The sequence below is a fragment of the Bos grunniens genome, chromosome 29 (assembly GCF_055505025.1).
Source record: "Bos grunniens cultivar Pamir isolate PY7600 chromosome 29, Bosgru_T2T1.0, whole genome shotgun sequence".
Lineage (NCBI taxonomy): Eukaryota > Metazoa > Chordata > Mammalia > Artiodactyla > Bovidae > Bos > Bos grunniens.
Window position 1 is genome coordinate 5,432,839 of NC_141193.1, and position 65,896 is coordinate 5,498,734.

At 46.5% G+C, this 65,896-nt stretch overlaps 1 protein-coding gene and 1 long non-coding RNA gene across 23 annotated transcripts; both read left to right on the forward strand.

The window, feature by feature from the left end:
- The first annotated feature begins 922 nt into the window (after positions 1–922).
- On the forward strand, positions 923–3,470 carry LOC147341761 (uncharacterized). The gene is made up of 3 exons (XR_015158019.1): positions 923–1,050; positions 1,734–1,838; positions 3,382–3,470. It is a non-coding gene; the product is annotated as an uncharacterized LOC147341761 (long non-coding RNA).
- Positions 3,471–4,962: 1,492 nt separating this feature from the next.
- On the forward strand, positions 4,963–58,623 carry KMT5B (lysine methyltransferase 5B). 22 transcript variants are annotated; one of them, XM_086385302.1, is made up of 12 exons: positions 4,963–5,132; positions 24,881–25,116; positions 31,320–31,467; positions 34,789–34,857; positions 35,046–35,129; positions 39,154–39,319; positions 39,695–39,804; positions 41,254–41,420; positions 41,696–41,715; positions 41,797–41,933; positions 46,622–46,818; positions 54,302–58,623. In XM_086385302.1, the coding sequence occupies exons 2-12, from the start codon at positions 24,957–24,959 to the stop codon at positions 55,777–55,779; spliced, it is 2,736 nt and encodes a 911-aa protein (XP_086241428.1). In that variant the 5' UTR covers positions 4,963–5,132; positions 24,881–24,956; the 3' UTR covers positions 55,780–58,623. The 22 variants fall into 22 exon arrangements, with proteins under 22 accessions (XP_086241428.1, XP_086241431.1, XP_086241434.1 ...); XM_086385305.1 differs by having other exon boundaries at positions 4,963–5,021; XM_086385304.1 differs by lacking the exon at positions 4,963–5,132 and adding an exon at positions 5,236–5,418.
- The last annotated feature ends 7,273 nt before the right edge of the window (positions 58,624–65,896 follow it).

The following is a 65,896-nucleotide window of genomic DNA, read 5'->3' on the forward strand; positions in this document are numbered from 1 at the left end:
CACCTGGAAGGATACAGTGACAGAAACAGCCTCACTCTGACGTTCCCGCCCAAGGTACCTGACCTTTATCTAATCACGGAGAGCTGGCAGAAAAAAGCTAAAGTGAGGGACAGACTACACAGTAATCTAGCCTTCATGATTGCCCAAACCACGCAATTAGAGGGAAGGGCGAGGAGCTGCTCCACGTGGAGGAAGCTGAAGCAGCACCACCAAGGCAACTGGGGGCTCTGGGCAAGCTCCCTTGCTATAAAGGACATTACTAGGGTCACTGGGAAAACTTGAGTCCGGTGTGGTGACGAAACAGCATCCACCCACCTGTGGAAATGTCTCAATCGTTATCACCTGGTTGTGTGGGGGCCCTCTAGCTGGAAAACACACCCAACTCTGCTCAGAGGTCTTGGAGCATCATGGGAGCAACTTACAGTTTAGGAAAGTGAAGTTTTTGTGCTATGCTTGAAACCTCCTTGTAAGTTTGAAATTATTGACTAATAATAAGAGGACACTTTCCCTGCCCTTAAGGAAACCAGTTTTTCAGCAGCCACTGATCCTCTCTGTGTTCATCCCAGGTGTGTCTGAGAGGACAGGAGTGGCTGTTTTATGTCTGGGTTCCTTTCTGGTGCTGGTGAGAACTGGAAGGAGTACCAGCCCTCAGCACGGGGCTGTTTCTGGGACCCTATGGGTTGTCTTAGGCAGACACGAAACCCAGGGCACTCCTGAGCTTGAAAGGCAGGGAAGTCTGTGCACGTGTAGGGGTGGGTGGTGGAGAAACTTCCTCGACTGGCGCTTGAGCCTTGGAAACAGGAGAGTGGTTAGAAACTCGCTTACAAATCCTTTTATCCCTGTAGCAACACCAGAAGGTTAGCATTACCTTTCGTGAATTAAGCCTCTGCACCAGGGCCCCGGGCGCTGTTCTAGACGTTGAGGACAGAGCAGTGAAAAAGGCAAAGCCCCCGTCCTTAAATAACTCACAGCTGGGAAGAAAGATGCAGTCGGTAGATGCAATGAGTAAGTGAAAGATACGGACGCCAGGGGGATTCCTTGGCTCAGACGGTAAGGAACCTGTCTGCAAGGGAAACTTGGGTCCGATCCCTGGGTCAGGAAGATCCCTTTGGAGGAGGAAATGGCAACCCACTCCAGTATTCTTGCCTGGGAAATTCCATAGACAGGCTACAATCCATGGGGTCATAAAGAGCCAGACACGACAGAGCGACTAACGCACACACACAGGATGATAGATGGTGATATGTGCTAAGGAGGAAACCAACCAAACCGAACACAAAGGCCATTAAGAGAAAATAAAAGCTAGGTACTGGACCTGAGCAAGTGGGAAAGGTCTCTTTCTGGGAAATGGAATTTGGCATGCATGTGTGTTTTCAATTTTAACCTCGTTTTATGTGAAATGCCTATGAAACACCTAAGTGGCGGTGTCAGAAGTTTAGAGACGTGCAGGTGGGGATGGGAAGATGGGCATCTTTGGTACATAAGTGGTTTTGAAGCTACAGAGGGGACTCCTTGGGCAGGATCAGGACTGGCACCTTTGCGCAGGTGAGAGAACAGGCGTGTAGACAGGCTGCCTCATTGGGCCCAAATCACATGGCTGCTAGGTTGTGGAACTTAGATTCAAACCCAGGTCAGACTCATGCCATGGCCCTAATCACAGCTGCCTTGGAGTCTTGCTGCTGTTGACTTGGCCTTGGGCAGGTCACTTGACCTTTTCTTCTCTACCAAAACAGGACTGGGCAGTGGAGGGGCAAGCACGATGCACGGGGCGCTGCGATGCTCAGGCAGGTGGCTGAGGAGCCCTCAGCCACCCAGACGGATCATTGGACTCACCCTGGGTATGTCCCCACCCTCTTCCCGCCGCCCACTCTGGCACCTGCTCCCATCAAAGCGGCCCTGCCTTCCGGGCAGGGGTGGGGTCGGCAGGGGTAAAGGGAAGACAGGAGAGCAGAGTCTGAAAGCCAAGGTATCGCTTTACATTGAGAAGCCACCTGCCACCCAGACTGGTATTCTGGGCTCAGCAGGACCTGTGGGCCCTCCCTGTGGGCACAGGATCCCAGCAAGCAAATCCCTTCCAGCCAGTGGCTGCGTGAACCTGGTATTTGAAGAAGGGGCGTGGGAGAGGGATGCAGGTTTGGTGGGACCCAGGTGGGTCTCTGCAGTGCCCCCTGGGTCCTTCTGGGGGGACTGGAACAGATCCCGTGGCAGGGGTGCGGCGCCCAGGTCAGCTGCGGGCTTGGCTGGCACTCCTGGGCTTCCGGGGCTGGCCCAGGCTCCTTCCGCCAACTCAGTCTTTCTTTAGAGTTGTTAATATCTTTCCGTCTGTCCAGGACTGGTGGGGCCCCACCGCCTCTGTGGCTTAGCACCTCCACTCGGGGCATCCAGCGGCTTCACGGTGTAAATGCCGGTGGCTCCTGTCACGTGGGGGGCTGGGCAGGTGCCTGGCCACACTACTTCCTGTCCCCCACCCCCCTCCTCTGCCAGCTGGCAGGAGGCAGCCTCCAGCTGGCCACGCTCACTGTGGGGAAGTCGAATTTCCAGTCTCCCCCAAGCAAAGCTGCTCTGGGCTGTGGCCTCTGGCCAGCTCAGAGAGCTCCGGCCCACCCTGAGGGCCTCTCAGCGGAGGCTGGAAGAGCAGCCAGCAGCACAGGGGGGACGGGGAGGGGGTGAGGGGTGGAGACAGGCTCAGAAGTGGGGAGCCGGAGGGACTTGTGTCTGGGGTCACCCATCTGCCTCCCCTGCTCCCTGCAAGTCACCGCCCGGAATACTTGGGCTGGCGCTGGGCCGGAAGCGAATGGAGCCAGCGTCTTGGGAGTCTGGGGACTTGTCAGGGTCCGGATTTGGGTGTCAGCCGCAGGGGGCGCTGTCGGGATGGACTCTGGAAAGCTTCGAGTGGGGAAAACAGAGATGTTCGGGGCTGTGAAGGGCTGCCTGGGCATGGCCGGACTTGGGGCCTGGGCACCGAGACCCAGGGGAACCCACACAGGACTGTGGTGCCCCCTGGGCTTCTTCCTCCAGGGAGGAGATAGGGTGGCAACAGCAGTCTCAGTGGGGTGCGATTTGAGGATTTGGAGCCAAGCACTATGAAAATAATTGTAAAGTTTAGCCATAAATCAGAAGCTAGTGAAACATTAGTTGTGCTAGCAGAGAGGAACGTGGCAAGGCAGCTTCTGATGTCAGAGAAGCCCGAAGGCTCTCAGAGTGAAAGAGCAGAACGTGCAGGGTCCTGAGCCGATAGGCTTCACCTGAGGGGTGGGGAGACTCCACACAGCCCCATCCCCGCCCAGTGGGCTTCCCCAGGAGGCAAGGTGAGGGCAGTGGGAGGAGCGCTGGTGTTTAAGGTCTAGTCCCGCCTCCACCTCTGTTAATTCCTGTCCTCAGCCAATCACTGTGCCTCAATTTCGCATCTGTGAAAGGGGATAATAAGCGCTACGTCTGCCACTCAAGGTCAAAAGGGAGAGAAAATCAAGTAAGCAGTCGTGTTGGTGGTGGTGGTTTGGTGGACCACAGACCTTGTGGTCATCGACACGGTCCACGGAAGCCGCTTTTCTGGCATGTCTACTCTGTGCCAGGCCCTGGTAATGGCAGGAAACCAAGGAAGGCCCGGGGTTCTTCCTGGAATAGAAGGACCCGCCTGTCTAGCCTGCCTCCTCTCTGTAGGACCGAGCTGGGCTCTTTACCACCTCCTCCCCCACTCCGGCCCCAGGGCGTCTGCACTTCTCGGGCTCACCTTTCTCAACCACTCCCTTTTCCTTCCATACCCACATCCACTCTTCCGGGTGGCGGAGACGTTTAAGCACCAATACCGTGCCATCTGCCGCTTGTGGCAACCTCAACTTCTTGGCCTCTGCGCTTTTTATCAGGATAAGGGCTCTGCTTCAAGCCCTGACTGTGGAGGTCGCCTCACCTCTCGATGCCTCAGTCTCCCTACGTATAAAGTGGGAAAAAACGGTCCCCACCTCCTGGGAGTCGTTGTAAACCAGACAGGGCACCAAAGCTTGAGAATGGTGCCTGGTATCCAGAAAAGGATGTTTCTCTCAGGATTGTTATTTTGCAGCCATTATCATCAATCCCGCAGGCAGAACCAAAGGGCGAGGCAGCGCGCCCGGCCCGTGGGAGCCTCTCAACAACTTCCCGACTAGCCTGAGGCCCAGGAGGGGGCCCCCATCCTTGGGTACCGGCACTGCCCAACGAGGGAGTGAATCGGCAAAACCCGTTTCTCCGAAAACCCGACGCACAGTAGGTGCTCAAGAAATGGCCGGCTGACGTTAGGAAGCTAGTGGCCGGGATGATGCAGGCTCACGTCCCGCTCCCTCCCACACCAGGCGGTGGAACTCGGGCTGCCCACACGGTCTTGAAGGGTGTTATCTGCTCCCAACGACACCCACTCCCACAACAAAGAGGCTCGCCTCCACGGGGGCCACCCAGTCTCGGCGCACCCGGGAGGCGCAGAGGGCGAGAAGCCTGCCCGTCCCCCACGGCTGACCCCCGTCCTGACTCAGAAGCGGTCCCCGGTGGGTGCTGCTACGCCAGGGACTGAGGATTGGAAGGCAGCCTCGAGAGACCCCGAGCGCAAGTAAAGACCTAAAGCCCAGGTAGCGCCCGAGGGGCGCGCGGCAACGCCGCCTCCAGCCGCGATTTAAAGGGCAGCGAGAGGCGGAGGGATCCTTTCCGACCGCTCAATACGAATCCCTCCGCTGCGAGCGAAGCGAAGCGACGACTGGCCCCGTCCTCTCGAAATTCGCTTTTTTGTTCCTCCGCCGCGGGAAGCAGCCGGCGGGGGAACTCATTTCTTTCTCGGGTTTCTCCGCCTCCCCCACCCCCACCCCACCCCCACCCAACCCCCAGTCCCGTAAAAGCAACAGAGGCGGCCGAAGAAGCGCGAGCTGAAGTGGTGTCCCTCCGCCCGGCCGAGGGTACTCCTTTTCGTGTCCTTCCACCGTTCCCGGGCGGCGTCCGAGCGGCTCACCGGGGGCGGCGACGCGTCTGCGGCGCGGACGGCGAGGCTCCGGGGCTATGAGGTGAGGGCGCCCGGGCACCGGAGACGGCACGCGCGGCGCCAGGACCCAGGGCGCGGAGTCGCCAGGCCAGCGGCTGCCTCCGGGATTCCCTGAGGCCGCGCGCGAGGCGAGGTGAGGCCCGCGGCGCGGGGGCGCGGGGGGCGCGGCGCGGTGGGGGCGGGGGGCTCCGGCCGCGGCTGGGACTCATTTCCCGACAGCGGATGGAGCGGGCGGTGCTGCGGCGGGGGCCGCCATCTTGGATTTTACTCTTCCCATTTTTCTGTGGAATTTTTTTTGGTGATTAATTTTCTTGGGGGACGAGAAAGTGTCGCCGGGCATAGCGGGGGCCCCCCCCCAGCGGCGCAGCGGCGGGGCGGCGGGGCCTCCACGCGCCCCGAGGAGGAACGGGTAGCGCCCGGTGAGCAGGGGGGCGGACGCCGGCGCGGGCGTGCGGGGGGCGGCGGGGCACCGGCCGCGGGCGGCGGGCTGGGGGCGGGCCGGCAGGAGCGCGGGGGGCGCCGGGCCGGGCCGGGGTGGGGGGGCCGGAGCCGGGGCCGCGGGGGCGGTGGGGACGGCGGGGGGAGGGGCGCGGCGGCGGCGGCGAGCGGGGGGCGCGGGCCCTGCAGTGGGCGCCGCGGCCGGAAGGGAGCGGTAGCGGCCGCCGGGCAGCGCCGGGCCGGCCCGCGGCCGCACGAGGGGAGCAGCCCCGCCGCTCGCGATTGGGGGACTCTGTTTTCCCTCTTCTCCAATGGGCAGCCGTGAACGGTCTCGCCCAATCTGCTGTCTCCGCCGCGCTCAACTTTGGGTTGTTTTTGTTTGGGCTCGAGCCTCATTCCTGGTCTCCTCCCGGGCCCGTCCTCCGCCCCGCTCCGTGCCTTCTGACGGCGGCCCCGGCACCTTGGCCCGGGCTGGCCTCCCTGGCCCCTGGCTCCCCCCGCCCCCTGCGCTTCGGCCCGGTCCCCCTCGGTCTGTGGCGTCTCGGGTCCCGAGGACACGCGCTGGTCCTCCCAGAGTGACACGGTCCCCTGCATCCCCGGAGATGATGATCCGCGTCACCCCCAACTGTGAGAGTGGGGGAAACGTGAAGAAGGTGACAACTGGACCTGACTTGCTGGAACGGTATAGAAAAGCACTTGGGACCCAGAGAAAGTCACTCTTTGTCGGTTTGGGTTCCGTTGACCCGGTTTTGGAGCTCTGGCTTCCGACCCATTGAGTAGGGGAAACTTTTTTAAGAATACTGAGGAGGCGAACGTGTGTTTTTTGAAAATAAGTTTTTCAGAACTTACCAAACGAAATTCTCTCCGGCGGCGGGGGGGAAGGGGGGTGGTGGGGATCTTTATTTAGAGTAGGACGCAGAGGAATTGATTGGTTGTGATTGTGCTACTTTTCATCAGGATCTTTTTCAGGTGTAAAGCGTTTTGATATAAACTACAATGGAGCATGGCTTAATAAGATCATTAGTGGAAACAGTTGCCAGCTGAAGCTTTTTTTTCCTTCCCCTTTTGGTCTTTAATAGTAAGAACACGCCTATAACTTTTGGTGATTAATTGTCCAAGTATAAGCATTGACTTTATTTTTGGGGGCTCCAAAATCACTGCAAATGGTGATTGCAGCCATGAAATTAAAAGACGTTTACTCCTTGGAAGGAAAGTTATGACCAACCTAGATAGCATATTAAAAAGCAGAGACATTACTTTACCAACAAAGGTCCGTCTAGTCAAGGCTATGGTTTTCCACTGGTGTTGTATGGATGTGAGAGTTGGACTGTGAAGAAAGCTGAGCACCGAAGAATTGATGCTTTTGAACTGTGGTGTTGGAGAAGACTCTTAAGAGTCCTTGGACTGCAAGGAGATCCAACCAGTCCATCCTAAAGAAATTCAGTCCTGGGTGTTCATTGGAAGGACTGATGCTAAAGCTGAAACTCCAGTACTTTGGCCACCTCATGCGAAGAGTTGACTCATTGGAAAAGACCCTGATGATGCTGGGAGGGATTGTGGGCAGGAGAAGGGGACGACAGAGGATGAAATGGCTGGATGGCATCACGGACTCGATGGACGTGAGTTTGAGTGAACTCCGGGAGTTGGTGATGGACAGGGAGGCCTGGTGTGCTGCGATTCATGGGGTCACAAAGAGTCCGACAGGACTGAGCAACTGAACTGAACTGAAGCATTTTGAAGAAGGAAGGGAATATCAGTTTTGCCTGAAATCATCACAGATAATTTATACCTGTGGGGGAAATCGAAGAGTTACTTAGTATAGACACAAATTTACTTTGTAGCCAAATGTTTAGGGCCTTCACCACAGGTGTGGTCCTGTCACTGTGGGGCTCCCTAGATTCCAGGATTAAAGTCCACAAACGCTCTGATCCCAGCCCTGTGGGAACTCAGGCCCCTTTTCCAGTTTCTAATCACTCAGCATTCTCTTCAAATGTCCAAGCTCCGGCCCCAGCAGTTTCCCCTTCTGCCATCTTTTGATGTCTTGCCCAGCACTCTTGCATTCCTGACCCTGGAATGACACTCTTCAGAAGGGCCTCATGAGAGTGTGACCTTCTGGGTAACTCTTCCACACCGCACAGAGCTCTTACACACGTGCAGAGACTGAGCCCTCAGGTTAGAAGGCACACCTGTGTGTTCCCTGAGCAGTTGTTACATTGAATTTGGTTATTTACCTGCCCATCCCCTCGTCTTTTTGGTAGCTTATTGAGTTATCTTCTCTGCTCAGAGCAGGTGCTCAATAGACACTTGATGAAAAATACTAACTTATTAATAGAGCTTGGTGATTTATATGTAGTTCTTCAAAATACGTGCATTCTATTATTACAACATTGTTTTTGTCAACAAAACCACTTAGTTTGAGAGCGAAAGGAGTAATGGGCATATTTACCCTTCAAGGGGAGAAGAGAGTAGGGCTTAATTTTTTACCCATAAACTTTGAAACTAAACTCAAAGTCATTTCCAAGTGCTGTCCTGCCTGTGTTTTCATTTGTCGTCTTGTGCACGCTGAAGTGCTTCTGTTCTAACTCTCCACACCGGAAGCAAATAGCAGTGGGCAGCTTGGGGGTCTGGTGGAATATGCCTGTAAAGGAAGTGGCTGCAGGTTGTTTGTGTCTTTGAGCTTTGAGTTTTGTGGGTGGGGCATGCTGGTTTACAAGTTTTCCCTTGGGTCCTACATATCTGGGATTGAATCTGGTTTCTCTGAGTATCAGTTTGTGGCCTTGTAGGACATGAGCATGTGGCCTGATTGTGTTGCAGAGTCATTTGTGTGTGTAGCGTGGTAGCAGCTCCCTGTCCACAGGGATGCCCTTCACACGGCTTAGGAAAGCAAATCTGTTCAGACAAATGCTGTCGATTCCGTTATCCTGTGCTGCCTGCCATGGATGAGCTTTACTTTCTCTCCTCTCATAAAATCCGTCTTTGGTGGGCAGGAGTTACAGGTCTCTGTCAGCCCTGGAACACTCTAATTGCTAAGTTTTCCACACGTTGTTAAAGATGGGGACCGTGTGTCTTTGTTCCAGTGTGTATCTTAGTTCCACAGATACACTGAGGAAATAATAGAGTGTGGATAGCTGTGTCTCAGGTGGAGCTCTGTGCAGTAGAAGTTTCATGTGTAAAGATGTAACTCAGTTTTTCGGCCTGATTTTTAGTTACTTTTTATTTGGAGGGAAAATGTATTTGCTGATGTGTCTTGGTGTAGGAAATGGTTTTAATTGCAATTAAAAGCACACACTTAAGTTTACTACTGTGTAAAACTAGCCAGTGCACTTTAAATTGCAAGTATTAGGAGTTCTAACCATTAAAACACAGTGATTTGAAAAGTAACTTTTTTCTTGGATAGACTGTCAACTTTGAAATCTTAAAAAACATACTCTGAAGCTCTTAAGTATGAAATGTGAATTGAACCCTGTTGTGTCATGACCGAGCTCCACGGAACAAGCTGTACAAGGAAGGGTCCTAGTGAACAAGTCAGGAGTTCCACTGGGCTTAGGCAAGTTTCACAACTTTCTTTAAATTCTATCAACTCTACATTCCGTCCCCCCTACCCCTCCCCCCAAAAAACCCTTTACAAATCTGGTTTTACTTTAGTTCTTACTATAAGCCCCTTCCCCATAATTTGGTGTTTCCAAGAAGATTAGAAGTGTTGGTTGGGAGAAAATGGTCATGTTTAACCAATATCTTAACTCTGTATTTTTCTACTAATGTGACTAGAGTTCGTCTTTGTCCAAATCAGATTACAGAAAGTCTGAGTAACTTTTCACTTACAAATGTATCTTGTTTTATTCAACAGACACGTCCTCAAATTTTAGTCACGCACATCTTATTTAACTTGCTTTACAGGACTTTACTATTTTAAAGGTGTGGAATAGAGAGAATCCATCTGTGCAGGAAAGACTCATTATTTTGTTTTTCTAAACCCACATTAATGTCTAGTTTAAAAATAAAAACACTTTTCTTTTGATCCCCATGTTGCTCAGAGGCAGTGGATATATTGTCTTTATATAGTTGGTGATGGAAGCAGAACTGTTTGCATTAATTCTAAAATATTCTCACAGAATGGGAAAAAAAGTCACTGATTTCCATAGTCATTGATGCTCTGAATTATGTTTTGCTTCATGATTTTCCTCCCATTGGGTTGAAGGGCTCCTGGGACCGCTGGAGCACTTTGGTCGCTCACTGCCTCTGTCTCCCGTGCCAGCCAGATTGGGGGCTGGCAGCGTCTGCGTGAGACGGACGCAGACGCGAGCACTGCACGGTCTTCTCTGAGGATGTGCATAATTTCATAGTATAGCTATACAGACAGTTCCGGGGCTGGATGAAGGGCCACCGGAGTAAGAATCGATACCCGTGTTCCAGTCTGCCCCTCCTTATTTGTTTAAAGCATTGATGGGGCCAAGCCTTAGTTTCTTCATCTGTAAAACAGCTAAACGTTAACCTCTGACATCACTTGCAGTTCTAAAGTATACTCTTTTACACTTAGTCACACCCATTTTCTCACTTCTAAGAGCCAACCTAATCACTTTGCCATCTCTCCAGTTGGTTTACATAGTTCACCTGTGTATTTCACATAGTCTCGCCTCCTTGTTTTGAAATATTAAGTTGATGGTACAGCTTACAATCAGGCTTCCCTGGTGACCCAGTGGTAAAGAATCCTCCTGCAATGCAGGAGATGCAGGTTCAATTCCTGGGTCAGGAAGATCTAGACAAGGAAGTGGCAACCCGTTGCAGTGTTCTTGCCAGGAAAATCCCATGAGGAGCCTGGTGAGCCACAGTCCATGGGGTTGCAAAGAGTCAGACATGGCTAAGCGAGGACAGACGCACAGCTTACAGTCAGTCGGGTTTTAGATTTTGGAGACGGGGACCCCAGAAGTTTGATTCCTCAGGTCTGGCTGGCTCACACCTCTCTGTGGCTCCTGTTTGTCAGTTGCGTTTCTGCAGGATGTCCTGTTCTCTGTATTAGGAGAGCACACAAAGGAAAAAGCAGGTGAGAGACCTCTGTGGGTGATGCACGTGACGCCAGTCTTGAGGTAGTCCTCCCAGACTTCAGCAGGACTCTCGAGTTCTAGACCCAGGCTATCTGTTTAAGGCAGCTTGACTTCAGGAAGGCAGCTTCATTCTGAGGTTCAGCCATCTCACGTGTGGTGACAGTACCTGTCTCACCTAGCTCATAGTGTTGCCAATCTGGGGAACCCTCGGTATGTGTGTTAGGATGAAACAAACAGCTGACCTGGGCGTCTGCATAGGAGCACCAGGTCTGTAGATCTCTTGTGACGCTAGGATTGCCTCTCAGGTCTAAGGCAGAAGAGCCCTTCAGGTGAAGGTCGTTCTGCTGTTCTGCACTCCTGCTCTGCTCATCAGATTCCTGGCTTTCTCAGGCTTCCCTTTGGTTTTGCAAAGGTCCCCCCCACCCCCACCCCCCCGCTCCGTAGTTGTCTTGTGCGGTTTCCCGAAAGCTGAAACTCTCGTGTGCCCTCTAGTGTTTCCTGGATGCAGACGGTATTCCAGCACCACGAACAGTGCCTGGTGGCTCCCAGGAGTTTGTTGATAAATCCTGGATTGAGTTGATTCTCAGTCTGCAGAATGAGTCATTTTGTCTGTCTCATTTTTAACAAGGTTGAAATATCTGATACAGTTTAACCTCTGAAGAGTATTTTCAAGAAAAGCCCTTATGTTGCATGTTGTGAAGGGATATGTATTTTTGGCAAGAAAACCAACTTACTGTTAGGAAGATGGAACCCCCTCCCTCCACCCACCTGCTGAAGAGTAAAGGGGGCTGATCCTTCAGCCGGTGAGCCAGTACAAACCCGCTTCTCCCTTCCCCTCAAAAGAGACAAAAAGACACCTCATTCAGTGGAGGATTTAGACCAAGCCAGTTGCCTCAGAAAGTATTCATTTGGTGGGTGTAGATAGATGCCGGAGTGTTTTTGATCAGAAAGGTGACTGGGTCTCTATTCACGCCTTTTGGTTTCTTCTTCGTGATCATCCAGTGGGAACTCTGTCCCACGTTAGTCCCTCCTGTAGCCTACTTGTCTCGTTTATAGCTCTTACCAGAACTTAGGTTTCACGCTTGTCTCATCTCACACTGCACCCTGAGCTCTGTGAAACCAGGAGCAATGTCTGTTTTGTTTTAGGGTCTTGCTTTTCACCTATGAGGCAAAATATGTTTAAAATTTCGTTTGAGTCAGGCTTATATTGCTTTCTTGTATGGTCAAGAGTGTATATGTAGTCTTTCAACGTGGCCTTTAGTTTTTTCTCATTCTCTTAAGGCTTCCTCTTATTTGTGAAATGAGGGTGATAATAGTCGTATAAATTATTGTATTTTTTAATGTTTTACGTTACAAATTGTGTAATTTGCTATTGTATGTTTATGAATATTAAAAACCTTGTATATTTAAGGTACTGTGATAGGGATAAACAATACGACGTATATGAAGTTATTAGCACAGTTGCTGGATCATAGTGCAAGCAGCCAGGTGGCCCCTGTGGCGCTCAGCTCTCCGTTCGTGTCTGAGCGGACGCTTGCTCAGCCATGTGTTGGGCACTGGTAGGCGCTGAGCAGCACATATCCCCAAACACTATGAGGTGGGGTGCTCCTGTGCAAGGCCTGTCTGGCTCTCAAGATGCCAGTGTGTGTTTCTGGCTTCTTTTCTTTTCTCTTCACTCCGTTTTTATTTCAGTGACCGTGATAAAGCTCAGAAAGTCGTCTTTTTGGTATCATGCGTTGGTAGCGTATTACTTTGTCAAGAAGTGGCAAGTCTGTGGCTTAGACAGTGCTGACTTGCTCGCTGAGCTGCAGGCTCCTGTCGCGCTGCTGCCGCCCAGTCGCATCCAGCTCTCCGCGGCCCCAGAGACTGTGGTCTGCCAGGCTTCTGTGTCCATGGGATTCCTTCAGGCCAGAAAACTGGAGTGGGGTGCCATTTATTGCTCTATTCACAGTCACTTCTCTCCTGAGTTTCAACATCTTAGAACACTGAGTACTGCCCCTTCCTCAAATTTAGCAAATCCAGACTTTCTCATCTTTCCTGCAAATGTGTTCCTTCTCCAGTCCCTAATGCAGTTAATGGCCACCTTGCAGTGTCCCCAGCTGAAACTTGTGTCCCAACTGGAGGCCTCTGACGTGAGTCCTTTCTATCCCTCAGCACCTGCATCTGGTTTGTCACTACGTCTTGCCCAGCTTGTGTTTGAAACATGAAGCCTTTCCTCTCTCCCCGTCTGTTGCTACTCTTCGTTGCATTTACTTCTTTTAAGTGGTCTCTCCCTCTGGTCACATGCTTTTCCACTAGCGGGATACTTTCTGTGAGTAGAGTTGAGCTTATTCTCTAGTCTTTGATCTGTATAACTGGGGGGAAATGAAGTGCCTCCTTTACGGGGCATGACAGTTACATGATAAAGTTAATTTAGGAAGCGCTAGGCAATGGCACTCCACTCCAGTACTCCTGCCTGGAAAATCCCATGGATGGGGGAGCCTGGTAGGCTGCAGTCCATGGAATCGCTGAGGGTCGGACACGACTGAGCGACTTCGCTTTCACTTTTCACTTTCACGCATTGGAGAAGGAAATGGCAACCCACTCCAGTGTTCTTGCCTGGAGAATCCCAGGGAGGGGGGAGCCTGGTGGGCTGCCGTCTATGGGGTCGCACAGAGTCGGACACGACTGAAGTGACTTAGCAGCAGTAGCAGGTGAAAGGGAGGGCTTTCCTGGTGGCTCAGTGGTAAGGAATCTACCTGCCAACATAGGAGACAAGGGTTCGATCCCTGGGTTGGGAAGATCCCCTGGAGAAGAAAATGGCAACCCACTCCAGTATTCTTGCCTAGGAAATCCCATGGACAGAGGACCTGGTGGGCTGCAGTCTGTGGGGTCACAAAGAGTTGGACACAACTTAGTGACTAAACAAGAGCAAGTGAATGGAGGAACTATTGTTGTTTTAAGAAATGGAGTTATGGTAAGAAAGATGATGTTTTATCAGATACACAACAAAGTATATTTATTCTGTTGTATCAAAATCTAGAGTTCCTCTGACTGTTAAGTTAACATGTGAGATGTATTCAGTGATGTTTAATTATACATTGGTGCCGGAAGTCACCCTCCTTCTCTTCAGGAGCAGTAGGAAAAGCAGAGCTGATCTCAACTCTGTCATAAATGAGCGCCTTGCTCCTTTTCATTTTCTTGAAACTCCGTACTTTTTCTAGTGGATGAGGTGGTGTGGTGTTTCTTTTTCTTGCGGGGATTACGGTAGGACGAGGAACGGGGACTTTCTGTTTGACTCTTGGAAGTTGTGTGAGTGACACACCAGAGTGCGGTCTTCTTTGTTTCTTCCGTAGTTACACGCAAAGAGGGGGCACTTGGAGACCTTTATTGTAGTAGCGGTTTCTGCTCATCTAATCCTTGTGCCGGGCTTCTCTTCCTTTTCCTAATGAGACATTAGCGAGGGTGAGTGACTTGTCCATGGTCATGTTGCTGGAGAGTAATGAATGGAGCCAGGGTGGGCCCCGGGCGCTCTGCGCCCTCCGAGCCACAGCCCACCCCAGGGTGTGCGCTGCCCTCTGCCCAGTCTGCCATCCGGCAGACTCAGTCTCGGCCCAAGACTCGGACTCAGACCAGGATTCACGTTTTGTATTCTTCTCCCCCTTGTCTTTGCCCATAAGAATCGATGATTCTTTGTTCTACTTCCGTCAGAGCTTCTCGGGAACTGTGGACTGTACTTACAGGGTCTTGCCACTAGGTGTCATCTGTTGATAGAAGAGTGAAATGCTCTTTGGGTCCCAGAGAGGAGGGTAACAAAGGAAGCGTCCTTGATTTTGTTTATGGGCACTCCTAGGTGAGCACGTGGAGTGAATGTGGAGAAATAGGGAAGGAGATTGGGGGCAGAATTTCCCTCGGCAACCACATCAGCTAAAACCTTTATTTTAGAGATAGCTGCTGAGACAGTTGGAGACACAAATCTTTCTTGCGTAGAATCCTTTGTTGTGATACATAACTGGTGTACGTACGGTGTACGTAAATAAGGTGATTTGAAGCAGTATTTTCTGTAGTGAGGAGTTTTACATGCTCAGTTGTCGATCAGTGGCCGAATAAGTGTAAGTGTTGTAAACATCTGATTGTAGACCTACCAGTGGTGGCTCTTTTGCTGTTTAAAATGGTCTGCTAAGTGAAAAATTTAACAGTTTTAATTCTCATCTTTTGTTGTAAACATATATGAATATATAATGTTCAGTACGATGCTTCTAAGGAAGGTCTTGGTTAACTGTGCTTAAGCACAGTGCATGAGTAATTCGATGTTTAGTTGAGACACCAGTTGTATCCTCACAATCCATACAGCTGTCTGTAGCCGTGTTGATACCTGCAGTTGAAGGGGGAAATGACCTTAAAAATGTATTTTAACAACTGTTTAAAGGTGCTTAACATCTCCTGTAATGTGTTGGAATTTTATGCATTTCTGGAGTCTAACTGGAATGTATTTATGCTTTGGTTTACTTTTTCACGGTCTCCGTATTGCTTTCCTGTGTGTGCTGTAAAATACCACAGAGGTGGTGGCCTGTAACGGCAGACTCGTCTTCTTTCGCAGCTGCGGTGGGCCGGAGGCAGGGGCTGGGCGGGGCTCCCTCCAGAAGCTCTCAGAGTCTTGTTTTTGGCCTCCCCCAGTGTCTGGTGTCCGTGCGTTCCTTTGCTTGTGGCTGCCTCTCCACTCTTGTGGTCTTCTTCTCAAAGTGTATGTGGTGTCAAATCTCCCTCTGCTCTTCTCTTTTAAGATCATTTGTGATGACATTTACGGCCCACCTGGATAATCTCTTTCATCTCAAAAATCTGATTTAATCATATCTCCAAAGACTTCTTTCCTTGTAAACTAACATTCACACATTCCAGATTAAGATATGATAGCTGTCTTTGGTAACCATTTTCCAGCCTCCTTTTGAGAAGTTATTGCAACTAGTAACCTGGTTCCATCCCTGGGTTGGGAAGATACCCTGGAGAAGGGAACGGCTACCCACTCCAATGTTTTTGCCCAGAGCATCCCATGGACAGAGGAGCCTGACGGGCTACAGTCTGTGGGGTCACAAAGAGTTGAACACGACTGAGCGACTTTGACTCCACTGGCAGGATTAGTGACGCCATCTCTAGCTATCCTTTTATCCTCACGGGGTGGCTGGAGTATTATTGTGCATTGGTGGGGAACTGCTGTCTTCAGGCACCATCCTCTTGCTGGTCTGAGTGGGGCTTTGCCTCCTGAGACTGCTTGAGAAAGCTGTTGAATTGACTGAAGCAAGATGCATATGAGTTTGTACAAAAGCTGGAAGAGAAAAGCAGAAATGATACTTTTTTAGTCGCTCTTTTACAAGTGTAAAGACCCGTTCTTTGCTCTAAAGTTTAGTGCTAGATGCCCGGTGAGCACAGAATCTGCGTGACAACTCCAGATTTGGAGCAGTGCCCTGCCCTAGGTGAGGGTTTTCTGCCAAATTACGGAGAATCATCCCTGAGACTTCCAGCACTACCACTGGTGAACTCTGACAGGTCATCTGAATTCTTGAATGAGATTTGTTTTCTGGCAGTGTTTACAGGAGCAAGTTTTAAGGTTACAGGTGTGGTAGCTTTCATGGTAGTTTTCTAACAAATCGGCAATGCACAGTTACCCTGTCAGTTAGAGTCTTAATGGAGCAGTAATGATCCCAGATGCTTCTGGTGGCTTTGCGAGGCTTCAGCTGGTCTCATTGCGTGAATTATACTGGAGGATTCTGTGGAACCTCAGCTGTATGTTGGATGCAAGTGAGTTTGGAATAGCCGTTGACAAAGACTGACAGGAATTCTTTGGTACGTATGTTATAGAGTCCTGTTGTCATTTTAGACTTGAAAGAACGGATAACCTATACGTGGCAGTTAGGTTTGTGACTGGAAAGGGGAGGGGACCTGTGCCGTGTTGGGCCTTGTGATGGGTTCCAGTGATATGAAAGTGTACCTTATCTTGATCGTGCTATGTGGGAAAGGCAGGCATCATCAAGTAATACACGAAGAAGTGAGTGCAGTTGTGATAAGCACCGTGAAGGAGAAATATTAAAGCGCGTATCAGGGCAGCCTGCTGGGCTGAGGACTGGCCGGTGGGCGCGCGACGGGCAGAGCCCGGGGTGTGCTCTTTGCTCTTCTGGGGCGCGTGTCTGTCTGCGGTTTCCTCTCTGGACAATGCCTTTTATTTGTGTTTGTCTTCTTGTGCTTATTTTAAATATAAAGCTCCTGGGAGTCTGGCATTGTGACAGTGTGAGCATCAGAGTCCACAAGCATTGAAAACTTGTAGAAGGATTTCAATGACATTTTTTCACTTCCATCTGCCTAGAAGTCTGGTTTTAATTGCTGTGAGTAAAGTTTTAGAAATTGGCTTTAACTCACATACATATGGATGATGCAGAAGGATTTTTGTGAAATCTGTTTTATTTTCCTTTTTATACTTATTCTTTATTACAAGAGTAGTATATGCTTATTTTGAAAAGTCAAACCTTTTGAAGAACATGTCATGTAACAGTTAAAAAATTGCTTGTAATCTCCTTCTCTACAAACTGCTAACTGTTGGTGTACTGAATTGTTTTCTTAGCAAATTGTAACTGAATCACTTGAAAAAGGTTTGTTCTGCTTTTTCTCAATAAAGATTTTCAAAAGCCCTCTAGCAAGCTAGAGTCTGCTTTTAAAAACATGTTAACTTTTTCATTTCAGCCACTTGGGAAATTGTTTCCTTGTCAATGGATAATTTCTCTAAGATAAACTACCTTCAGACAAGTTCAGTTGGAAACTGGTTAGAGAGTTCTTGGTGATGTTACCAGAATTGTGTCAAAATTTTTGGTACTCTTTCAGAATTGATGTTTTCATTTTTATAACAGATTTTTTAAAATCCCGATTTGTACTTAGGATACTCAATGAAACTTCCTGTGCACAAGTTTTAAGTGAAAAAGAACTGAGAGTAGAGCTCTCAAATTGGAGGCGAGCCGATGAGCTCAAAGGCACGGCAGTTTTGGTCCTTGTGAGCGCGCATAAAGGACACTCTCACAGTGGGAGTCGGGAGCCTGCTGGCATTTGCTGAGGGTCCCTCACTGGAGATAGAGTGGGCACACCGTCTATGAAGCAACTCGGTGCTTTCTTTGGAAACTTGAAATTCAAGTATTAGGGGGACCGGGCTGTTTGTTTTTTTCCAATTATAAAGAAATAGGTTCACTGTAAATGTTTTGGGGAATAGTCTTTTTGATATTAATTCTGTTCCCCCAAAACAGCCATTGCTGTCTGTTGGTGATTTGGAATTCATGATGGGGTGTGTGTGTGTGTGCTTTTTACCTTAGTGGTATTAAAATGTGGTCAAACTTTCCTCTTTAAGCACAACTCTATAAAGAATTCTTTAAATGCTTTCCTCTTTAAATGCATCTCTTGTTTTAGCAGTTTTCTGGTGCATTTTGTATCATCATGAGTCGTGTCCCCTTTTCTTTACATTTGAATTCTCCAGGTCACAATACTGGAGTGGATAGCCTTTCCCTTCTCCAGGGGCTCTTCCCAACCCAGGGATTGAACCCCGGTCTCCTGCACTGCGGAGAAGGCAATGGCACCCCACTCCAGTACTCTTGCCTGGAGAATCCCAGGGACGGGGGAGCCTGGTGGGCTTCCATCTCTGGGGTCACACAGAGTCGGACACTACTGAAGCGACTTAGCAGCAGCAGCAGCTCCTCATTGCGGGCGGATTCTTGACCAGCTGAGCCACAAGGGAAGCCCTTTACATTTGACAGTAGAGTCTCAAGCACGGGCGGCCTTCCCCACCTGTACTGCTCCAGTGAGACCCTTCCTTGTGCTTCAGTGTCAGATAAACTCCCAGGTGCGCTTCCCTGGTGACTTGGTGGTAAAGAACCCACCTGCCAGTGCAGGAGACACAAGTTCAGTCCCTGGGTGGGGAAGATCCCCTGGAGGAGGAAACAGCAAGCCACTCCGTTATTCTTGCTGGGAAATCCCATGGATGCAGGAGCCTGAATAACGACAAGAAGAAACCCCAGGGGCGTGTAGGGGTGAGGGAAGGTGTCCCATCCCAGAGCACAGTGACAACTGCATTTCCCTAAAGCCCGGTTGTGTCACTTTTGTGACACCTATAAAAACGGGGCAAAGCCTTATACAGACACTTTGGAATTCCGTCCATCAGCATACTTGGGTGATTTTAGTCCCTTCCTGATAACTAGTAAATCTGTTCATTTAAAAACTTAACAAAACAAAGATCCTGAGAAACTCTCAAAGCATGCTGGTCTCAAATTGACCTATCCCCACCCTCTGAATGTTACAGATATCTTTTCTGACAACTGAAATTTAGACTCTTTTTCTCTTATTTGAAGCAAATGAAAAGAACTTAGGACTCTCTTTACTCATGATTCCTTTCTGCCATCTAGTTCTTTCCCCATGAGCTCATGTTTCAAGACATTATGTCCATTTCAGAAGTTCTTTGTCCTTTCCAAGAGAGGCTCACAGCGGCCCAGACCCTCAGAGATCTGCCTGATGAGCCCCGCAGCCAGTGCCCAGCCGGGCCTCCTTCCTGAAACGCGGGGCCCTGATTTACTCTTGCTTCGCCTCCTTCCTCACTCTTTGCTCCTCCGGGTGTCCTCAGCTGCTGTTCCATCATCTGGAGTTCTATATACCTGGGCCCCCTTGGCCCTTGACATCTTTCCTCTATACTTCTCCCTGGGAGATTTCACTTGCTCCTGTGGTTTGACCTCTCACTAGTCCCCAGCTCCCAGGTGTGTACATCCAGCCTGGACCTGACCTCCAGGGCCTTGTGTCCGGCTGCCTAGACATCTCTGCTTGGTCTTTTTTTAACAGATCCCTCAAACACGACCAAACCAAACTCCTCCCCCCCGCCCCACCCCGGCCCCTACCAAAACCTGACCTTCCTGTGGTCCTAGTCACCTGTATAACTTCTGAGTCCCTTCTTCCATTTGCAAGCATATCTGAGACCTCTTTCTTCCGCACAGTGTTAGCAAATCCTGTTTGTCAGCAAAACCTTCTGAAAGGATCCCTGAACTCACACTCCTCCCCCGCTCTGCTACTGCGGGCCACCAGTATCCATCTCTCCTCTCATTTACTGCTGTGGTCTCTTAACTGCTTTTTCTCTAGTCCTCCCAAATTGTTAGTTGCTTAATTAGTGCTGCTCTTCCGAATGCATTCAAGCTCTTCTTCATAAGAGCAGCCAGCAGAGGCCTTTACCACTCAGCTCCCATCCCTACTGTTTTCTCACTGAGAGTTAATGCCTAGGTCTCAGCCAGGGTTTGGAGGCCCCCGTCAGTTGTTTTTTCTGGGACCCTCCCTGGCCTGCCTCCTGCCCTCTGACCCCCTCCTGTGCCGCAGGGCTCTGCTGGTCCTTCCTCCCCCAGCTTTGTACCTGCCCTTTGCCTGTGCTCGCTCTTCAGTGCTCCCGGTGCTTCTCCCTGCCCCGCCTGGGTTCCACCTAAAACACCCCCTGCCACTTAGAAATGGTTTTATTTTCTTCAAGATGCTGGCGTTTATTTGCTAATTTGTCATTTTCTGGAGCTTTCTTCATTAGAATTTAAGCACAGATGAGGGCAGAAGCCTTGTTTGCTGCATCCTCAGTGACTGGAGTGTAGTAGATGTAATAATTTTCATGAATTTTTAATTGGGAAATCAGAACAGAGAGTGATTTGTAAGTTGTTAGGCCATTTAAGGAATAGCCAGTAGTCCTTTCTTAAATTTTTTTTTCTGCCAATTTTGGGATGAATTTGAGGTGATTTTAACTTCTAAATACAGCTCAGATACTGTCAACCACGTCAAGACCATGGTAGTATTTCCATGTGAGCCTGCTGGGTTCCAGGCCAGAGAGACTGCACCCCTCCTCTGTTGGGAGGGGGAGCCACCCCGTGTCTTGAGCTCCTGTTTCTCCTATGAAAATACCTACCTGTGTTAGCTTTTCAAATTCCATCTCCACCTTTAATATGAAAGTGTTCTTCTAGCTCATCGTTTTGTGGGAATGATCATGCCAACAAGAGCAGATCCTGTACTCATGAGGGCAGAGCAGACGATGACCTGATGGTTAGTAGAGGCTATGTTTATTTTGAGCTAAGAAGTTATGCATAGCTCCCAATCTCTGCTAGCTTTACTAAAACTGCTTTCACAGAATATTCATTGTGAGCTGAAGTCTTTTGCTGTAATGATAGCTGTTGTTATCCAGACGAGTGGAGAGTATTGGCGCCTCTGCTAGAATATGGAATACACCCAGACATACGTGCAGTGTGTTCATTCTAGTGGAATTCAGCCACGTCTTCTGATTGACAGAGTGCTCGTTATGCTTTGGTTCCTTAAGTTCAAATAAAATAGTATCAGTTGACTGTAATATAATTGAGACACCCCGGGTTATGCATTTGCTCCTTTTTTTGGTCATTAACTTACATTTAATTGAAATTATGTGTAAGTTAGAGTGGATCTCAGTCTGTTCTCCATGAACTGAGTTAGCGTGTACTACTAAAATGATTTATTGGTGAACTTTCTGAATTCTTGGGAGAAATTGGGTTGACAGGTATAATTTCCTCAAATTAAAATTTTTATTCTTTAATTTTCCTTAAAAATTTGACATCTCTTCTTTGCCCTAGTAGATAAACAAGTAACTTAGAACAGGTTCAGACCCTGGAGTTGCATCAGAATCACCTGGAGGGCTGACTAAAGCACGGACTGCTGGGCGTTGTCCCAGGTTTTCTGCCTTTTTCCTCTGACTGGGAGCTTGGCTGGGGCTGAAGGGCTCTCTGGGGAGGTGATTTGCTCGCTCTTTTGTCTCTTGATTCTGTCTAAAGCCGCATTCCTCTTTTCCTTTTGTATCACTGAGGAGTATTAGGACTCCTAAAAGAGGCTTCAAAACACGTTCTCTCATCATTGTCTGTAGGTCGTGTGTTATCAGTATACGTAGACATCCTTGAGATGAACTTCCTTCTTAATGTTTTCTCTGGAGGTACAGAGTCGGGTGGACCCGAAAGCACTGTGGTAGGTGCATGGGTGGTTGCTGGTTGTGAGAGCTGTGCCGCCTGTGCCAGCCCTGCCCCGGCTGCCAGTGCCAGCACAGGCACCTTGAGGAAGAAGAGAACTGGAGGTCAGGTTATAATTTATAGTCCAGAAAATACGGATGCGGCAGCTCCTGTGAGGCAGTTTAGATCACATTCTGATTTATTTATTCTTTCATCAGTTGAGTGCCTTTGATCTACTTTGTGCTATGCTAAGGAAAAGAAAAGTAGGTTCTTGACCTCAGGAACTCTCAGTCCCTTGAGGAGGAAGACTGTTGTTGTTCATTCTCTGTCATGTCTGGCTCTTTGCAACCCCATGGACTGCAGCACGCCAGGCTTCCCTGTCCTTCACTATCTCCTGGAATTTGCTCAGATTAATGTCCATTGAGTCGGCAATGCCATCCAACCATCATCCTCTGTTGGCCCTTTCTCCCCCTGCCCTCAATCTTTCCCAGCATCAGAATCTTTTCCGATGAGTTGGCTCTTCGCATCAGGTGGTCTGAGTGTTGGAGCTTTAGCTTCAGCATCAGTCCCTCCAATGGATATTCAGGGTTGATTTCCTTTAGGCTTGACTGGTTTGATCTCCTTGCAGTCCAGGGGACTCTTAAGAGTCTTCTCCAGCACCACAATTCGAAAGCATCAGTTCTTCAGTGCTCAGCCTTCTTGATAGTTCACATTCGTGAACTCTCACATTTCTACATGACTAGTGGAAAAAGCATACTTTGACTATACAGACCTTTGTCAGCAAAGGTCTAATATGGTGTGTGGGTTTGTTGTAGCTTTTCTTCCCAGGAGCAAGCGTCTTTTATTTTCACAGCTGTAGTCACTGTCCTCAGTGATTTTGGATTCCAAGAAAATAAAATCTGTCGTTGCTTCCACTTGTTCCCCTTCTCTTTGCCATGAGGTGATATGACCGGATGCCATGATCTTAGTTTTTTGAATGTTGAGCTTTAGGCCTGTATTTTCACTCTCCTCTTTCACCCTCATCAAGAAGCTCTTTAATTCCTCTTTGCTTTCTGCCATTAGAGTGTTATCATCTGTGTGTATCTGAGATATTTGATATCAAATATTGTTGATATTTCTCCTGGCAGTCTTGATTCCAGCTTGTAATTCATCCAGCCCAGCATTTCGCACAGTGTACTCTGCATTGAAGTTAAATAAGCAGGGAGACCATGTTTAGCCTTGACATATTCCTTTCCCAGTTTTGAAACCAGTCCATCGTTCCATGTCTGGTTCTAATTATTGCTTCTTGACCTGCATACTGGTTTCTCAGGAAATAGGTAGGTAAGGTGGTCTGATATTCCCATTTTTTTAAGAATTTTCCAGTTTGTTGCAATCCATTCAGTCAGAGGCTTTAGGATGTCAGTGATGCAGAAGTAGATGTTTTTTGCAATTCCCTTGCTTTTTCTGTGATCCAGCGGATGTTGGCAATTTGATCTCTGTTTCTTCTTCCTTTTCTAAATCCAGCTTGTACATCTGGAAGTTCTTGGCTCGCTTACTGGTAAAGCCTAGCTTGAAGGGTTTTGAGCATTACCTTGCCAGCATGTGAGATGAGCATGATTTTAAGGTGGTTTGAACTTTCTGTGGCATTGCCTTTCTTTGGGATTGGAGTGAAAACTGACTTTTTCCAGTCCTGTGGTCACTGCTGAGTTTTCTAAATCTGCTGGCACATTGAGTACAGCTCTTTAACAGCATCATCTTTTAGGATTTGAAGTAACTCAGCTGGAATTCCATCATCTCCACTGGCTTTCGAGGTGGCAGACAGGCCTCCACTCTAAGGTGACGTAAGGGCTTTCACCCAGTTTTATAGTGGGGTGTCTACCTGGATTTGGGAATGAGGGTCAAGGAAGAGTTCCTGGAACGTGTAGGAATTAGACAAAAAGACCAATTGTCTAAGTGTAAATATAAGATATTCTATCGTTGCTAGGAGATACTGTTTTATTTAATAAAGTATATTAGTTCACAAACATTTAGCCTGTAACTGATGCCTCAGTATTTTACTTGCCGTTACCTATTTAAGCTGCGACATTTTTCTGGGTTTAGTGAAGCCCACAGGAAAAATCAAAAGATTGGTACAATAAGAGCTGTAGACTAACTGAATTTAAATAGTGAAGGAACTAAGAGAAAATACATCTTTGAGAACAATTTAAAAGTATTCTTGATATGGATCAGCTGGTTTTTACCTTCTTATAGCTAAGCATGTTGCTCTAACACACATTCTACCTCGCTGAATTCACACAGAATTCCTGTGATTTCAGAGAGACTGGAGGTCAAGTAAAAAGTAATATTTCGTATTTGTGTTGGGTATCAATAATTATCTCCGGCTCTGCATTTCTGGGAGTCGTTCAGCATAATTTATCGTGTACTTTTCTGTGTGTTTGGGGAAGGTGAGGGAAGATGCCCTTTGCTGCAGTGAGAGAGCCTTGGGCAGCAGCGCTGGGCTCCTCTCTGGACGCTGCTGCAGGCTGGCTGTGCTCGTTGGGTGTGCTGCCTCAGTTCCCTCTGCACGTTGAAAGAGTTGTGCTGAAATCCTAAAATTCCCTTAGCTCTGTTGTTGTACTTTCCTTTCCTTGAGCCTTTTTAGCCTGATTTATATTAAAGCGTCATTTGTAATGAGGTGGTGACGTGGACATCCTCTCATTTCACTACCAGCAAATGCCATCTATACTTTCTTTTCCAAAGGTCCTTACATGTGATAAGCATCGCTCACTGTCCTAGTCATTTTGCCCCTAAATTCAGCTAGTTAAAATTCAGATAGGGAAAAAAAAAAAAAAATTCAGATAGGGAAACCACTGTACTAGCAAATATAATAATTTCAATTTTTGTTGCCAATGTAAAGAAAGCTAAGGCAGGTATTTCATAATGAGCAGTATTTTGATATTTGAATGTTGGTCTCTTAAATACCCTTAATGCTGATTTCAGACTAACAAAACTCTTGTGGAGAAAGCATAACTTAGATGCCTTTTCTTCAGCTCCTCAAGAAGAGAAGAAGCAATTTTTCTTTTAGTTTATTCACAGAGTTAATACAGTTTTCCAAAACTTGTAGTTTGAGCAAGCTGTTGCTATCTAGCTATACCTAGATATCACGGTAATAGAAAGCAAAAATGATTCTTATTGGTAACTGAGAGATACCTATTTATTGAACACTTACTAGTTACCGGTCGCTGTTAGCACAAGCAGTGAGCAGGGCGGAGCGAGTCTGGGGGCTCTGTAGGCCTCAGTGTGGGAGGGGGGCGGCCAGGACAGTCTGTGAAGAGTGAAAACACAAATTGTGCAATTACTTTTAATACTCTGAAAATTGCTCAGGGGTCTGGGTAGCATGGTCTTTTATGTATTTATCTCCCCATTTTATTCTGTTTTTCATGTTTTGTTTCTGTTAGGAGAGAACGTTGAAATTATTCTCTAAGCTATTTGAAGAGAGTGACTAAATGCACCTGGGTCAGGCTGTCTGTGGGTATGAAGTGGTTGGGAGAATCCAAGAACATGGTGGTGAATGGCAGGAGACATGGAGGCAAGTTGTCTAATGACCATCAGCAGAATCAATCAAAGTTACAGCACTCGGGAAAGGACAACGTGAAGGCTGGCAGAAACGCAGGCGAGAGGAGGTCGAGCAGATGTATGTACACGCTTCAACTGTCGCTCTCTCGATTGTGATTCGGGGCAGGCATTCTCCCCGGTTTGTCATGTGTGTTCTCTTCTCAGTTAACAGTATGGTTCTTTTACTCTTATTCTCATCAAACATTGTGTACAACTCAGTTCTTAATACAGTGTTTTTATATCCATAACTTTAAATTATATTTTGTAGAATTTATACCTGAATGGTTGCTTTGTTCTTTTAAAAATATTAAAGGACTGCTATTAAATTTCTTTTAAGTTTAAATTGTGTTTTTTTATGTTTGATGTAAATGTAAGTATGTATTTGAAAACTTGTAGAGTAATATGAATGATAAAGTCAGCCTTCATTTACATGTTAAGTGGAAGTTAAGGCAGCTTTTAAAATTGTCACCGTTTCTTCTATTTATTCAGAGTGAATAGTTTATCCTAACAGAAAAGGACTGTTGACAATGAATTACTTTTTTACCTCAATATCTTTTGGTTGATAATGAGGCTACATATTGAGAGTTCAAGAAAGTGTAGATTTGATCCATATTTCATAGCTCTTTTAAGAGTAGTAAATTGCCCCAGGATAAATGTAAACCTGTGAAGATGGACAGCATTACGTTGGATGTTATTGGGCAAGAATGGTGCAAAAAGAGTGTCAATGATGAGGAGATGCATCATCTTAGATAAAAGACTTTAGTGACTTCATCTAACACCAGACCCATAGAATACACGGAGCAAACACTCACAAAACTGAAGGAAGGAATAGACGATTCAGCAATAATGTGGGACTTCAGTTCCCCACTTTCAATAATGGATAGATAAGCAGAAGATGAAGGACAGAAGACTCAAACAGTACTCTAAACCAGCTATTCCTGACAGACCTCTGTAGAACACTCCACTTAACAGGAGCAGAACACACATTCTTTTCAAGTGCACATGAAGCATTCAGCATAGACCATAGACTAGGCCATACTTTAAGCCTCAGTAAATTAAAAGGATTGAAATCATACAATATATGTTCTGACCACAGTGGAGTAAGATTAGAAATGAATAACAGAGACTTGGGAAGTACACAAATATGTGGAAATTAACTCACTCCTAAATAACCAGTGGATTAGAGAAGAAATCAGAAGGGAAATAAGTAAATAGTTTGAAACGATTGAAAATGAAGATACAACATACCAAAAACTTACGGAATGCAGCTAAAGCAGTGCCTGGAGGGAAATTATAGTTGTGAACACCTGTATTTTAAAAAGAAGGAAGATTTCAATCGATAATCTAACCTTTTACCTTAAAACACCAGAAAAAGAGCAAAACTAAACCCTAAGCAGGAAGAAGGAAGGAAATAGAGTAGAAATTAACAAAATAGAAAACAGAGAAAATGGGCAAAGCTCAAGAAGTTCCTTCTTTGAAAAGAAGAATTGGCAAACCTTTAAGCAGGATTGATTAAGAAAAAGAGAAGACGAAGAATCAACAGCAGAAGGGACATTACTGTTGTTGTTCCGTTATTAAGTCACGTTCAGCTCTTTGCTACTCCATGGACTGTAGCACAGCAGCCTTCCCTGTCCTTCGGTGTCTCATGGATTTTGCTCAAACTCATGTCCATTGAGTCAGTGATGCCATCCAACCATCTCATCCTCTGCCACACTCTTCTCCTGCCCTCAACCTTTCCCAGGGTCAGGGTCTTTTCCAATGAGTCAGCTCTTTTCATCAAGTGGCCAAAGTATTGGAGCTTCAGCTTCAGCATCAATCCTTCCAATGAATATTCAGAGTTGATTTCCTTTAGAATTGACTGGTTTGCTCTCCCTACAGTCCAAGGGACTCTCAAGAGTCTTCTCTAACACAACAATTTGAAAGGAACAGTTCTTCTGGAGGCTGTGGGATTGAAGGACTTTAGAAAAATGTAAAGAATTATAACAGAATACTATGAACAGCTGTATACCAAGAACTAAAATAGCTTAGATTAAGTGCACAAATTTCTAGAAAGTAATAAATTACTGAAACTGAATTAGAAAGAAATTTATACAAAATCTGAATAAACCTATATAGCAAGTAAAGAAGATTGAATCAGTAAGTTTAAAATCAAAAATAGAAAACACTACCTACAAAGAAAAGGCCAGTATTATCCTTGTACCAAAGCCATCATAAGAAAAGGAGACCTACCGACCAGTATCTCTAATAAATGTGGATGCAGAAATCCTCAGTAAAATACTAGTCAACCAGATCCAGCAACAGATGAAAAGAATTCTGTAGCATGCCCAAGTGGGATTTATCCCAGGAATGCAAGGTTGGTTTAATGTCTGAGAATCAACTGATGTGATATCATATCAATAGAATCAAGGACAAAAACCGTACTATCATCCCAATAGATGCAGAAGAAGTGTTTGACAAAATCCAACATCCTTTCAGGATAAAAACTCTCAGCAAACTAGGAATAGAAAGGAATTCTTCAACCTGATAATGCTTAATGTCATGTATAATGGTGGATGGTTTCTCCTGAGATCAGGAACAAGACAGAAATTTATCCGTTCTCATCACTTCTGTTTAGCATTGTACTAGAAGTTCTGACTACAGCAGTTAAGCAAGAAAATGAACTTAAAGGCATCTAAATTGGAAAAGAAGTAAAACAATCTCTATTTGAAGATGACATGATTCTGTATATAGAAAGTCCTAAGGAATCCTCTAAAATATTAGAATAAATGAGTTCAGCAAAATTGCAGGATGCAAGTATACAAAAATCAATTGTATATCTATACACTTTCAATAAAGAATCCAAAAGTAAAAGTAACAGTTTCGTTTAGAATGGCATCAGAAAGAAAGAGCAATAAATTTAATATAAAGTGTAAAACTTACACTCTGACAACTATAAAACATTATTGAAAAGAAATTAAAGATCTAAATAAATGGAAAGACATCCCATATTCATTGATTAGATGACTTAATATTGTTAAGATGGTAATGATCTACAGATTGAATGTATGCTGTACTTAGTTGCTCAGTCATGTCCGACTCTTTTGTGTCCCCATGGACTGTAGCCCATCGGGCTCCTCTGTCCATGGGATTCTCCAGGCAAGAATACTGGAGTGGGTTTCCATGCCTTCCTCTAGGGGGTCTTCTCAACCCAGGGATTGAACCCAGGTCTTCTGTCTTCTGCATTGTAGGTGGATTCTTTACCATCTGATCCACCAGGGAAGCCCAAGAATACTGGAGTGGGTAGCCTATCCCTTCTCCAGGGGATCTTCCCAACTCAGAAATCGAACCAGAGTCTCCTGCATTACAGGCAGATTCTTTACCAGCTGAGCTACCAGGGAAGCCCCACAGATTGAATGTAATCTCTATCAAAACCTCAACTGGCTTCTCTGTAGAAATTGACAGGCTGATCCTAGAACTCTTAAGAAAATTCAAGGGACCTATAATAGCTTAAAGAGTCTTGAAAAAGACTCAAACTTGGAAGATTCATACCTTTCAGTTTCAGAGCTTGCTACAAAGCTGCAGTAATGAAGACAGTATTATACTAGCATGTGGATAGACATATATTCATGAAATAGATTTGAGAATCCACAGGAGACCCTCATGTTTGTAGTCAATTGATTTTTGACAAGTGAAAATGAAATTAAGTCAGGAAAGAATAGTCCTTTTAGCAGTTGGTTCTGGCCCAACTGTATACTCACATGCAAAAGAATGAAGTTAGACCGAACCTCAGACCATATGTGAAAAATTAACTTAAAATGGACCAAAGACCGAAATTAAATGCTTAAACTATAAAACCCCCAGAAGAAAACATATGGGTAAATTTTCATGACTTTGGATTAGGCGGTGGTTTCTTGGATATGACACTAAAAGCACAGGGATCAAAAGAAAAAGGATAACATGAAATTCACTGAAGTTGCAGACTTTAAGGAATACTATCAAGAACGTGGAAAGACATCTTACAGAATAGGAGAAAATGTTTTCAAATCACACATCTGATAAAGGACTAGCATCCAGAAGAAATCACTCCTGTGGGCTTCCCTGGTGGCTCGGTGGTAAAGAGTCCACCTGTCATTGCAGGAGGCCAGGTTGGATCCCTGGCCTGGGAAGTCTCCACAGGCCATGGGGCGGCAGCTACGGTGGTGTGCCACAGTACTGAGCCTGCGCTCAGGAGCCCAGGAACTGCAGCTCTCGAGCCCATGTGTGCGACTACCGAAGCCCGGGTGCTCCACAAGAGAAGCCGTCGCTGAGAAGCCCGCACCCTGCAGCTGGAGAAAAAGCTCACACAGCAACAGCGACCCAGCACAGCCAAATCAATTTTAAAAAGAATTCTTACAAGTAAATAATAAAAAACAATTTAAATTTTTAAATGGGCAAGGGATCTGAATAGACAGACATTTCTTCAAAGATATACAAATGGCCAATACATGAAAAGATATTCAAAATCATTAGTCATCAGGGATATTCAAATCAAAACCATAGGGTACCCCTTCACAATCAGCAGGATGTCTGAAATCAAAAGGACAAATAGTAACGAGTGCTGGTGATGGTGTGGTGAAGTTAGAGTCCTCATACACTGTTTTTGGGAACATAAAATGGTGCAGCCACTTGGAAAACAGTCTGGCAGTTTCTCAAAAGGTTCAGCATAGAGTTACCACATGACCCAGCAGTTTCCACTCCTGGATATGTACCTAAGAGAGTTGAAAAACATATGTACTCACAAAAACTTTACTTGAGTGTTCATGGAAACCTTATTCATCATAGCCAGAAATGGATACAGCCCCTGTGTTTCCATCAGCTGATGAATCAAAAACAAAATGTGATCTATTCATACAATGAAATATTCTTTGGCCTTAATAAGGAATGAAGTACTGATGCGTGGTACAACGTGGATGAGCCTTGGAAACATGCTAATTGAAAGAAGTCAGTCACAGAAAACCACGTCATATGATTCCATCTATGTGAAATTTTCAGAGCTAGGCAAATCCATACAAACGGTAGATTAGTGGTTGCCGGAGGCTGTGTGGGAGGGAAAAATGGACAGTAACTTCTAGTAGGTATGGAGTTTCTTTTAGGGGTGATGAAAATGTTCCAGAATTGTTTGTGGTGATGGTTATACAATTCTGTAAATATGTTTAAAACCATATTCTGAATTGTATACTGTAAATGGGTGACTTGTATGTGAATTAAATTTTAATAAAGCTGTTATAGAAAATATAACTTTGATAGTTGTACACATACCTACATGCAGAAGTTTGACTTGAAAACGAATACTGACCCTTTGCCAGGGACTTACATGTAAGTGTTTGTTTATTTACTTATTGGGAGAGTGGGTGACATGGTTAGATCTCTCGCTTTGTCTCTCATTCTTCCACCTTTTAATTTTGAGAGGCTTAAAGTTACACTGCTGGTATCCTCTGTAATTACATGTGCTGGCTCCATGGAGACTCAATGACATGTACGTCAAACTTAAATCAGCACTGATGAAGCTTCATCCGTACAAATTTAGTCTTCGTTTCCTCTCTTTACATTGTGTTTTTCTTACACAGTTAAACCCATTTACTTTAGTTACCTTTTTCAGTCACTTCCCTATTTTTATCCGTTCCTTCAAAATCTGTTTCAAACGGGTTAGTTAGAAATAGGCCTCTTAGTCTCTCTCTACCTCTCTCCCCTCTTCTGCTACCTAGCTCTGTAACCATAGGCAAGTTTCTTAACCTCTGGGCCTCAATTTCCCGCATAGTGGGGATGATAATCACACATCTGCCCAAAAGCAGAGAGCTGAAGGTGTAACACCTGGATGTTCCTTTTTGGCGCCTTTGAGATCTGCCCTTCTGGCACTGCTTGCAGAGGGGTCTCGTGCTCCTCTTGTTTCCTTCTCACCCCAGCCCCGTCTGCAGTGGCCCTTGATGCTGTCTTGCTACTCTGACGAACATCTGCCCGTCTCCTGTGTCAGCTCTTCCTTGGATGGGCAAGTAAGGCATCTCAGCCAGGGTATCACAGCTATCTAGACCCTGTTCTTGGGGAACTTGATAATATTATCTAACGAAAATGCTCTCAATAATTGAGTTAATTTACTGGATTTGGTTTTTCTATTTTTGCAAAGGGTACTCAGTTTTTAATTGGTAAAATTGAAGTAGCAGTTTTAATTCTTAATTACTAACTTGAATGGGCAGTGCAGCTGAAGGTTTTTAAGGTAGATTTAAGTAGTATTCAGTGCGAGTTACTTTCTCTCTTCTCTTCTCACAGGTAATGGGAACTCAGGCTTTGAAGGACAGAGTCGATATGTACCATCTTCTGGAATGTCTGCCAAGGAACTCTGTGAAAATGATGACCTAGCAACCAGTTTGGTTCTTGATCCCTATTTAGGTTTTCAAACACACAAAATGAATACTAGGTAATTTTAAGTCTTTATTCTGAGTGGAACAGATGATGTCGTTGAACTTGAGAAAATAGATGGTTAATTTTAAGTCAAAATTTAAAGTGACGTTAAAGGAAAGTTTTTGTTGCAGAAGAATTTTCCAAGTGTGAGCCAAGAAAAGCAACAAAAGCTTCCAAGAGCTGTGTGTTTTAATTCTGTGTTCTTATTTTATCTTGAGATGGTTCTATTAAAATATAAAGTTGGAGGCATATCTTTATATTCTGTTTTAGATTTGATGAGAATTATCTTAGCTGAAAGAAATAGCTTATATGCATCCTGTACAATCTTGAAAATGTGGATGATTTTTTTCCTACTTAAATTAGGTGGCATCAGTTTTTTTCATGATTTTATTACAAATTTTTCATCTTTTAAATAATTGCTACTATATATAGGGAATTTTACCATTATGTTTTATCTTTGAGACTCAGTCATTAGAAGTAAAGATGTGCTTATATTCAGTATGCAGATAAAAAATGTTAATAAATCTGTAACTGCTTTATTGAATATTGCATGCCACATATATAAAATACTACATAACTCTTTACATCTGTCACCCTTTAAATTTCTTTAATTGTCTTAAATATCACCTTGCTCCCAAAAAGACCCTTTGATAATTTCATAATTAACTGCTGCCAAGCACTGAAGTCAGACCTTTACAACTTTTTGTTGCCTCTTAATGTCCAGAGGGTTTTGAAATCTGGTGGAAAAGCAGGACAGTGGGGGTTCATTCAGAATGTGGAGCGAATTCTGGGCCTCTGTTCACTCTGGGCTGCGTCATACCAGTGCTGAGGCTTTGTAGCTGCCATGTCAGGCACGGCCCTGGAGGGACTGGATCACCAGGCGGATGGTCACCAGTAACTAGTTGGGGACAGGTGCTTAGAGGAAAGTCATGTGTTCATTTCTTCCTCTTTAATTCTGTCCCTTGTTAGAATTAAAACAAGATAATTCATTTATCAATTATATTCTAAATTCCCAAAGAAGTAATTCCAGTTAAAACATGCCTTTGGTATTTTCATGTAATTTCCTGCCATCATATATCTTTACTTACTAAAACGAAGTGAAATTTGGAATGAACTTGAGATTATTTAACTGGTTCCCTGCCGTCAGAGGGGCACATAGATATTCTAAAATCAGCAGGATTGGATGCCCTAGTGCCTGACTGAAATCTAGCTTGTATTATTCTGAGTCGGAATCACCTATTTCCCAGTGAACATAAGAGGCCAGGGCTCATTCTCCTACTATTAGAGTCCTAGTAGTATTTAACTCACTGGTTAGCCTGGAAGAAAAAGTGATACACTCACTGTTTGACCTAGTAGTCTAGTGGCATTCAGAATATTACCTCAAAGGCCTGTAATTATGGCCTGGAGTCATCAAGAAACAGATTATGTTTATTATGCCTTGTATCCTGAAATATGGAAGCATATAAACCACTTTTAGAAAGTTTTCCATCAGAATTACAACAAAAGTTTTAATGGCTTGGGAAAGAACTCCACGTATTCTGAAGCCCTCATGCTTTGACTGTCCCTGAGGCTGAAGAGTTACCTGTTACTGGTTTCTGTAACAGTAAATAACTCATGTTTTCTGTAAAAGTCCTCCTGGAGAGCTGCTGCTTATAATCAGCTTACATATGAGTCACTTGGGAACCTTGATAAGGTACAGGTTCTGATTCAGTAGCTTTGAGGTGGGGCCTGAGAGTCTCCGTTTGTCACAAACTCCCAGTTACACTTGGGAAGCAAAGTCCCAAACCATCGAGCCTGCTGAGCCTTGTCGCCATGTGGTAAGTGGGTAGAAGCTCCCTTATCAGTAGTTCTGGGACTCATTTTAAGACATGTAGTCCTAAAATGTAGAGTTTAGGATTACCACACAGATATTATTATTAAAACTTTAAATCTTACTATACCCAAGTACCCCAGGTTCATATTTTCCAGTGCTTCATTTGGTTCTACTCAAACAGCTCCTAAAATAGCCACTGATGCTGCAGCTAGTGCTGCTGCCCCCGGTTAGACTCCGTTGGCCTAGTGACAGGGTCACTGCTTGCAGTGCGGTGAGCGGTCAGTGCCGCTGCGGCAGGCACGGCGTGCTGCCGCCTCAGTAGAGGCCTTCATTCATCCTTGGTGGGTCTGTTTGAAAATAAAGCTGTCACTTATAGTTCTTTATCTTCTGAGTGAGAATTTGCCAGAATGCCACTTAAACGATTTTCAAAGTTATTTTATAGACAGTAAGGAAACTTTGCAGTGTTCTCTTTGAATAGTCATACATACTTTTGAAATTATTATTTTTTTGTGGACTTCTCTTTCTTTGGGGTGCAAAGAAGTGACTGGAGGATGTGATTGGAACTGGATTTTAACTCTCCAGGTTATCTTGTTACTTATAATAAGTGGCTTCTTTGTTCTCATGTTTATTGATCTGTGATTTGATCTTAGTTTTTCTTTTTTTTTATGCCCTCTTCTTCTCTTCTACTTACTTCAGTTGTACCTTCAGGGATACTGTTCAGAAACAGTGGATGTTTAATTATTTGAGATATTCCCAAACTGGATATGTTATGAATTGGTTATATTTTAACCTTAGCATATCCCTGTATTTACTAACAAGGCAATCAGAATTGTGGCATGAATGCCTAGAAATGGCATAAGCAAAATAGTAATTTCAATTTGTCAGGAAATGTTTTGATTTAGTTGATTTTTGTCAGTTATAAAACTTAAATTCATCCTTTTAACCAGAAAATAGAGTTGTTAGTAATACCTCTATAATGATTTTTAAAAAGCTAGTGGAGAGATGAAGGTCGTGAAACAGAAATAGGTGTTGTCAGTGATGCCCCATTTTTCAGGCCATGTGACCAGTGATTTCACAGTATCCTGAGGAGCTGGGGGGACATCACACTGTGCAGAAATGGGAAGAGTCCTCTCAGGGCACAGACTTCCGCCTGTGCAGTCCTCACTTACCTAATTCCACTACACTAACCATCTAATTTTTTTTTCATTACTTATATATTTGATATCCACTGTTTTATCATTTGTATTCACTGTTGAATGTGAACTTATAAATCACTTTAAATGTCACTTTAATATCAAGTGTTTGACTGGAAAGCATAAAGAAAGTTTTTGAACTTTTAACTTAGTATAATCAAGGATAAAATGTTTTGTGGGAAGGAAAGAATTTTAGCTTCCTGGCCTTTTTTATCATTTTGAGCCAACCTGTGGCTTCTTAAAGTTGTTAGATATCACAGCATGTTAGGGATTTCTGATACATCTAATATTGTATAGTTTTTTATTGTTGTTTTTTTTTGCATTTATATAGCGCCTTTCCTCCGAGGAGCTCAAGGCATTTTTCAAAATCTGACAGTTTTTCTCACAACAACCCTGTAAGGTAGGTAGAGAGCATTACAAACAGTAATAAGATACAAACTAACTTGTTTGAGCCATTACAATGTTCTTCTATGTTAAGTAATTGGAGGTGTCAGTGTAAACAAGATTTGTAGAACATTTTGCAAACCTTTTGAAGATTTGGTCTTTAGTATTAGCTATATTTAAAAAACCACTTGTACTCCATAACAGGGTAATTTTAAGAGAAATCATTCATCCAAAGATCAGGCGGCACTGCATGGGATTAGCTGAGCACTGGTTGCAGGACTCAGCCAGGTATGTTTCCGGTTGTTGTTTACTTTCAGGTCAAGAAGGAGCGAAGAGCTGTCCTGGCGGAACCTCCGCCCCCCAGCGTCTCGGAATGTCAGCTTGCAGTTAAACTTTGTTGAGAGGGGGAATGTGTTCACGATGTTGCCTCACGGTTTTATTTCATATCTTAAATATTTGAGCATGTCTCTCTCTCTCCCTCCCCCTCGCTCCCTTTTTCTGTCCCCTCCTCTTTCCCCTCCCTCCAGTCGGCTCTTGGTTTACATGCTCATGGAGGGGCACAGTAGTGCAGCTAATGCACACCTGCAGCTTTTCTTCATGGCCACAGTGGTCTCTTGGGTTTGGAAACAGAAAAACCAAATAGCAAGAAAACCTGGGAAGTCAGTCTCTGGAAAGAGTGGGGAACAGGTGTGTGGGAGTGTGAATTCATATGTTTTTTTCCCTGCCCCTTTTAATAGTAAATAATTGTAAATGCCGTATTTTTAAATTTCCTGTACCGGCCATGGGATCAGAGAAGTGTGGGAAGAGAAAAATAAATGTTTGGTTTATTTAAAGTTGCAAATGACCTGTTAAGAGGGAGGAGGGGCGTGTTGATTTGGAAATGCCAAAGGCCTGTTTCTCTTGCCTGCCCCGCCACCCCATACGCAGTTTGTTTGCACTCCTCTGGCTGTGCTGTCAGGGCACCAGGCAGGCCGGCTCAGGTGGGGCTTGGTGCTGGTGCTCAGCTGTAAGTCAGATCCCGTTCTCATGCTCAAGGGACACAAGAGGGCGCTCAGGCTTCAGATGAGAGCAGGGCCAAGACCGCCTTGGGTAACAGTCCCCTCCTTCCAGCAGCTGGCCCTCATTGGGCCTTATTTTTCTCATTTATGGAGCCAGACATAATTTTTTAAATCATCTGAATTTTCTTCTACCTTTAGGAGCCAGTTTGTATGGGAGATTTAGCGTGACTGTATTAAGGAGAAGACAGAGCATATTTTTCTATTCAATAATAGAAAGTTAATTTTTTCCAAGATCCCCCATGCCTTTTGCTCTGGACCTGATAGTTGTAACAGCCTTGTTATTAAATAATTTTTATTCCTCACAGTTTTTAGTATAATGGGATTTGACTTGAACTGTCAGCCAGGTGATTTTCATGTTCTATCTGGTTATTGAAAACAGCTGTCTCTTCCCCTTCCTGTCTGCACCCAGTACTGTTTTCTTCCTCCTTTTCATCACTGTCATTTCATGCCTATAGCAGCCAAATATGACAGTAAGTTTGGACTGCAAATTACATTTTAAGTAAAATGGAGATTCTTGTCCAGTGGGCAGCAAGGGGATAGTTAGGGGGTTTGTTTGTGTTTGAGGCAGTAGAAGTCAGGAAAGCGGAAAAGAAAGTCACAGGTTGTGTGGAAGGTACAATATATTAGTAACTCAAGAGGTGGTGGTTGTGTGTTGGTTTTAGCGTATTGTCTGGCATCGTGTTGTTTTTGTTGTTTAGTTGCCCAGTTGTGCCCAACTCTTTGTGACCCCATGGACTGCAGCACGCCGGTGCTCGCTGTCCCTCACCATCTCCTGAAGTTTGCCCAAGTTCATGTCCATTGCGTTGGTAATGCCATCCAGCCATCTCATCCTCTGATGCCCTTTTCTCCTCTGCCCTCAATCTTTCCCAGCATCAGGGACTTTTCCAGTGGGTCAGCTGTTCTCATCAGATGACCAAAATGCTGGAGTTTCAGCTTCAGCATCAGTCCTTCCAATAAGCATTCAGGGTTTCCATCACAAGCAAAGAGTAAACCAAAGGGTAGCTGAAAGGTGTCTTCAGATAGCAGGTTTCAGAACGTGGAGAGCGCACATGAAGCCTGTCAGGAGTTGCTGGTGTCTGTTCCAGGTCTGTGACTTATTTTTTGTCATGTTCTTAAGATTTTGAGGTGAATATAGTCCTGACTCTGATGTGTGCAGCCATGCAGTTACTTTATAGGTATCGCCATTGGTCAGTCCTACATTGAACATGTAACGATTGCTGTGGCCCCATCACTTAACATCATGTATTATTGCTCAGAGGGAACTTTTGCTTTTCTCTTTACTGTGCAGAATGTGAGTTTCTGTTTCCCATCATTTGGTATTGCCTGGAGTGGTGTGCCTCAGCTAACAGCTGCTGAGTGGTCTTATCTGTCCTTCCTGTGCACGTAACCCCATAGTGCAGGGTTGCAGCCGGAAGGGTTGAGTTTGGGTTTCTTAGTGAAACCCAGTGTTGACAAAATCACTTGTGATGGCCGCAATTCAAAAGTAGTTTAATACTGTAACTGTGTGGAAGTTTGAATACTATCACAGTTCTGCAGATCTGCATTTTAGTCATTCCCTGACATCATAGTCTGACAGTCTAGTTAAAGACATTCTGAATTGTCCAGAGGACTTGCACCCATCTGTCTGTGAGGGCTGGTGTGCTAACTGATTGAAATGGGAAATAAAATAGGGCACTGTTTCTTCATGTACTATCTCTAGAGCTCCTTTGGATCCTTCTGTTAGGAGTCGCGAGAGCTTCCTAACCCTGGAGTCTGGGGCTCGTGAGTTTCTAGAGGTGTCAGTGTGCTCACCCACCTGAAGGCCTCTGAAGATCCTGCCCAGTAAATTGTATTATACCTATTCTCTTCCTCGCATCTTTGCCCTTCCTTGTTCTGTAACATTCCTTGTCCTGTTGCTCGCCAGCTGACTCCCTCAGCCCTGGTCATCTCTTTGAATCAAGCCTTAGAATTTCTGCTAAGGTCCTCGGCTTAGAATTTCTCTCCTTTGCCTTCCTCCTCCTGGTTCCTTCCTGCCTCTAGCAATAGTCTGTTTTTTCTTTAGAAATCTAAATTCACCACTTTCTTCCTTGTCCATACCAGTGTCAACCCCAAACCATGCTTTAGTTATAACCTCCGCACTGTGAAGTGCTGCAGCAGTGTTGTTTGCACCACATGAATGTGTATTTGCACACTGATCCTTGCTTCTCTGTTTGATGCACGAATACGTCTTTCAGTCCCAGCAAAGTTTTCCGTAGAACAGTAGCCACGTCGTCTAGCTTGTATTTTTCACCATAGCACCTGTATGCACAGCACCTAAAAATAATCCTTGGTGAAATATTGTGGCTTAAAATCGTACTGAATCTTAATGTATTTTACTTGAAGAGCAGTCTGTAATTCCTTTTTTTTGTTGGCTGTTAATTTTTTAAAAAGCTTTAAAATAAACTACATTAACTTGAGAAGAAGTTTTGAAGTCAAGCTCCAAGAACTTTTAATCGTAGTGCACATTTCATTGAGAACATGGCTTTAAAATGAGTAAAACTTAAGTTTTACTTGGGCCAGGATTGTATCCTGTGTTTGACATGCCTGGCCATGTAGTGTTCTGAAGTCGTCATAGCTGATTTTACGAAGATGCCTTCTGAAATTTTACCCCAGCAGTTTTTCCTTCGTCACCACCACAACAGCACCACCCCTCAAGTTGTACTCTTGCGCGCTTTTTGTTCTTGGAATGCAGTTATCACAGACTCCTTTGACGTGGCTGGTAGAACATCCATCCAGGTGTGTTTCAGGGCCTGTCAGGAGACTTAGTTCGGGGTTCTTCTAACTGTACATGGAGGGTGTTTTTGTTTATGGCATAATTTTTCTTACTTCATCCTCCTCCTAAAGCTCAGTGCCCTGCACTCTTCTGGCTTGATTTTGCATGTTTTAAAAAATTCTTGTCCTTCCAACTCGGTTAGATGAACTCTATCCTAGATCTCTTGTTTTGTACCTCCCAAGTTGGGTGACAGTTAAAAGTCTGAATTAGCTTTCATTTGAATCACCTGGTCACCTCTTGGTTAATGAGATAACACTGAAATAAAAATACTAAAGTGCAGTTTGAGGAAGGGAAGTTGTATTTCTTGGTGATCAGTATTACTTTAGTACTCGTTATCCAGACTACTTACTGTTCTCTTGTTAGGTCTGGCTGTTATTTTTAGGTTACTTTTTTCTCAAGATCTTTTAACAGTGGCCCAGGGATGATGGAAGATAACTAAAGTTGTTGTTTTTATTTCTTTCAGATTTCGGCCTATTAAAGGAAGGCAGGAAGAACTCAAAGAAGTAATTGAACGTTTTAAGAAAGATGAGCACTTGGAGAAAGCCTTCAAATGTCTGACTTCAGGAGAATGGGCACGGCACTATTTTCTCAACAAGAACAAAATGCAGGAGAAATTATTCAAGGAACATGTGAGTTTATTGAAAAAATTAATGTTTCTCTGTTTGGATAAGATTAAAGGAAACTAAAATGTAAATTTTAGTGAACACTGACATTTTAAATCCAGTTTTCATAAAACTAATTAATATGAAGGTCTAATAATACCTTAATTTATGACTATCCATAGAGAAGACTTCATTGTCTAGAAATGAAACTTTCTGTGAACTTTTAGAGTAACATAGCCAAGTCACCAAGTATACAAATACGTGAAATTTTGAAATAACAATATTTGTTACTTAATCTTAAATTTTTTCATTGATGGTGGTGGTTTGCTTTTATAATTCTGAGAGTCTAGCAAGATAAATAATTTAGTGTGAAGTAAGTATCAAAATTTTTTTCTGTTTTAGGTATTTATTTATTTGCGAATGTTTGCAACTGACAGTGGATTTGAAATATTGCCTTGTAATAGATACTCTTCAGAACAAAATGGAGCCAAAATAGTTGCAACGAAAGAGTGGTAACTATTATACTAGTGTAAACCCATAAAATAATCTTGTTTAAAGTTCTGTCTCAAATTACCATTCCTGTGCTAAGAAAGCGTGGGAAGGGCTAAAACTGGAGCTCGCCCTAAAGGAGCCAGTGCAGGGCCAGCGCCTCAACCCAGTGACTTGGGGTTGGGACGGTGGTGAAGTTGGAAGCCTGAGTTGAACCAGGTCCTACCTCTAAGCCAAGTGGTTTGTGTTTTCCTCTTAACAAGTCCGGATGCCTGCTCAGGGACTGCTGAAAGGTTAGGGGTTGTGGGGTTAGACGACCTAGCTTCCAGAATCAGTCTTTCACTGGCCTGTAAGAAAGGTCACATATGAAGTTCTAATGGTCCAAGGACTTTCATGTGTAAAAACTGATTAGCACATTGCCTGCTGAAAATACGTGTGTGTGCCAGCTCAAACACATGCAGTGAAGGTGACCCCAGGTAGGAGGGGTGAGAGCCATACAGGAAAGAGAGTATGTGGTTATATCTTTCTTCATTAGAAAGAAGAATGCCTATTCCCTGCCTTACCCCCAAGAAGAAACCTGTAGCCTCTCTCTTATATGACCCCCGACATTTTTTATAGCAAAAATGTTAGGGTCAGTTACCTGAAAATGGAATGTTAAAGAGCCTGACTCCTGGCCTCTTGGGAAAAATGTGTATGTACGTGAGTGAGCGTGTCTGTCTGCCATGGGATGGTACCCAGCCTGCTGCTGGGCTCTCGTGGCTCCCTGCCTGGCAGGTGGGTGTGAGGTTTGAGGTCTTGGGTTCTGACTGCACCATCTAGGACAGTGGCCCCAGTCATGCGTGGCTATTGGACTTCTGAAATGTGGCTGGTCTTAATGAGTTGAGAAGTGCTGCAGCTGTGATAAACATGTCAGATTTTATATTGCGTTTCTCACTCGTATTTCACACTGCTGACCTGCTGAAATAGCATTTGGGTTGTATTGGGTTAAAACATGCTGCTGAAAGTACTTTGACCAGTTCCACTTGCCTTTCTTCCCACAGCCTCTAGATTGGTGCGTGATGGGCTCGCGCTGCATTTGGCTGGTGGTGCTCCAGGGGGCGGCACCCCAGTTCTGGGTGCTCCTGACCCTTTGCTGCTGCTCATCTGTGTCCTTCTCCAGGGTCAGCAAGCTGAGCTCAGTGCAGCGGCTTTCTGAGTCCTCCCTGCCTGCAGAGCACAGGGGCTTCTGAGGTGTAGGTAGCACGGTGCCTGCAGGCCTTCCTGGTCTCCTGTAGGGATCAGGCAGCTGCGCGAGGCTGGGGGGCTTCCAGGGAAGAGGAGAGGTTATCTAGGTGTGGTCAGCGTGAGTCAGTTAAAACACGCACAGCTAGGTCTTCTCAATTCCTGGTATTTATTGGACAGGCTTATTTTATTAAAAGAAGCCTTATTATTTATAATTACTAGTAATTTTTACCATCACATATTTTAAATAGGAAACGAAATGACAAAATAGAATTACTGGTGGGTTGTATTGCCGAACTTTCAGAAATTGAGGAGAACATGCTGCTTAGACATGGAGAAAACGACTTCAGTGTCATGTATTCCACAAGGAAAAACTGTGCTCAGCTCTGGCTTGGTCCTGCTGCATTTATAAACCATGGTAAGCTCTGTTTCTGAGGTGTTAGCTCTAGTGTTGGGTAGCGCTGCTATAACTGAGAGTAACCTTAACTGTCTTCCTTTAAAAGAGGGTTGGAAATGGAAATTGTTTTTGCACAAACTTATGAAAATAAGTCTTCTTGTAGTTTAACTCGAGATCAAAAACTTCTATCAAAAGTTGGGAAAATTATGTGGAAAGCTTATTTCAGATTTCTATAATTGTTCGTGTTTCAGATCTTATCTACAGTTAATTGACTTTATCTTTTGGACATTTTTCAGATTGCAGACCTAACTGTAAGGTAAGCATAAAAAATACTTTATCTCAAGTATTTTGTCTTTGCTTCAGGTATGCGTTTCTTAATGAGTTCATTTTATTTCAGTTTGTGTCAACTGGTCGAGATACAGCATGTGTGAAGGCCCTAAGAGATATTGAACCTGGAGAAGAAATTTCTTGTTATTATGGAGATGGGTTTTTTGGAGAAAACAATGAGTTCTGCGAGTGTTACACTTGTGAAAGGTAAAGTATCGATTGATGCCTGATGATTGTGAGAATGAGTGTACGCCGTCTTCTCATCGTTTAGATGGCAGGGATAGTCTTCTGTGTCCCGTAGCATCACACCCAGGACAGCAGACAGGAGCAAAACCAAAGAAGACAGAACTATGTAGGGGCGCCAGTGCCTGGCCTTTTAATATGTTACAGTCGTTCCCAGCTGTTACCCTGTTGAGTGAGTCAGAATACAGATATGCTCAGGAGAGAGTGGGAGACGCACACACAGTTCCAGGGCGGGGTTGCTCCAAAGCGGCAGGTGAGAGTCGCCACTGATACTCATTTAAAGACCCCAGGCTGTGTCTTCTGGAAGTCCTGTGTTTTGATGTTCGTGCTCTTCGCGATTTCTGAGTCCTACTGCTTGATGAGGAACTTCCTTTTGTGACACATCAGGACGGCTCCTGTGGAAACCCCCCAAGTCTGACTGAGCGGGACTCCTTGTCCACACTGCTCATCTGGTGGCAACGTGTTTGTAGAGCTCGCAGAGGCAGCTTCACTGGCTTGTCTGGGTTGGCATAGCCACAGGGGGAGCACTCCTGGATTCGGTTTTGTTATTGTTTTAGTTTCTTAATTGAAATATAGTTGATTCTCAGTATCATGTTAGTTTCAGCTGTACAGCACAGGGATTCAGTTATACGTGTGTGTATACATATATACATTCTTCTTCAGTGAGCACACGTAGATCCACTGAACCCGTTTTACGTGCTGTGTGAGGTACCGGGTGCTTTACTCTCCTGGATTCAGTCCTCGGCCGTCCTGGGAGAGGATAGTAGAGTGGGACACTGCGGGTGCAGAGACCCACCTCACCCTGACTCAGAGCCTGCACTCTCGCCGCTTCATGTTTTTTGCACACGGGAGCAGATAGGGGGCGGTGCTGTTTCTCTCATTGTGGACACCCAGCTGCCAGCCTCCTGGCCTTGGGAAACATGCTGATTCCCCAGAGCTCGGCTTTCTCTCCTTTCTGGGCAGCCAGAGGTCTCTTGTGTCGTGAGAGCAGAGGCATGGAGCCGTGGCACAGCCCCAGCAGTTTCTCTCCCAGCTCCCAGGCCCTTGACTTGAAAGGATGGCAGGAAAGGAGGGGTTGGGAGTGTGGGGGGATACAATTTATCTTTTTATAAAATAAAAAAATGGTTCAGACATTGGTTGAATCGTAGACCAGTCCACAAAAAGACCCTTTAACCCACAAAGTCGTTTAATTACAGTCGAATAACGCTTTAAGCCACTGTGCAGAGACAGCATGGCATAGCCCGACCTGAGGCCTGACATCAGCGCCCTACGTTGGGATCCTGGGACTCTGCAGTTTACTAGCTGTGTGGTCTTGGGCAGCTTAGCTGCTTTGGTGCCTTAATTATACCATCTATGAAATGGAGATAACACTAGGGTATCACAGGGTTGCTGTGAGGATCACATTTATCTCACAAGAAGTACATAAAACACACAGTTAATATTCAGGTGTTAGGTGTAAAGGTATTTTGTGGTTTCTGGTCATTTTCCTATTAGAATGTAAGTTCCATGAAGGCAAAGATTTTTATCTTTTTCATTTATTGCTATGTTGCTAGCATCCAAAACAGTACCTCACATGTAGTAATGACTACGTGCTTGATAACTGTTTGGTGAATGAATGAATGGAGCAAATGATACGCTGAATATGTTTAGGAGTCTTCCTACAATGTAACTGCATACACAGGAGTCCACACCAGCCGTGAGACAGCTCTGCCACTGGTTCAGGACTGCACGTGCCATCATGTTCCTTGGGCAGCTTAGCTCTCCCTGAGACTGTTTCTTGCAGGTCAGGTGGGCTGATCGTGCCTACTCGACAGGGTTAGTACAAGGAATAAATAGAAACGTGCAAATCGCTTTTAAATGGAAAGGCTCATATGGAGCAGTAGGCACGGCTTTTATCAGACTATTGGAGAGTTTGATTTAAAGGTTGTCTGGGAATATTCTTGAAATCCTCAGGAACAAATTGTTTCTGCCTTTCCAGAAATTAGGTGAGAGAATGAGACCAGTCAAAGGAACTCGTTCAGTTACTCATCATCTAGTTACTGAATAGTTCTCATGTTAAACCTCGTCCAGGCAGGGTAAACGAGGCTAGCACAGTGCCAGCTGTGAGAGCAGTGCTGTGAAGGGACACGTGGTGTGCTGGCTGCTGAAGGGTAAAGACAGGGGCCTGGTGAAGATGGGAGAGTGCAGTGTTTACAAGGCCCTGACATCATGGGTGCAGTGTCCAAAAGATATTTGATGCATGCTTCTGGGCAGTAACCATCCTGACACAGTAGTAATACTTTTCATCAGTAAATAGTGCAAATGTAACTCTCGAGAATTTGAAGAATAAAATCTAGTGAGGGATTGAAGAATATGAAGTACCAAAGTATTTTAAAGTATGATAAGTATATGAAGGACTGAAGTATTTTAAAGTGTATGAGAGTATGTCTGATGGTGACCACATTTTGCAGTATACTAGGGCCACTTTGCTTTAATAGGTATTAAAAATTTCTGTGAAATAATTGTGTTCAAAACCTAATGATACTGGCTCAGATATGAACAAATAGATAAGAGGACATGAAGCGGAGCTCGGTGTGTATGAGATCTTAATACCATGTGTAGGGAAATGATGATTTCTTTAACAAAAGGTGGTGGTATAATTCATCATGGGTCTGGAAGAAAACCAAGCGTACCTCCCATCTCATATCATATACAAGATAAATTCCAAATAGATTAAAATCTTAAATTTAAAAATTAGGTAAAATGATTAGAAAAATTTTAGACTTATATGTCTAAACTTAGTAGTGGAATTTTCTGAAAGAAGTTAGTATAAGAAATGGTGAGTATGAACATTTTTGAATAGCCAAAAGCAAAAGTTAGATAAATGATAAACTGGAAGGGAGGAAAAAGCACACATACGGCCACGTTAATAACCCAGGGACACAAAGCTCCTAGAGCTCATAAAGAAAAGATAGACTCCACTGGAGAAAAGAGGGGTATGGAGGATGCCACACAGAAAATGATAGCTGTGAACGAGGTAAGTAAAACAATAGCGAGATACTCGTTTTCACCGTCAGATCGGTAACATTGACAAGTACACCCCGTGCTGCGGGTGAGGATATGGAGAGACCGGCCCTCACACAATGTCAGTAGGGCTGTAAAGTGCTTTAGCCTTTTGGGAACTTATTCTGGCAATATTTGTTCAAAATAATAGCACCCTCTTATCTGGCAGTCAGTTCCATATGGAAGAATCTGTCCTGTGGAAATAGCACACTGGCTAGTATGGATTTGGTTTCAAGAGCAGTGTAGCAGCAGTGTTCATGGTGGCAGGCAGACACCAAAACACTACAGGTTTCAGTCATCACATCTAGTGCTTGAGTAGATGGTGATATGTTTAGTCTGTGTAAAAGGTACAGCTTTCAAAACATGTTGCGTTCAGAAGTGCTTGTGCACAATAAAGCGATAAGAGAGCTGGGGTGGGAGGAAAGGAGGAGAGCTGCCTGCTGAGTGGAGTGTGTGGTGTTACCGATTTGGGGTTTCTTTTTGCTTAAGGAGAAACAGCAGTGGGTCTAGGTGTGCAGCTCGCGGCAGAGCAGCAGATGAGGTGCTGGCAGGTGGTTAACACAGGTGCCGGAGCTATGCACATGGAGACGGCTGGGAAGCTCGGGGAACTTCCGCTTTGGGGAGGCAGAGCCAGGGATGGTCTCACCTGTTGCAGCAAGTACATATCACTGTCATAAGTTAAAAAGAAGAAATCAAGGAAGCAGAGAAGCAGATGAATAGTCATTTTACTTTAAAAAATCAATTTCCAGATAATTCCACCCATGATCATTTGTTTTGTAAGTAAGTATGGCCCATCTTGGGCTTCTCTTCAGCTCAGCAGTTAAGAACCCACCTGCCTATGCAGGAGATGGTAGGTTTGATCCCTGGGCCAGGCAGATCCCCTGGAGAAGGAAATGACAACCCACTCCAGTATTCTTGCCTGAGAAATCACATGGACAGGAGCCTGGAGGGCTACAGTCCATGGGGTCACAAAAGTGTCGGACGTGGCTTAGCGACTAAACAACAATAGGAATAATCAAAGCAGGTTACACATCATCTTAGCTAGTGGTAAAAACAGGTCTTCTAATGTCTGTTATTTAGTAACATTTTGTTAATGATGTTCATCCAGTAACTTTAAAGGAGGAATTTTACAGTTTTCATTACTCCAGAAATGAGATTTTCACTAAGATAGCCTAGCCTTCCTAATACACAATTTCAGTTAGAATTTATTTGTATCTAACGTTATCTTCTAAGTAATGACTTAGTTTATGGAAATTCTCTAGTTTCTCTTTTAATTTCTGCATTCTCAATATTCAGCAATGGAGTGTTCAATTATGTAGAACAAAGCTAGGATATAATTAACGGGTGGGTTATTTTTACCTACACTTGAAATTCTGCAGGTCCAATACCTTCTCAAGTGATTGACAATAGTCATAACAAAGTGTTTTAAGTCTTTGGGGCATTAATTTTATCTCCATATTTATTTCGAGAGTCCTAGACTTGGCAGCTTGCAGTAATTAAACCTCATCCGTTCATCTCACCTGCTGATGTGATGTGGACAGGTGCTCTCAGCAACCAGGCTGACGGCAGTGAGTATGCTGTTTGTGTAACCTGTGCTGTTTCTTTTTCAGACGGGGAACTGGTGCTTTTAAATCCAGAGTGGGACTGCCTGCGCCTGCTCCTGTTATCAATAGCAAATACGGACTCAGAGAAACAGATAAACGTTTAAATAGGCTTAAAAAGTTAGGTGACAGCAGCAAAAACTCAGACAGTCAGTCTGTCAGCTCCAACACTGACGCAGACACCACTCAGGGAAGAAACGACGCAAGTAAGTAGGGGAGGTTCCATAAGCGTGTCTTTTTTTATTTTTTAAGTATTTTCACAGAGTTTGCTTTCTAAAGCATGCTTTAGTAGTTTTGATCTTTTGAACATTGAGAGCAGCCCTGGGATTCATGCACTTCACCAGCACTGCAAGGTTCTAGAAGTGATTCAAGCACAAAGCAGCCTGTATCATGCCTCCAGATTCCAGATGGTACTCAATTGTCTACTTTTCTTGAATATACTTGGTAACAGGACATTAAATTTCTTCGTCATGTGTTCCAGGGTCATCATATGTTTGACAGAAAGCTTTCACGGTGTGAGTTTCTCTGTAACGGTGTTGTTAGGTCTGCGAGAAGCCAGAGGACGGGGCAGCAGCACACAGGCGCTTGCGTGTTCTGCGCTGGCCAGTCTGCTAGCAGGGGTGGTGGACTTGGGGGCTCGTAGCTTCTGGCCTCAAGGCTTCCACCTTTTTACTGCCCACTTGCCGTTTTCAGAATGAACTGACCCAGTTCGCCAAGCCACCAGTCCCCAGACTCAGAGTTGTGGTAGAGCAGCAGTTTGAATGTCACTGTACTGTGATGAGTTGTCCTAGCCACTGCCGAAAGTGGGAAGAGAGATGGAAAGGAGAAAGGGACAAGCTTTAAGATCCCAGTGGCTTGTGGGGGCAAGACCTAATGGAAACTGGAAAAAGAGAATGAAGAATAAAGAGAAAAGAAAGAAGAAATCCCCAGTGAGCATAAGAAAACACGTCATGTTTGTGGAGCTTTGACATCCTGGAACCATTCTGATCGCTGCTGATCTTCATCTGGGTGACACCAGTTTGCTCTAGTGGCCACTAAAGCAGTAGGCTCTTCAGTCTTTCTTGTCTCTGATAGGAATAAAATTTTAAAGTTTTAACTTGATAGTCCCCAGAATATGCCTATTTTAGCACTATAAATGTCTGTACATACTTCTGAGCAGTAAGTACCCTCTGAGGTCTGACTATTTTAGACTCTCTTTCCTGTCTTCTGATGTTTTCAGCCCACCTCTGGGTGCTCTCCACTACAGAAAGTCCCAGAGAGAAGGGACGGTGTCTCCCATGATGGTGAACGTCACTGCCATGAGTTTCCGAATCAGCCTGCTGCTGGAGTCGGAGGCCAGGGCTGACCTCTGTAGAGTGGAAGGCAGTGCTGTTCCTCTTCAGTCTTTAACGTCCAAAGTGAAACAAAAAGAGCAGTTAGTTTGTCATTCACTGTTGACTGTTGGTTTTAATAATAAATGCAGCATAATCAACATTTTGTTTTCTGAGTCTGGTTCCTTGGTGAAACTGGAGACTTCTGAAGCCCCTTTTAATAAGTGTCTACATGATAACACTTAGGAGTGAGCCGCCATCCGCAAGTAGAGATGGCCCCGACACTGTCCACATGGCTCGTGACGTTGGTGGGGGTGTTTTGTGTTCTGATGCATTAACTCTATTACTGATGTACAGATACTGAACTCAGTACACCACTTAGTTTAAAAGATCAAAATGGAAAAAAAAAATTTTGGAAGGTGCTGAGTGTTCTATTATGTGACCATCTCAGGAATATTTGTTAATAAAGCAAGTATGTGTTCAAAGTCTGCTGTTGTTAAAGAGAGAGGTCAGGCCCTTCTGTCAGGGACTTCAGGCCTCAGCTCCAGAACCCAGCCAGCGCACAGTAACTGAGGAGCTGACTGCCACTTCCTAAAGGCTGGAGGGGGCAGGTGATCCTTTGAGCAGTGGTCTCAGCATTACAGACTAGAACTAGCACTTTACTGTGGCTGCTCATATTAGGGCGCTTCCTGTATTCAGATTACCTTTCTACAGAATGGCTGTCTTGAGTTAATCAAGGGTTGGTGTAAGTAACTGTGAGGGCCATGAGACAGTTACTGGACGTGGCCAGGGGCTCTGAAGGAGCTCGAGGCTTACTCCAGCCATCTCTGAGAACCTTGTTCACTAAGTATATTTGTAGCAATATTTCTAAGGCTCTTCCAAGTGTTCTTTTAGGCTGTATTTCTTTTGGTGTTTGTGTCTTGACCATGCTCCTCTACCTGTTGAAAGGATGACCTTTTGAGTCTGCAGTGGGTGCAAGGCCAGAGCTGTCCAGCCTTTCTCCTGGGCAGCATGGGCGAACCTCAAGTGTACAAATAGGAGGTACCCATCTTATCCTGCGGTTTGCTTAGAATTCAGCAGCTCACAGCTGGAGAGGAACTGCTTTCTTTGAACAACATACACGTTCTTCTTAAAGAAACATTTTTGCCTAGTTGGAAGAAAAATTCTTCCTTCCATGCAGCTCCTGTTGTGGAATCTTCTCAAGAACCACAAGTTGACTGTTTGCTTTAGCATCCAGAGAGGAGACAAGAGAGCCATGTTCACAGAATGAGTCCACAGACCTGAACTATACGCTCTTAATAGACGATTCAGGGTTTTTTGGTTCTTGTGCCTCAGTGGCTGGGCCACTCCCCACAGTGCTGCCTCAGGGTGTGAGTGCAAGTCCCAGAGGACTCCCCCCAGCGGAATCATCTCATTCAGCTTGACTAAGGAGCACCCATCCTGGAGATGGACTGGGCCACCACTTGTCTCTCTCTCCCGCCACAGACATCTCTAGTGAGTTTGAATGCTCTGTTCTGCTGAGCCTACAGGCTGCTTCCTAATGCTTTCCAATACCCTGTTCAGGCAGACATGCCCGTGGTGGTCCCATGAAGCGGAGCCTGCTTGTGGTGCCTGATAAATTCCTGGAACTCAAGTCCTTAGACCCCATGTTGTGAACATCTCGAGCTGTGTGTGGCCTCATGTTCCTTTGGTCCCACTGTGTGTATGTTTGAGGCTCTTCCAGGGCAGGCATGGATCCAGCCCAAACCTTTGGGGTGCTTTGGCATTTTTTCACTGTGCTTGTTTCTGGCTGTCATTCTTGAACCCCACGCAGAGCTGCCTGATGATTTTGAGGACATCCTGAAGTCACCACGATAGCCATACCGTGGGTCCTTTACCAGGAGCTGGCACTGGCCCCATAATGGCTCTGTGGTGTGCCTTAGAGGCCACGTGACTGTGGTCAACATCGAGCCACAAACCTCAGTTCAAATCCCATCTCTGCCGCTTACCAAATGGACACTCCTGACAGGCACGTGAGTCCACGTGCACCTGGTTTTCATTTGGGGTAATAGCTCTTACTTCAAAGAATGCTTATTAGGATTCAGGTCATACTAATTTGGCCATCTTGCACTGTACCTAGTATATACTAACAGCTAAGGGTGTGTGTCTCCACCTCAAATCACTGTCCAGGTTAATGCGGTTGGGGTTTGCCCCCACAAGGGAAGGGTACCACACAGTGTGTGAGTGCTGAAGCCAGGGGAGCACCACCCTGCCCGCCTCCGCTATATCAGGATCTTCAGTCTCTTGATAGACTTTTCTTAGTTCAGCGCCTCGCCTTCAGCCTGCTGTTGCTGGCACTCCCTGTGCAAGAGAGGGTAGCAGCACCTCTGTGGGACGGTGAAGAGCCCTGGGCACTTAGTCCCGTTGCTCACAGTTGTCTCACCAGCTGTGCTATTTCTGTCCTTTGACTTGAGCACACCTTTGAGCTGGGCTTTTGATAAGATAATGCTTTTCAAACAAAATGAGAATACACCGATAAATACATAAATAGGTAAGTGAACTCTACTGCAGTAAGATATAGCATCGCCTACAGTCTCTGTTGTGCTCTTTAGAACACAAACGTACTAAAGGGCTTTGTAAGTGGTTCACTGCAGTCAGCTAACAGCCTCCTGGAAGGAGGAGTGCAACGGGAAGAGCCCAGATTCAGAATCACCACACAAGTGAGGTTCATCCAGGGCTTAAAAGGAAGTGCCGAGTGTGGAGAACCTCAGCTGCCATGAGGAGTCATAGGAGGGTAACCTGTCAAGAAAGTCATGAAAGGCTTCCTGAGAGAGGTGTTTGCTGAGCTGAGTCTTGAAATGGGATGAGAAGTTGGCCAAGTGGACCGTACTCAGAGCAGAGGGAACATCCCAGATGAGGACGTGAAGAGCAGTGTAGGATTTGAGTCAATAGTCATCAAAGCTGGAATAGAAGGGATGTGACCGGAATTGAAAATTTTGGACTTTATTCTTAGGTCTTAGGTTATGGGAAGGTTTCAAGCCCAGAAGTGACTGAAAGTCCTAGGAAAATCACCCTGGGCTATGTGGTGGGGAGTGGAATGCTGGGGAAGCAGTAGGGGCAGGGACAGGTGGGAGCCGGCGCCAGAGTCACGGCAGGAGATGGTGGCATTGGGAATGGAGAGGGAGGTGGGTCCGGCAACAGTGCAGAAGTGGACTCTTGGAGATGTGGCGGCCGGCATCAGGGGTGATCTCCCCGTTGCTGCTCAGGCAGCTGACTGCCTGGTGCCGGCGGTGAACCAGATGGAGAACAGGAGGAGGAGCGTGAGGCTTGGTGGCGAGCTCCCTTTGGGCATGTTGGCTTTCGAGGGGCTTGGGAGACCACCTTAGAGGGAGACCAAGGTCCCGGGGCCATCTGGTGAGGTGAATCTCTAATTAAGGAGGGATTTGGGCTAGAGAACGCTGTATGGGGACTGCCAGCATGTCAGTGTGGACAGCCCGGACAGAGGGGCCACTTATCCCTGGGAGACTGAGTTTTGAAGGGGCTTAGGACACAGAGGCCTGCGGAGTGCAGGCCACAGGGCAGATGGAGGAAGACTGCCAGGGACAGAGAGACGGCCAGGGGACGGCTATCGTGAACAGCCAAGGAGAGGGGCCGCTCAGGAAGAAGAGTGGCTAGCAGTGTCTCCTGCAGAGAAACAGCAAAGGTCCCAACTGAAAAGTCTTCATGGGTTTTCATGGCAAGGAGGCTGTGAGAGAGATGGCCAGAGCTCGCTCTTGAGGGCAATAAACTGGATCCAAACTTCAGGGGGATTGCTGTCAAGGATACAAGAAGTATGTAATCATTGCAGAGGGGTGATTGCAGGTCTGAAACAAGAACCGTGAAGCTTGGTCATAGAATGGTGCTGGAAGAGCCATGGAGAGGTCACCCAGCAACCACATTGAGAAGGACGAACACCAGAACACTGGTGCATTTCCATCAATAAACACACCTCCACTCACCTTGTAGGAAGCCTTGTAAGCATAAAGAAATCCTTTAGCAAAAGGATTCCCTGGATATCCTTATACTTTAAAAATAATTTCTGGCAAGTTCTGGGTAATTCCAATTCATGATACGATGGTTCTCAAGTTGAGTGGCGCCAAACTTTACTGCTACTACTATTCCAAGAATAAGTTGCCTCACTGGTGGCAGCCTGCAGGGAGAAGTGTGTTCTTAGTTCAGTCAGGGGATATTGTTCCTGGGATTCTGCTGGTTTGGAGATCCCAAAGCCACTTATGAACCAGTTCCTTAGTACAGAGACTTCTGTTCTTGGTGGCCTGATACTTTTGGAATTCTGTTAGACATTCTTGCTCCTCTCTCAATAAAAATGACCTAATGGTAACCTAACTTGCTCAGCCATGCAGAAGGAACAGCAGTTGCCCTGGGTGACCCCCAGCATGGAATGAATGATAGTTTTGTTGGGAAGTGTACTGGGCTTAGCCGTAGTAAACTAGTTTTCATTCTCTGTTTTCTCCTAAGAGGTGGTGAGTATTAGTTTGGTCACCTCAACATCCCTAGTGAATGATTTAAAGAGGTATTTTGATGGGAAGAGGTCTTCAGGTGGGGGATGGGAAGCAGACGAAGTCATGGAGAAAAGGGCTCCTGTAAAACACTATAACAGATCCAATGTGTAAGTAGAGAGAAAAACAGAAGGCAGGGTAAGAGGTTCACCATGGAGGGAACTTAGCCTTGAGTCACATGTAAGCCTTTTGAGAAGCCCTTCAGCTGTCATATTAGTTTCCAGGTTTTGTCCCCACAGGGATTGTTATAGCCTTTTGGGATCCTTGTCCAGAAGAAGGAATTTGGGTTCCCCCCATCCCCAGAATGTGACTCCAGCTGTGCACTCTTCCTTCTCTCAGTCTTGTCGGCAGCGGGCAGTCACTGGAGGGATGGGGTGAACTAAACCCTGCAGCCTCAGAGTCTCTGCAGGTGCTCACAGCCCTGAAGAGAACAGTTTCAACAGTGCGATATTTGGGGTAAACAGCTACTGGGAGTGACAGTATGCGGTTCTTGTTCAGTTGCTAAGTTGTGTCCAACTCTTTGAGACCCCATGGGCTACAGCACACCAGGCTCCTCTGTCCTCCATGATTTGCTCATCTTCATGTCCATTGAGTCGATGATACTATCTAACCATCATCCTCTGTCATCCCCTTCTCCTTTTGCTTTCAATCTTTCCCAGCATCAGGGTCTTTTCCAGAGTCAGCTCTCTGCATCAGGTGGCCAAAGTATTAGAGCTTCAGCTTCAGCACCAGTCCTTCCAGTGAATGTTCCAGGTTGATTTCCTTGCTGTCCAAGGGACTCTCAAAGAGTCTTCTCCAACACCACAATTTGAAAGCATCAATCCTTCAGCATTCACTCTTTATAGTCCCAACTCTCAAATCGGTACATGACTACTGGAAAAACCATAGCTTGTCAGCAAAGTGATGTCTCTGCTTTTTAATATGCTGTCTAGGTTTGTCATAGCTTTCCTTCCAAGGAGCAAGAGTCTTTTAATTTCATGGCTGCAGCTGCTGTCCACAGTGCTTTTGGAGCCCAAGAAAAGAAAATCTGGCACTGTGTCCACTTTTTTCCTTTCTGTTTGCTGTGAAGTGATGGGACCGAATGCCATGTTCTTAGTTTTTTGAATGTTGAGTCTTAAGCCAGTGTTTAAACGCTCCTGTTCACCCTCACAAGAGGCGCTATAGTTCCTCTTTCTGCTATTAGAGTGGTGTCATCTGTGTATCTGCGGTTGTTGGTATTTCTCCTGGCAGTCTTTTGATTCCACCCTGGGATTCATCCAGCCTGGCATTCTGTATATGGTTCTTAGGATCTCTTTCTCAGTTGAAGACATTGTGATGGAATTTGTCTCCTGGAGCCCTTTAGTTAGTGTTGCTGTTCTGGATTACTGGTCCAGTACTATGCTTTGAGTTAATGAATAATGGATTCTGGAAACATTTTAAATGATGAGTTTAAGAAGAATTTATGAACGAAAAAAATACTAGTTTTGCTTAGCTTTACTTCAAGTATTTTCTGCAGTAAAATATTAAACCAGGAAAAGAAATCCTCAGTTTGGACTAGTGTCCTGACAAGCTTAGAGTGAAATCTAGGTCCTTGCTGTGCTAAGAACTCTTTAACCCTGAGTTTACTTACCTGGAACGTGAATCGATGTTTCTTAAGTTAGAGGCAGAAATTAGAGGGATAATGTAAAGAAAAACTATAGGAATCTCTTGTGTGCAGACAGAAGCTTACTTGGGGCCTGTGTACCACCTGTGTGTGGAATTGAAACACTTCACAACTAATTGTCTGGGTCTTGGCATTGTTTTGTTGAACGTTACTGGGTTACCCAGACTGGTTTTCACCCTTATTTTTTCTTTTAACTTTACAGCTTCTAACCGAAAATCTTCAGTTGGTGTAAAAAAGAACAGCAAGAGCAGAACATTAACAAGGCAGTCTATGTCAAGAATTCCAGCTCCTCCCAACTCTACCTCATCTAAGCTAACTCCTATAAATAATTCCAGGGTACCAAAGAAACTGAAAAAACCTGCAAAGCCTTTACTATCAAAGATAAAATTAAGAAATCATTGCAAACGGCTGGAGCCGAAGAGTGCTTCTAGAAAACTCGAAATGGGAAACTTGGTACTGAAAGAGCCTAAAGTCGTTCTGTACAAAAATTTGCCCATTAAAAAAGAGAAGGAGCCAGAGGGACCAGTGGAGGCCACGGTGGCCAGTGGGTGCTTAACCAGACACGCTGCGAGAGAGCACAGACAGAACTCGGAGCGAGGCGCCCCTTCGCACGCGGAGGGCGCCCCCTGCACCTACACAACCAGGCGGTCCGTGAGGACGAGGATGACCTTGAAGGAGACCTCCGACATCAAGCTTGAACCAAATACGCTGGAGGGCTACAGAAGTGACTTGACAGAACCTTGCCCAGATGGCGGCGAGCAGCCCGCTCCCGGGGCGCCGGACGAAGAGCTGGCCCACGAAGCTGCACAGAAGGGGGAAGCCAGGTGTCCTAAGAGCGACAGCAGCACGTCCAAAAAGAAGTCACAGCCGGGTAAGCTGGTGCGGCAGCTGGCAAAGGCAGAGGAAGCCAGTCCCGTACACGAGTCCCCGGGCAGGGCCGGCGCGGGGCCAGAGGCGGCTGGGGCCCACCCCGACTCGGGCGAGCACAGCGGCGTGGAGGGCGTGCCCGGGGGCTACGCGGACTGGGCCCCTTCGCCCGTCAGTGCTTCCATGGTGACGTCAGAGAGCTTCAAAACAAAAGACGGCTTCCGAACTGCGAAAAGTAAAAAAAAGAGGCGGATCACGAGGTATGACGCACAGTTAATCCTGGAAAATAACTCTGGGATTCCCAAGTTGACTCTTCGCAGACGTCATGACAGCAGCAGCAAGGCAAATGACCAAGAGAGTGATGGGATGAATTCTTCAAAAATCAGCATCAAGTTGAGTAAAGACCATGAAAATGATAATAACCTCTATGTAGCAAAGCTTAACAATGGATTTAACTCAGGATCAGGCAGTAGTTCAACAAAATTAAAAATCCAGCTAAAGCGGGACGAGGAAAGTAGGGGGCCGTACGCCGAGGGGCTTCACGAAAACGGCGTGTGCTGTAGTGACCCCCTGTCCCTCCTGGAGTCACGTATGGAAGTGGATGACTACAGTCAGTACGAGGAGGAGAGCACAGACGACTCCTCCTCCTCGGAGGGAGAGGACGAGGACGAGGAGTATGACGATGACTTTGAAGACGATTTTATCCCTCTGCCTCCGGCCAAGCGGTTGAGGCTCATAGTTGGGAAAGACTCTATAGATATTGACATTTCTTCCAGGAGGAGAGAAGATCAGTCTTTGAGGCTTAACGCATAATAAGCTCTTGGTCTTAACTTGACCCGGGATAACTACTTTAAAGAAATAAAAAATTCCAGTCAATTATTCCTCAACTGAAAACGTTTTAGTGGCAGCACTTCTATTGTCTCTTCACTTATCAGCATAATACTGTAGAAAGTGTACAGCGTACTGACTCTTCTTAAAAAAGTCTGATTTGTGCAAATTTTTATTGTACTTTTTAAATAGCCTTCTTATGTGCAATTCTAAGTTAGAGGTAAAGCCCTGTTGTAAAATAAAGGCTCAAGCAAAATTGTACAGTGATAGCAACTTTCCACACAGGACATTGAAACCAATAATGTGGCTACACAGTTTCTTTTTTTTTAACTTTAAAAGCATCAACTGGCTCTTTAATATATGACTAAACAATAATTTAAAACAAATCATAGCGGCAGCATATTAAGGTTTTCTAGTATATGCTAATATCACCAGCAATGATCTTTGGCTTTTTGATTTATTTGCTAGGTGTTTCCCCCTTGGAGTTTTGTCAGTTTCACACTGTTTGCTGGCCCAGGTGTACTGTTTGTGACCTTGGTTAAATAGCAGACCATTGGGTGGGAGTCAAATTGGTTTCTTTAAAAAAAAAAGTACAGTTACATGCGTGACAGCTAATTTTCAGTGCATTACATGTACAAGGATAGCAGTGCGCAGGGTGAGTTTCGATGCAGCGTATTTATTGCTTGTCATGTAAATTAAGACCTTGTATTTAACACTTTTCAATCCTTTTAGATAAAATTGTTCTTTGCAAGAATGATTGGTGCTTATTTTTTCAAAAAATTTGCTGTGAACAATGTGACTACAACAAGCAACATTTATCTAATGAACTACAGCTCTCTTAATTTGGGTCTTCGAGTTTTCTGTTGCACTTGTAAAATGCTACAAGGAATATTAAAAAAAAACTATTCACTTTAACTTATAATAGTTTATGAAATAAAAACATGAGTCACAGCTTTTGTTCTGTGGTAACCTATAAAAATGTTCGTCTTTGAAATTCAGTGTAAAGAACTGAAAACAGTGTATATGTTGTAAATATTTGTGTTGTGAGAAATTTTTGTCATAAGAAATTAAAAGAACTTACCAGGAAGGTTTTTAAGTTTAGAAATATTCATGCCAATAAAATAGGAAATTATAAATATATAGTTTTAAGCACTGCATCAGTGGGAGTTCTTGGCTTATGTTAGTTTATGTTTGAAAATATCAAAGATTTTTTTTTTTTACTATATTATCAGTTAAACAAAAAAGAGGAGTCAGATTTAATTTGTTTTTGAAGCACTTTGAAAAGAGAAATTAATTTTTAAGTAACTTAATGAGCAAATTTTTGATTACTACTTTATGTTCAATACCAACCTTCCATTTCTCTGAATTATTTTACAAATCATTGGACAAAGAATTTGAGAATATAAATCTGTAGCAGGTGTTTGATACCAGTGGGTCTCTATTTCTGGGAAATGTGTACATGTGCTTTCGGATATACAGTGTTCCTGAGTAAAATCAATTTAGGGAATTCGTGTAGTGTCTAGAAGAGTAGCCCATATCTTAAGATACTGAAAGGCCTCTGCAGGTAATGAGCAGTCCAATGGGAAAACCTCAATGCTTACTGTTAGGACTTCATGATTCCTGCCAGCTTCTGGGTTCTTGGGGACATAATTTAAGTTAAGTTCCTTAAAACTATTGCTGGTAGATTCCAAATAGAAACTGGTAATATTCGTAAAGGTTCTCTGAATTTAAAATGTTCCCCTCCTTCTGTCCTTGAAGGAATTACTTCCGTGGTCTCCTCTCGTCTCGTCCCTGTTTGTACGGTGCAGTTACACCCCTCAGGTATTAACGTGGGGTCAGGTGGCCCACCTCCTCGCCCACTCACACCCCCTTGGCTCACTCCATCTAGAATCTTCACCTCTCGAAGTCGGGCGGCCCTGCAGGTCTGTCCCCGAGCACTCAGAGCACTTTACAGACTCACCCAGCACTCCCGAGTCTCTGGGTGGCCGTGGGGGGTGGCAGGGGGGCTCACGCGCCAAGGTCACGCTTAGACCCTGCGTCCGGGAAGCACCGGAGCACAGCGGGTCACCTTGATTGGTGGGAACCCCACCTAGTTTGCAGTCTGGAAGAGGTTCAGAGACCACATCTTGAACCATTCTTTTGGAATACCAACGATAGCCACTTCAGGAATTTTCAGTCTTAAAGGAAAAAGTAACAATACTACATTTCCCACTTTTCTCCATTTTTTAAGCTTAACTTTAGTAACTTATTTATGACATTTAACTTTACTGAGGCCCCGTCTTTGGGGGCCAACCTTCCCGTGGGTCCGGAGCAGTGATGCCCGGCGGTCACTGCCTCGGGAGGTGGTATGCACAAGCGCTCGGCAGCCGTGGCCGACGCCTTCCAGGGAAACCTGACTTCCGTTTTTACAGTGAGGGGCCTCGGAGTTGGCCTGCCTGTGCTGTAGGACTCTGTGTGGAACGGCCAGGTCCACACAATGCCGACCACTTGGAAGAGGTTGCAATCAATAAAACTTCTAGCCTGAGCTTATGCAATGATTGGTAAAGATTGTGGCATTGTAAGAATTAGGAAACGATCGTAGAAATATATGTAAAGTATTCAATTTTCAATCATTTTTCAAATTACTGTTTTAAATTGTTTTGCTGAGTTGTAATACTTTTGAGATAAAATGTATTCCTTGTACTGAAAGAATGAAAAAAAAAAAGGACTTTTTCAGCATTTGAGGTAAGTTCTTTAACGTTTCATTAAAAAAACATTTTTTACAAATATTTTGTACATGCACTTGCAGTATTGAGGTTAATCATTTTAATAAATTCGGAAATTAAAACAGTTTGGCCGGTGTTCACTGTATCTGAGAAGATCAAAGTGGTGACTTTGTCCACAAGGTTTTCATTTGCAGTAGAATTTATAAAAATCACACTTTCTGAAACTTTTCAATGTCTCTGCATGTTGAGTTTTCCGAGCCCTGGTCTCCTGCTCTGGGGCCATTTGGTTCAGATCAGGGTGAGCATACGTTCCTCCCAGTAGGGAGACCACTTGTAAATTGCATACCTTCCCATTCCTGAACCTAAGAAAGTTAACTAATGGTTCCTGACTTCTTCCCACATTGAACTGGACAGAACTGGTGCATCCAGGACTGGTGTGGGTCCCTCTTTCTCTCCCAGTTACTGTAGCAAAACCTAGTTGAGAAAAGACTGACTTAGGAATCAGGAAACCTGAGTTTGCCCAACTCTGCAACATGTGGGTGACCCTGAGCAAGCTGTTCACCCCCAGACCGCCTCTTCGAAGCACCTGTAGGTCAGCGTGGACACCTGGTCCTGTTGCCAGTTAAGCTGCAGGGTGAGCCGCGTCCACTCTCAGGGCAGTCAGCGTGAGAGGCGCAACCAGGCTGGAAAGACTTCCTGAATAATTGAAATACCCACATGAACTTGGGTTCCCAGTGCAAAAAAAAGCTAAGAGGTGGCCTGGTACATCCACAGCCACTCTCAGAAGCTCGAGTCTGCTGTCTGCCCTGAAGCAAGTTGCTCCTTCTCCATAACCAGTGGGCCTGCCGCCCACAGTCCTCACGTGAGTTGTTTCTCCAGTGCCGACTGTGAATGTGCACCCATGGTGTTTGGAGTGAGGTGCAAGCCTGCCTCTGACCCCAGCTAAACCCCAGAACTGGGAAGTGTGTCCCCTCTTGCAAGGGAGGACGAAAAGATCTCCAGCCTCCTCCCCCGATGTCAGAGCTTGGGCATCGCTTGTGTTTGCTAGTGACGGGCCCAGAGGGAGAGTGGGTTTTGACTCTTCCGGAAGGGGCAGGCTACATGGGCAGAATTGGGAAGGGGGTGCAGTCTCCTGCTCGAGCTCCCTCCACCTGCCTTCTTGCATGTTGCCCCTTGCACTCTCCCAGGGTGTTAAGCTTTTGTTCTTGGAAGCAGTTGGAAAGCTGTTATCCTGGAAGACAGTAAAAAGCCTACAGCCTCATCAAAATAACTTTGGTAAAGTTTTTATTTTACCAGACCCTGTTTTCTCCTTGTCATATTTGTGAGTTTTCCTGCTCAGTTGCAGTGGACAGTGGCTTCTGTCTTTTGGGGGTCACCTACCCTGTCCTGCTAAGGGGAAGCAGAGTACTGCTGGGTCTGCTCAGGCGTGCAGGAGGGCTGCCCTGGTCTGAGCCCCTGAGCAGGCTCCGACCAGAATGGCAGGTGCAGTCTCTCTGTGGTTCTCATGACCTGCAGGAGCCCTGTCTGGGGAGGCCCTTGCAGGAGGAGCCAGGCAGGTTGAGGAGAGAGCAGGCGAAGAGGACGTTTGAAGGTAGAAATGATGAAGATAGGAAGGCGGTGCAAACAAGCAGGTCTGACCATGGAGACAAAACTTCCACAGGGTGGGGCTGGCGGTGGGGCGTGATTTCCTCAGAGCCAGTGAGGAGGGGTCGTCTTAGGATTACAGGTCTGTCTTGGCAACAAGAGGAAAAGAGATGGTACATGTAACGGGGAGCCAGTTCCAGCACTAGGTTTCTATTCGGTCTGAAGTCGGAGGTGAGGTCTGATTCATTGGAAGGACTGATGCTGAAGCTGAAACTCCAATACTTTGGCCACCTGAGGCGAAGAGCTGACTCATTTGAAAAGACCCTGATGCTGGGAAAGATTCAAGGCAGGAGGAGAAGGGGACAAGAGAGAATGAGATGGTTGGATGGCATCAGTGACTCTATGGACATGAGTTTGAGCAAGCTCCAGCACTTGGTGATGGACAGGGAAGCCTGGCGTGCTGTAGTCCATGGGGTCACAAAGAGTTGGAGACAACTGAGCTACTGAACTGAACTGAGGAGGTGAGGTCGGACCTCCTGGTAACTCAGCTGGTAAAGAATTTGCCTGCAATGCAGAAGACCTGGGTTGGGAAGATCACCCTGGAGGAGGACATAGCTACCCACTCCAGTATTCCTGCTTGGAGAATCCCCATGGACAGAGGATCCTGGCAGGCTACAGTTCATGGGGTCTCCAAGAGTCAGATCCGACTGAGTATTAAGCACAGCACAGCACAGGAGGTGAGGTCATCTGATTGGGAGGAGATGAGGGGCCCAAAGCTTCAGGAGCATGGAGAAGATTTGAAATCAAGAAAAGGGAAGGGAGCTGACTGCAGAAACCCACTGTGAAGCATCACAGAAGTCTAGGTACCAGTCAGGGTTGTAGGAACGCATGGGAGCGAAGACTGGTGGCGGCACTTCTCAGCACAGGGAGGAGGCTCTCAGCCAGGTGGGGGACCTCAGAAGGCAGCAGGGCTGGAGGCTTTAGGGGGGCGGGAAAGGGCTTGAATGAAGATGGCTGGCATGCACTCGGGTTAGGGAAGAAGAGTCTGCAGCAAGAGTGGGCCCCTGGCCAGGGAAAGTAGAGTTGCCCAAGGCCTGGAGGTACTCCTGCAGTCAATAGCTCAGCAGTAGCTGGACAAGCACCTGAGGTTGGAAGGCAGGCTCTCAAGGCTAGAAGAGTTGCATTTTCAATGGGGTTTGGGGAAGAGTGTCATGGTCCTGAGTCGCCAGGACATTGAACAGAACCAAGGGAGCCAGGATGGCAGCAGATGGCCTCGTCTGTGAGCCCTGGGAAGCAAGCAAGCACTCCCAAAGCCAGAGAGAGCTGAGCCTGGGGGGGGACAAACACGGGTAGGGGGCACTGTGTTCAGGTAGGGGCGTCTCATGGACTCTCCCTGCCCACCTCCAGAGCTGGGATAGTACATGCTCAGTAACTGCAGTTCAGAGAAAGGCTGAATCAGTCTGCCCAAGGCCACGTGGCTGGTGGCAAGTGGCCGCTGTGGCCCCAGAACACCACTCCAGGTGGAGTCCAGCCAGGACCGCGCTGACGGGTGAGGCTCACAGAGCCAAGGGTCACTCCAGCCTGAGTCTGGAGGCCCCACCTTCCCCGGGTTAATTCTGCAAGCGTCCGTCTCCTAAGAATTCCCCTGTCTGCTGACAAATAGCGATCACTGCTTTTTACCCTCATTTCCATGCGGTTCCATGGGGCCGGGAGCACTTTGTCCAAAGGTTATCGTGCAGATATGTGGGGTGACCGCCCACTTTGCCCAGAGTGGGTGAGGCCCCCACCCGTGTTTGCTGGGCCCCGAGGGGTGCAGGTTTGTCTGTATGTGAAAATGTGAATCAAACACGCCTCTAGACAGCGGAAGAAAAAGTCCAGGGTTTCCTACAGCCTGGTGAGCCTGTGATTGCAGTGGTGACAGTGACCTCACACAAATGTCCAGGTGGGGAGGAGGGACCAGAGCCGACCAGGTGGTTTCTGTGTTATTCCCCGAAACACACCTGCGTTACCCTCCGGGCAGCTGGCCTCTGATGGGACAGACTTCGGACGCTGTGATGACAGGCCCGGGCGGCTGGGCTCCATTCTAGGACAGAAAGCTGATTTCTGCATCTGAAGCCCCCTGGGGAGGCGGGTTCGCCTGGGCTCGGCCCCCAGCCTGGGGAGATCGGGCTCTGTGGTTCCTCCTGGCCCTCCCTGGGGCTGTGGGCTGGACGTGGCCGCTGGCAGAGGTCCCCGGGCTCGAGCCCAAGGCTGTTACCTTCCCTCCCCTCTTCTGGCAGGTGGAGGAGGCCCTTCGCAGTCGCTCTCCTAGAAAACCAAACAGAAGATGATTTCCTGCTCTCGCCAGTTAAACCACATTTTTCCTCTTGGGGTACAAGGGTGAGGGACGGATGACTTGCTAGCCTCCAGGTGGACTAAAGCTGGCCCTAGAAATGACCCGGTCTGGGGTCACAGCTGGGTTCGCAGCTGACCTCCCACTCCCCGCCCACTGCCCAGGCTGCCCACATGACTCCGAGGCAGCACGTTTCCTGGCTACGTGAGCCCTCTGCTCTCTCTGTCCTCCCTGTACCAGGGGGTAACACTGCCACTTGGCTTGAGGGTTAAGTGAGAACACCGCTTGGGCCTTCATGTGGCGCCTGGCCAGCAGTGCCAGCTCAACAGCCTGCATGGCACTCCCTGTCCTCAATGTCCTCTGACCTCTGCCCTCGCCAGCTGTGGTGGTTATTTACTCTCTCAGCCGTGTCCGATTCTTTGTGACCCCATGGACCATAGGCCGCCAGGCTCCTCTATCCACGGGATTTCCCAGGCAGGAATACTGGAGTGGGTTGCCAATTCCTTCTCCAGGGGAATCTTCTCGACCAAGAGATGGAACCCACAGCTCTTGCCCCATCTCCTGCATTGCAGACAGATGCTTTACCGCTGAGCCACGGGAGAAGCCCTCTCGCCAGCTGACCCCTGCTCAAAGGGCCTAAATCACAACCCCCTCCATCCCAACCTCAGAACACCAGCGGCCGGAGCTGGTCTCCACTGGTCTCCGCTGTTACCGTGGCACCAGGTGATTTCAGTCCTTTCTCCCTCCGCTCATCAAAGGATGCTGTTCCATCCCCCTTCCTCTCCTGCTTCCGCAGGGATCTCAGGTCCACCTGCTCCCTTGACGCCCTTCCCTTCTTGAGCACCAAAGACATGAAAACCGACCCCCCGCCAACTCCAAAGGCACAGGAGTGATGGGGCCCCAGCCCTTCCCTCACAAACAGCAACTCAGCATGAGAAGTGCCTGACTGCTGTGTGAGCAGTCTGATGGAGTACAGAGGAGGGGACCCCCACTTCTACTGGGGAATCAAGGCAGGCTTCAAGGAGAACTCAAGATTAAGAATGACTCTGAGGGGCGAATAGGAGTTCGTAAACTCAAAGAGCAGAGAGGCAGCCAACGCGTGGAAAGTCCTGGAGATGGGAGGGGACAGGGTGTCCTCCGGGAAGGAAGATGAGCAGTTCAGTGTGGCCGAATGTAGAAGCTTTCAAGGAAATACTAGAGGTGGGCCCCGCCCTCAGCCCCGAGGAGCCTGCGTGGGGGTGGGAGGGAGACAGGCCACCTGTGGGGTGAGTGGGCAGTGTTCTGGTCAGGCATCCTTGGGCCGAATTCTGTCTCTATTGCCTCCTAATTTCCCAGCCTTTGTCTCCTGTTCTGTAAAATGGAGACGGGAGTTGTGTCCAACTCATGGATCAGAAAGACACATGGTGATCGGTAACTAACAGATGCTTTGGTTCCTTGGAGTCCAATTCTCCCCGTTTTATAATTGAGGGGATACAATAGATGCTGCATTTTGATCAAGGTCATGCAGGAGCAGAGCCAGGACCCTGTGGTTCCAAATGTCTGTTTTGAAAAACTTCAAACAGAAAGTCGCGAGACTAGTAGAGTGGATACCTGTACGTCCGCCAAACAAGATACAGTTACTCTGAATAAGGGAGCTGGTCAGACCCAGGTCCAGTCCAGACCTCCTCAGTCTTCCTCCAGACCCCAGCCCCACCTGTGGCCCCGCATCCCAGGAGGCCATCAATATAGAGAAGAACACTGCCCCCTGGGAGGGACCATGCCTTGCCGGGGGTCACACAGCAAGCAGGAGGCAGAGGCGGGACCTGGACTTGCAGTAGTACAGGCAGCTCAGCCCCTGACGCTGGCCGCGGTAGGCAGTGCCCAGGCAGGTCTGCCCTGCGGCCTGAATCAGCGGCCAGCCCAGCCATCGAGTCGGCTCCTGTTGACATGTGATAACAGGTGTTTGTTTAGCCGGGGCCACTTGCCAAGGGGGTTAATGTTCAACTCCCTCCAACCCTGGAGCTGCAGGAGGGGGCGCTGGGTAGTGAGACCCCAGGCCAGTGCTGGGCCCACAGCCTTCTGCCCTTTCCCCAGGCAGGAGTGGGCCTTGGCCTTGGGGAGGTGAGGCCTCCCAGGGTCTCCTGGATCTCTGGGAGAGACGCACAAAAGCAGCAGGTGGGACCCTCTTGCCCTCCTGGAGGAGGAGGAGCCTGGGTTGCTGAGTGGATCAGCTTCACAAAAGCCTACAGGAGTCTGGATGGGGCTGATGTTGGGGGCCCTGGGGGCTCCTAGCAGGCCCTGGTGGCCTGAAGTATGGGGACGGGGTGGGGCTCCATCAGTCCCACCTGGGGCTCCCTTGGTGGTCTTTGCTTGCTTTTCCCTTGGCCTGGACCCCTCTCTGCTCTCCACCCCACCCCGATTTCCTCTCTGCTCAGCCCGAGCCCTGGTACCCTAAGGGGTCCCTGTGGCCGGACACGTATCAACCCCAAGAAGGCCTGGGCAAGGGGTCACAGGTGATGGGAGGGGCTTCCACCACCCCCCACCTACTCCCACTTCCTGTCCTCATAGGAGGGCTGGCAGGGGTCAGGTTACCCCTACACACACACACAAAAAGCCAAAGCCTCAGGCTGCCTGCAGCCATGAGACCCCTGGGCCAGCCTCTCCCCCAGGCGAAGCTGGACACACAGGGGCCGCTGGCGAGGAGGGGCCGAAGCAGACGTGACCCCAGGACACTTGACTCCACACAGGAGCTCCTGGGGGGAAGGAGGCGGGGAGCAGAGCCTGGGCACCCCCCGGGTCTGGGGTGGGGGGCTGCTGGCCAAGGGGGACATGGGCGGGGGCTGCAGCCTCTCCGCTTCCACATGCTGCGGCCAGCACCGCCAGATGGGGCCAGCGGGAGAGCAGGGCACAAGCCATCCTCCAGCCGCACCCACCCCCGGCTCTGGGGACAGAAACGCCTGCTTCCCAGGGCTTCCCACGCGGCCCTGCGAGCCCTGGGCGCACAAACCCAGCCTCACCCAGCTTCAGGGAACCTTCCAGATTGGCCTAGGGGCAGCCAGGAAGCTCAGGGAGGGAAACGGGCCTCCTGCGGGCCAGGGTCTGCCCGGGGCAGGGGCGGGGCAGGCAGGAGGGACTGACTCTCTCTCTTCGGGCCAAGCGCCCTCCCCACGGGGCAGAAAGTGCATCCAGACCACGGAGCCAAGCTGGAGGCTCGAGAGGACAGGCCACCTCGGCTGCCCAACCCAGAGATAAGGAATACGAGGGGCCGAGGTGGCGGGTTGCCCAGAGGCCCTTGGGGTAGTCCCGCCCCACCTGCCAGCTGCCTGGCCCCCGGACAGTGGGCGGACTGAGGACAGGGGGGCGGCGGGGCTGGCATCTGGCCCTCAGCCCGAGAAGAGGAAGGCCGGGCTGCCCTGCGCTGAGCGGGAGTGTGGGCAGCCCCAGGTCAGGCCCTGGGTCAGACTGCAGCCTGGGAGGCAGTGAGCTATGGGCCACGTGGCTT

What these genes read in the sequence shown, in the direction of transcription:
- KMT5B (XM_086385302.1), top strand. Translation starts at nt 24,957, where the DNA reads ATGAAGTGGTTGGGAGAATCCAAGAACATGGTGGTGAATGGCAGGAGA. An exon ending in CGAGAGGAGGTCGAGCAGAT is followed by an intron (nt 25,117 to 31,319) that starts GTATGTACACGC and finishes CTCTTCTCACAG; the next exon opens with GTAATGGGAACTCAGGCTTT. An exon ending in GAGTGTTACACTTGTGAAAG is followed by an intron (nt 41,934 to 46,621) that starts GTAAAGTATCGA and finishes TTTCTTTTTCAG; the next exon opens with ACGGGGAACTGGTGCTTTTA.